The sequence below is a fragment of the Nothobranchius furzeri genome, chromosome 13, assembly GCF_043380555.1.
Source record: "Nothobranchius furzeri strain GRZ-AD chromosome 13, NfurGRZ-RIMD1, whole genome shotgun sequence".
Taxonomy (NCBI): Eukaryota; Metazoa; Chordata; class Actinopteri; order Cyprinodontiformes; family Nothobranchiidae; genus Nothobranchius; species Nothobranchius furzeri.
In genome coordinates, this window is record NC_091753.1 from 50,615,684 (window position 1) to 50,686,862 (window position 71,179).

The following is a 71,179-nucleotide window of genomic DNA, read 5'->3' on the forward strand; positions in this document are numbered from 1 at the left end:
GTCGTACAGTGTGAGCACATGACTCGTGAGATCTGCCCTGCGAGGAAGTTGTACAGTTTGAGCTGAAGCTGAGTGCTACGAGTGAAAAAGTCGTGCAGTGTCCGCCCGGCTTAAGATCTGGAGGGGCTCAAACGCTGCCTATCTGGCGTTTTGGGCTTTGTTTGGTGGTGGTCTGGCTTCCTGGATTTTGGGTGACCTTTAACCTAATCTTGGGCTTGTCATTGTTGAAAACCTTTGGACTCTTTCCTAGTGGCACTGCAAGGTTGTCACATGGACCCAAGCAAACAAACCTGCTACAAGCACAGACAAAACAGCATGCGGGCATTTCTCCATCACAGTGGGGGGTGAGGGGTGTCAGGAGACGTGGAATTGTGCGGCCGTCTCTGAATGAGCAGTCAGGAGGGAGGGGGAGGGCTACATCAGGGAGTGTTAAGCGAGGTTCGCACGGCTCCGCGCGGCAAAATTGCGTCATTTTAACAACCACGCCCCTCCACCGCACCTTTGTATGGCCCAAACTTTCCGCACCGCGCACCTAGGAAATTTTCTAACCAAGCGGATGGTCGGACGCGGAAAAACTTGGTGGACCGGCAAGAACTAGTATGGCAGAGGTTCGTAAATACAGACATTTGTATGATTCAGCTCTCAAAGATCACCATGATCAACATGTTGTTAATAATTCTTGGAGAGAAATAGCTCGCATTGTCGGAAAAGACGAGGATGCTGTTAAAAAATGCTGGAATGCCATGTTGTAAACAACAGTAATTTCTACTTCTACTATGGTGTAGTGTCGGATGCATGCCGTAGAGCTCCATGCTGCCTCGTTCAGTTTTGGAGAACATTGGCTCACCGCAGAGACAAGCCGCATGAACCATAAACGCTGCAAGTTGTGAAGCGCGTTCCATCTGCGAGCCGCATCACCAAGCGGAAAGTAAATGCGTCAAGCATAAACCAAGCCTCATGGTCAACAGTGTTGCCAAATTACAGGTCACTACTGCTGCTGTTCTGATTTAGTTGAAAGTTGTTTAGCCCTCTGGGGGGCCCTGGTGGCCCCAAGCAATCTCCTGTCCTGCCCATCGGTTCCATCCCATTATTAACCCATATGGCTGTTGGTCAGTGGACCGACAGAGCTAACGGATGGTAGTTGAGCTGTCCATGGGGTTGAAAGAAAGCCAGCTAGTAGTGTGAGAAGGCTGAGTTGGTTGTGCAGAGGAGGACCATCTGGAAAAGCTTTGACTTTTTATTTGCTATAATTATCTTAATTATATAGTCCTTTTATTTTTCTTTACACAACCTTCTCAGGAATCCAGACTTTTCTGAGCAAATGGGCAGGGTAGAAGGCCGTGGTCTCCCTCCTATCTGCCACAAGTAAACAAAAGTGGGAGTGTGCTTTTGGAAACCCTGACAGAAAGCACACAGCTTCCTACTTTCTTACTGTGCAGCAGTCGAAAAATAAACTGCTGACTGCACGAACCACACACACATAACTCCCATGTAAACACAATTACCTTATAGCAGGGCTGGACCGAGCTGACTCGAGTGTAAATGCAGCTTTAGTGGTCCTCCTATAACTGGCAAGCCTCGACTGATTGTCTTTAAAATGTTTTACACAATAAACTCTTTTATAAAGGCTGGAACCACATCTCTCAAGTTGTTTATATATTAATTACTTTTTTTGAGTAAACTGAACCGAAGTGTCTTAATTTTTAGGGTTGTTCACACAGTGCAAAAAACATATGAGAATTATTTTGTTGGGTAAAAGTCCAAAGTTGGCAATGTTTTCAATAAAATTATTGGGTCTAAATAAGACAAATAAAATAGGAGCCAACACTGTGCACTGCCAAACTTAAACAAGTGACTTTAAAAGCTTAAAAAAGAAACATACATTACATTTGATAATGTAATCAGTCACCATAGGTGTGGGCGTGTTGTTTCTGATGAGTAATCACCTGACAAAACAGAAAGTACATAAACTACTAAAAAAACACTTACATGCAAATGTGGGCAACTAAAGGATGGAAATCCGAACCGTCCTTATTGGCCAGACGATAGCTGTGAATGTGTTGATGCTGACAGCGTTTATTGTCTTGAGCGGGTCTGTGGATGAACTGAAACAAAGAATCAAATCTATAGAGAATCTGACTGGTGCTGGAGGTACTACTGAAGTGAAATGTACCCTACAGGGCAACCCTCATTTACCTGCATTCTCTATGGATGGGGACTTTGTTATCGGAGGTGTTTTCTCTTTACATTATAAATTTTACACACTGTTTAATAACTACACCATCAAGCCTGAACCTTTACGGTGTACAGGAAGGTAAGTAAGATGAAGAAACCATGGAAACAAATGTCAGAATTAACAATGGGAATCATGTGGTTTGCTTGTTTGTGGCAATGTTGAATCAAACAGGAAGAAGATTTAAAGGATTTTTACAAATAATTTAAGATAGTTAGCAGAATAATTGAAAATGCATTTAAAAGTGTATACTACAGAAAACTAAATTATATATTTCAGGTGAATATTCACTGACAATATAGTTATTTTAAAAGGTATCATAGCTGTTAAAAGCTTTTTTAAACATCCATGTGCACAATGAAATTCCTAGGTTCTTTTAAGTGTAAAACATGAAAATATATTTTAGTTAAATGACATTTAGATTTAATATTTTGTAATACAAGAAACACATCTCTGTCTATTGTATAGATTTTGGACTAATTTCTTTTGTTTTGTGTAAAATTTTTAATGTTTTTTTCCTCCACCCATTTCCATGTAAATACCTTCACTCTCTAACTTATTCTATGCAGCTTTATTGCCCAGGAACTACAGTTTTCTCGCACAATGATCTTTGCCATCGAGGAGATCAACAACAGCACAGAGCTGCTACCGGGCATCAAACTGGGATATCAGATTTATGACACATGTGCCTCGGTTCCCGTGGCTATGCAAGTGATGCTACAGCTGACCAACGGTCAGGACAGTGTCTTTTACAAACGCAAAAATTGTTCCCAATCTGGTCTGATGATGGCTGTTATTGGAGCCTCTGGATCCACCCCATCAATCAGCATGTCACGGATCATTGGGCCTTTCAACATCCCTCAGGTAAGAAGTCTGGTCTCACCATAAACTTGAAAAAAGTTAAGAAAATAAATATTAATACCAAAATGTATCCACTTAATGTTAATTATGCAAAACTGCTGTTTTTATTGCTTTAGATCAGTCACTTTGCCACATGTGCCTGCCTGTCAGATAAGCAGCAGTTCCCAACGTTTTTCAGAACAATTCCCAGTGACCAGTTCCAGGCTGATGCACTGGCCAAGCTGGTGAAACACTTTGGCTGGACTTGGATAGGAGCTGTCCGCTCAGACTCTGATTATGGAAATAACGGCATGGCGTCTTTTCTTGACGCAGCACAGAGAGAGGGAATCTGTGTGGAGTACTCTGAATCTTTCTTATGGACAAACCCACGCAGCAAGATCCAGAGAGTAGCTGATGTCATTCGCAGGTTTCTGTGTGAATATTTTACTTGTGTATCATAAAGGGTGCTTAAAATGATCCTAAATGAACTTTGCATTCAAGAAACTTAAAACAAACAACAAAGTAAAAAATGAATATAACTCAGTTAGATTTCTTGTGAAAGTTATTCTTGCAAATTGTTTTTACTGTGTTCTTAAAACATGGAAATGAAATCAAAGCTACCAGGTGGTAACGAGTCTATATGCATGCTGTCATAACACAATATGCACGTGTTTTTAATGTATAGGCCAGAGAAGGTAAATGCATTTTATTATCTTTGCAGGTCAACAGCGATGGTTGTTGTGGCATTCACAGCCACTGGAGACATGACCGTTTTATTAGAAGAGTTGGTTAGGAAGCCTTCACCACCTCGTCAGTGGATAGGAAGTGAAGGCTGGATTAACGACCCTAACTTGATGAGCTATAGTTTCTGTGCAGGAGCGATTGGATGTGCAATCCAGCAGTCTGTCATCCCGAGTCTTAAAGAATTCCTGCTGGATCTCTCTCCCACTGAAGTAGCTGCCTCCTCGGTGCTTACTGAGTTCTGGGAGGATTCTTTCAATTGCACGCTTGCTAAAAGTGGGAAAGTTTTTGTGATTTTTATTAGAAATATATAAATAATTAAAGCTCTGTATTTTGACTATTTTAACTTTGTGCAATGAAACACCTATGTTTACTTAAATTGAAGCAAAAACCAACAGGTGCACATGTCACCCTTTATTTGTAGGACACAATACCAACATGTTAACTCATATAATTTTTTTTTGTTTGAGTTCTTTGTGGGCTAATACAGTCTAAAGCCAATAGCTTGTCATTGATTGATTGATTGATTGATTGGTTTATTCATTGATTGGTTTATTATTACATTCATTTTTAGCCACTTCATCCTCATTAGCAGTTATTGGGCCAGAGGCAGGGGACGTGCTTAACAGGTCCCTAGTCCATCATCAGGACAAGTCGGTGCCCCAAAAGGCAGTCACACACTCAATCACACCTAAGGACAATTATGACAGTATAGTCAGCCATGCACGTTTGCACGAGGCAAAGAAGCAGTCTTTGCAGAAAGGCTCACTGTGCGGCAACAAACTAACTGCATTACTACTGTGCTGCCCAAACTTAAGCTTTGTTTAATAAATTAAACTCTACATAGAGAATTTGTGCTTCTTATTTGTGTTTTAGGGGCAAATCAGAACAGGAGAAAGTGTGATGGAAAGGAGGATATTGAAACACTTAAAAACCCGTACACTGATACATCTCAGTTAAGAGCCACTAACATGGTGTACAAGGCTGTTTATGCAATAGCTCATGCTATTCACAATGCAGTGTGCCTGGATACTAATTTTACCACACAGTGTGACAAACAAAATAGATTGGAGTCCAAACAGGTGAGTTGAAATTAAAAACTGATGTAAAAGTTTTATAGGTTAATATTTAGACAGAATAAAATTGTATTATGAATTGTTACCTTTCTAACTATATTTCTTTCATACTTGACAGGTTTTAATGGAACTACAGAAAGTTAATTTTTCCAGAAATGGTTATCCTGTATCATTTGATGCTAATGGAGATCCTGTAGCTTTTTATGAGCTGGTCAACTGGCAGAAGAGTGAGAGTGGAGTTATTGAGCTGGTAACAGTAGGGTACTATGATGCATCACTGCCTAAAGGCCAGGAGTTTTACATTAAAAGGAACATAACCTGGGTGGATGGTGGCACACAAGTAATTAATTCAACTAAAAGACAGTTAGGAGTTTTAAGAAGTAGTCTCAAATGCCTTGGAATAACTTCTATATTGCCATTGACACCTTGATCTTTGTAACAGGTCCCAGTATCAGTGTGCTCTGAGAGTTGTCCTCCAGGAACTCGTAAAGTGTTACAGAAAGGAAAACCCATCTGCTGCTATGATTGTATACCATGTCCTGAAGGAGAGATTAGTAACACGACAGGTGAGATCATGTTTTGTTCCTGCATTGTGAGAAATTTGGCTGCAAACAGTATTCAAGGTTTTCTGACTTTTTTCTTTTTTCAGATTCTCCAGACTGTTCCCCGTGTCCCAGTGAATTCTGGCCTAATGCACAAAGAGACGCTTGTTTCCCCAAACCTGTGGAGTTTCTTTCCTATGATGAAGTCCTGGCAATCATCCTGGCTGCATTCTCTGTTAGTGGGGCCTGTCTGGCCATCATAACAGCAGCTATTTTCTTTCATCACAGAACAACTCCAATTGTCAGAGCCAACAACTCTGAGCTGAGCTTCCTGCTGCTCTTCTCTCTGACTCTGTGTTTCTTATGTTCATTAACTTTCATCGGAGCTCCCTCTGATTGGTCCTGCATGCTGCGACACACAGCGTTTGGTATCATCTTTGTTCTCTGTATCTCCTGTGTTCTTGGCAAAACTGTAGTGGTTTTAATGGCCTTTAAAGCTACACTTCCAGGTAGTAATGTCATGAAATGGTTTGGGCCTCCACAGCAAAGAATGACTGTTGTGTTTTTTACATTTGTTCAAGTATTAATCTGTACTGTGTGGCTGTTACTCAGCCCTCCATTCCCAATGAAGAATCTGAGCACATACAAGGAGAAGATCATCCTGGAATGTGCATTAGGTTCTGCTGTTGGGTTCTGGGCTGTGCTCGGGTACATTGGCCTGCTGGCTGTTTTCTGCTTTGTGTTAGCTGTTCTAGCTCGGAAACTACCTGATAATTTTAATGAAGCCAAGCTGATAACCTTCAGCATGCTGATATTCTGTGCAGTGTGGCTCACCTTCATCCCAGCATATGTCAGCTCTCCTGGGAAATTGACTGTAGCTGTGGAGATATTTGCTATTCTGGCCTCCAGTTTTGGGCTGATTCTGTGTATATTTGCTCCAAAGTGTTTTATCATCTTATTTCAGCCTGAGAAGAACTCTAAGAAGTTTTTAATGAACAAAAATCTCATGTAGATTCTCAGAAGTTTGTAATCAATTTGCAAGGACAACCGTGACATGGTGGCAACAAACATGTACCCTTAACAATAAATAAGTGCACAATTTTGCATACCTTATTGGAAAGTGTTACCAACACGATAAAATGAGTTTTCTTCATTGCTTGCAGGGAAGGATTGCCATTTTCAACAATCTTTGGATTTTTGGGTCCAAAAGTTTAACATAAGACTGCTGGGAAGTTCATGAAAACAACATTATTGATAAAGTAAAATATATCAATATCGGAACTCTCTTTTTCATGATCAAAAATTTAACATTTACACTTTTGCTTGTGAAGTGAGACCTTTTGGAAAGTTTAAGAATAACACATACCAGGGATGCTCACGATCTGATCACGTGATCGGAAATCTGATCTGAATTGGGTGTTAAAGATCGGCTTTGACCTTATGAAACAACAAACATGACTTTTTTAATGAGTCTTTTGTTTGAAATTGAATAACAATGGTTTAATTTTGTCCCAAGTTCCACTTCCTCACTAACAACATGACAACAATACCATCCGGCAGACGTAACATCACACATTTTTAAGTGGACCGGGGAAATCAGGTAGCAGTTAGCTAGCAGGTTAATGCTAGTCTTATTCCAGGAGAGCAAGAACTTCAGCGGTTTGGAATCTTTTTAAACCGGAGAACGAAAGCTGTCCAACAGCCACTTGCAACGTGTGCAAACTGAATGTTTCACATGGTGGAAAAGACAGAGTTGCTTTTAACACCACGAACCTGATCCGCCATCTTAAGAACAAACATCCAGCTCAATATTCAAAGTTCACCAACAACTCAGATCAAAACATGGAGCCAGCAGACACTGGTAGCTATGCTGAAAAACAAAGAAAAACTTCCTAAGGATAGCATAAAGTCCAAAAAGATCAGCCAAGATAGCTGAAATTAAAGCACTAGATGACCAGCCGCTGTCTGTGGTTTCAAACGTAGGATTTTTCCGTCTCCTGGAGCACGGTGCAAGTTACCTTCTCGACGGTACTTTACAGGCACGGCTCTGCGAAGGGCAGGCGCAGGGCAATGAAGCAGCTTCTCTTCCCTGCGCCTCGCTCAACACGCGAGATCACAAAATCCCTCGAGACTTCCACAAACTTCCTTGCGAGCAGGGGCGGATTTAGGACTGAAGAAGATCCGGGGCTTAACACACACGCGCGCTCACACACACACGTAACACGCACTAGTCTTTTCATAAAACATTCGGGGCTTGAGCCCAAGTAGCCGGGCCTAACGCCGCTCCTGCTTGCGAGATTACACTATCCTTGGAGATTTCAAAGGTTGCGGTTTGTTTATGCAATCTGCCATTAAACCAAAAAGAATGAAATCACTTTTGATGTCATATATGCTGTTTTTCCTCTCCACTGCCAGAATGAAAGCCATGAAAACACACCGCTGTACTTCTGGAACAATGCTGTGAGGAAATAAGCCGTTAGGTCACACGTAAGCTTGATATACGTATATGAAATCACATCGCAGCAATACTTTGACTTTGAAAATTACTGGTAATTTTATACTGAAACTGTGTGTGATTTCCTGTCTAGCCCTATGTTAACTGCGGTAATTGATGTTTTCCAGAAGCAACTCAGAAAAAATGGAACCCGATCCTATCTTTAGCAGCGCAGCACGGTGCGGCGTGGCGTGCCACTTCTGGGACGCGTCAGGTTTGTTACACTCCATAGACTAATCAGAAACACAAATGACATTAGTGGCTGCCCACTCCAATTGTACAACGCATTTTGTATAATTATTGTAACTAGATCGTTACCGTGGTTCAAACTCAGAACTACACACCACACTGGCGATTTCATTTTCAAACATATTTATTCTTCAGGACTGATCAGCAGCACTGCTCCGCCCTCGCTCTCTGGATCCGCTCGGTCAGTTGGGTCTCCTCTGGCTGGGTACTCATCCTCGTGGTCGCGCACAATTATATAATAAAAGCATATAAGTCATTAGATGGCTATTACTTTTTTGTTTCTGGACATGTAGGGCAGATATTAAACTTTTTTATTCTGTCACAAGACTTTGTCTGCCACAATGTGGGTAGTTTTTCCACTAGAATGAGCCGTTAACCACTGCCTTCAGCATATTTTATCATTTTATTTTGCTGCTATTTGCCTCTCTTTATTGACAGCCAACAGATAAACACAACTCTGTCAACAGGGAGGTGCCATCTTCTTGCCCTCTAGCCTGGAGCTGGGGGGCGGGAGTGTGGGCACGTGATGTCATGCTGCAACGGATCAAATTGTTATGTTGTTGGGTGCAGTGATATCTTGGTTCTGTTTTCTCTCTCTCTTGTTCTGCAGGTCTAGAAGCCAATTCTTGTACATCTTGTACATCCTTTTGCGTTATTTTTGTGACACACACACACACACACACACACACACACACACACACACACACACACACACACACACACACACACACACACACACACACACACACACACACACACACACACACACTTTTCCCTTTCCTCTACCCCCTATCTCTTTCATTTCTGTCTTCAGTGCCCATTGGGATTAAAAACAACCAAAATAATTTCTAATCAGGTTTGTTTATCAGGCAGGACAACATAGCTGAATCTATAACGCTCCACCTGTGCCATACATTCTCACACCTGAACTGACTAAAACTGACGATGGGTGACCAAGCGTTTGTTTTCGACGCGTTGGGTGCAAGAATAGCAATACGTTTTTGAGTATTTTCACATTTTTTTGAAGAGTCACAGAATATTCTCCTCTATGATGATGTTGACGCCAAAACTACCAAAACAAATAGTAATCTCATTTCTTACATAAGGAAGAATATGCGTGTTTCTAGCTTCATTCGTTCTTTCATATTCCGTTGTGAAATTGTGAGTGGGAGAAGCTTTTCTGGTTCGCGCCTCACTTTTTTTCACAGCAGCGGTTCAAAACAATCTCCTAACAAGTGGATTTTTTGTTTCTTGAGCACATGATGTGTGACATACACAGATGAAGAGGTGAGCGGTTGGATTTAAAATGGCGACTTTTGCTGTCAATGGCAGTAAATTAGTTAAAAGTCAAAACGATAAAAAGAACACACAAAATACATTTTGATTATAATTAAAAAAATTAAAGAAAAGGACAAAGTTAAAGAGTGAGCAGTTACAGTGCAGAAGGTGCAACATAAGAAACAGTGATTCAAATGCTAATGAAGACATGAAGATTTTCAATTTTGATTCAAAAGTTACCAAAGTTGGGGCACATATGATGTCATAATGAAGCTGATTCCATCTGTGAGCATCATAGTAGCTAAAAGCAGCTTCACCCTGTTTGGTTCTGACCCGAAGTTCTACCAGCTGACTGCTTCCTAAGGATCTCAGAGCCTTGCTGGGTGTATATGCAGGAAGGAGAACCAACATGTATTTTGGCCCCATGCCACTGAGTGATTTATAAACTAGTAGAAGTACTTTAAATAATTTCTGTAGTTTACAGGAAGTCAGAGTAGATATTTAAGAACAGAAGTGATGTGCTCAGTCCTCTGTCATGGCTCGAGGTATGTGTTTAACCTAAGACATGCAGAAACTGACTCGTGGAACTGGTTAAAGTAAAAGTCTTTATATAAGGGGAACAAAAAGAGCACAGGGAAGTCCTGTGGGGTAGATCGCTCGCTCGAGTTCATTCAGAGTTCAGGGAGAACGAGGGGGGAAAGAGGCGAGAGAGCCGAGGTGAGCTCTGATTAGTCCAGGGTTGATCCAGGATTGGTGAGGCCTCGGAGAGGGTCCAAACAGGAACAATGGAGGAGGATGGGACGTGGTGAATGTAATCCAGAGTTCAACAGCGAGGGTGAGCCAGGGTGTGTGGAGATCCTGCGGGAAGGCAAACAAACACCAGATGAGAGGGTAATCCAAATGCAGTCCGAGTTCAAAATCCAATAATATCCAGGAAGCGAATGTCAAAATACGAGTTTCAAGAACGAGAGCGAGTGGCTGGGGCTACCTATACTGGTGCAATCATCTGGCGTAGTGAAGTGTCTCCATCCTCCTTTTATACCCGAGCTCCTGATTGGGAATCTTCTGCAGCTGCAAACCCCTCCGCTCCTCACCTGTGGAAAATCAGCCTGATAGTGGTGAGATGGAAGATGTTGTCACGCACCTCGGCTCAGGAACATGACATTCTCTTGGTTCTTGTTAAGACTCTAGCAGCAGCATTCTTGATAAGCTGCAGTTGCTTCACAGGTTTTTTGAGGAGACCAGTCAAAAGACCATTGCAATAGTCTAGACTGCTGGAAATGAACGCACGATTGAACTTCTCTAGATTTGGTCTGGACTTGAGACCTCTGGGAGCATGTGGAGATTGAAGAGCAGTGGTCCATGATTTGAGCCTTGAGGGACCCCACATATCATGGAGATCAGCTGTGATTTGTGATCACCGAATGAGACAACATAAGCCCTGTCGTCAAGATGATTGGAACCAACTATGGACAGTGCCTGGAATTTCCACCCAGGTTATGAGCCCATCAGTGGTGACTCTACCTCACACATAAATACTTTCATTTCAGTTTCAGTAAAATTACGTTTTTGAACCTATCTCATCCTTTTCCAGTGGCTCCCGGAAACGTAACCCAGACGCCGCTTTGTTTGAGATAGGGTCCAATGGTGACGCGCTGAACAATAACCGACTGAGATGCTTTTGATTCTTGGTAAATTCCTTTTAATACTTAAACTTCCATCTTGTATAGTTCCCATTGTCAACAGAAGCATCCTGGATCACTTCACTCTCAGCGATCTGTTATGCGGTCAACAAATCAATCAATCAATCAATCAAAGCTTTATTTATAAAGCGCCTTCCGCAACCCTGTCAGGAAGCCCAAAGCGCTGAACATTGTACAGTTGTATGTAAATATATTGAATAAATCAACAATAAAAGAAATTCAAATTACAAAATACAAATTACAAAATACAAAATGGAAATTACAAGATAGATGAAACATTCTGGTAAAGGACAAATGTGTGAAACACATTTGGATTGAGTGGATGGATTGAGTGTACCAATGAAAACTGTGGAATGGATTCAACATAACAGAGAGCCAAAATCAAACATGTTCTGGAAACGCCAAGCGGAGGAGGTGTGTTTTTAGGTGATTCTTAAAGACTGGCAGAGAAGGGGACAGCCTAACTGAGGGTGGCAACTGGTTCCAGAGTGACGGTGCTAGGACTGAGAAAGCCCGGTCCCCACAGGTACGACACCTAGACCGAGGGACAGCGAGCAGGCCTTGGTCAGAGGAGCACAGAGCGCGTGATGGGGAGTGTCTGTTCAGGAGTGTGGCTAGATAGGGGGGAGCACCACCCTGGAAGAAATGATAAACAAAGACGAGGATTTTGAATTGTGAGCGATAGCAAATCGGAAGCCAGTGCAAAGAGGCCAGAACCGGACTGATGTGGTCCCGTTTCCTGGTCCCAGTCAGGAACCTGGCAGCGCTGTTCTGCACAACCTGTAGGCGATGCAGTGTTGACTGACACAACCCTGCATATAGAGAGTTGCAGTAGTCAAGCCGAGAAATAACAAAGGCATGCAGTACCCGCTCCAGGTGGGCTCTCGACAGCATAGGCTTGATTTTAGCAAGGCGTCTCAGGTGAAAAAAACTGGACCGGACCACAGAATTGATGTGAGCGTCAAATTTAAGTCCTACATCAAGTTTCACCCCCAAACTGGTAACAACTGGTTTTGAGTATGGAGAAAGAGGGCCAAGATCAGCATAACGATCCACATTCCTGCTGTTGGGGAGAAAAACAATGAGCTCTGTCTTTCCCTCATTCAGATGTAGATAGTTGGACATTAGCCAAGACTTCACCTCATTAACACAGGAGACAAAGGACTGAATAGAGTGACCTTTCTCCTGACACAATGGAGAGTAAATCTGGCAATCGTCAGCATACAGATGGAATGATAGGCCATGTTTACGAAATATTGACCCCAGAGGTAGCAGATAAATGGCAAACAAAAGAGGACCAAGGATCGACCCCTGCGGGACCCCCAAGCGGAGCCCCTCCCAAGAAGAAAAAACATCACCCAGTTTAACACAGAATGTCCTGTTTTGGAGATACGATCTAAACCAATCCAGAGCTGACCCTTTGATCCCAACCCATCGTTCCAAGCGATCGAGTAGAATCGCGTGGTCAACTGTGTCGAAGGCTGCTGTTAGGTCTAACAACAGAAGCAGCACAGATGTTCCGTGATCTAGTGATAGATAGATGTCATTTAGGACCCTCAGTAGAGCAGACTCTGTGCTATGGCCAGACCTGAACCCTGATTGGAAAACCTCAAACAGATCAGAGTCAGCTAAATGTGAGACCAGCTGCTGATAAACGACTTTCTCAAGCAGTTTTGATGTAAAGGGCAGGGTAGAGATAGGCCTGTAATTTTTGATCACAGAGACATCAGCACCAGGTTTCTTCAGGGTCGGCCGAATAACTGCTGCTTTCAAAGCTGCTGGGACCACACCTGTGCTGAGGCTCCCATTGATAATCTGACCAAGTGAAGGGCCAAGGCACGGAAAGGCAGCCTTCCAGAGACGAGGCGGCAGAACATCAAGTGGAGAGCCAGATGGCTTCTGCCTCGCAACAAGCTTACTCAGCTCAGAGTATGAAACTGTATTGAGGGAGCTCAGGGTGGGTGGTGATGGAGGAACTGGAACAGGGTCAACAGAGTTACCAGAAATAGCTGCTCTAATGCCCGACACTTTATCAACAAAGAATTTGTGAAAAGCTTCAGAGTTTCCAGCAGCTGTAGGAGACATGGAGCTAGGCTCCTGATACACCAGAACTGAGTTTAGCGTTTTGAAGAGAATCTTAGGATTATTGGAGTTTGTCTCAATGATGTCTGCAAAATAGGCCATTCTGGCAGCCTTCACTGCATCCTGATAAGCAACCAGAGATGCTCTGAACAACTCACGCGAGACCTGTAGGCCATCCTTTTTCCACTTTCTCTCCGAGGATCTACACGCCCGCCTGCAAGCCCGTGTGACATCAGAGAGCCAAAGCTCCCTCCTAGGCCGAGACTTGCACAGTTTGAGAGGGGCAACCACATCCAGGACCTGATTACAAAGTAAATCAAAGTGTTGTGAATAGTGATCAACGTTAGATGGATCTGGGTTAAAGGTCTCTAACCTTACAGACATACAGTCCACAAACTTTGAAATAGTTTCTGCATCCAGGGCTCTGAACCTAGTAGCGGGAGCTTCGCACACAGGGACAGGACATGGCAACGTAACATCACAGAGTATAGGAGAGTGGTCAGAGAACACAGGAGGCAAAGTCACAAGGTTCGTGACGGGTAGACCATAAGAGATAACCAGGTCCAGGGTGTGACCCCTGGCATGAGTTATTTTGAGTTATGAGTTATTATAAGTGCCCCCAGTTTGGGGGCACTTATTTCAAATAGTGCGGTGCCCCTTCTCACTGACAGTCGCTTCCTCCCAGGTGGAACTGATGAGGGCTTTTAAGGATTCCCGCTCTCACTTGATTGACCCACATACCGAGATCACATCAAAGTAAACAAACAACATTTCAAACATTAACAAATACAATCAAACCTCTCTTTATTTACTTTAAGGCTCATACACGTCCCATGATTTTATGTGAAAGGCACAGATCAGTTGACTAATATTAATCCATAATGTTCATGATGCATTTTGTATTGACTATTTATAGGACAATGTGGTTGTGTTGAATGTGGAATTTGATCTAAAATCATCTCTGCAGATTTCAACGTAGGCAGGCATGATTTGATGCATTAGGCAGAGAGCAGCTGTGCACATGCAGTGTTTTTTATATTTCTTTCCATAGTTTAATTAGCCTATGTAACTTTCGACTAAGGATTCTGCACAACACTTCCACCTACAGCCCAAAAACATGCATGTTAGGCCGATTGGTGACAGAATTTCCCCTAGGTGAGAGTGTGAATTATTGCCTGTCCCATTTGTCTAATGTGGCCATGTGATGTACAGGCCACCTGCGAGGTGTCTTCTTCCTCTCTCTTGATGTTTTCCTGGAAATGAGCTCCAACTCCACACAACCCCACTGAGGATTAAGCAGTATTGACAATGAGAGAATGAGAGAATCCTAACATTTAAAAGGGGGAGGTACTCAACCCAGTGGAGACACACCTAGCCTCAGACACAGACAGTTGAGGAATGGAGAACGGATCAGTCCTCATTGGTCTGAGATTAGTTGTTAATTTGTTGCTGATGATGTTAGTTGGTGTTTTTGGGGGTGCTCCTGATGTGAGACAAATGGTTAAGACAACAGATGGGCTAACCCATGCTGAGGCTTCACTGATGAAATGTGATCTGCAGGGTTCCCCTCGTTTATCTGCATTTTCAAAGGATGGCGACTTTGCTATAGGAGGTGTTTTTTCCATTCATTACAAACTGATCACAGTGATTAACAACTACACCACAAAGCCCGAGCCTCCAAGGTGCACAGAAAGGTTGGTAAGAAACAAAAGTATGATAAATGTATATGAATGTGTTTTTAATTTCTCTGGAAAGATGAAAATACTTATTTTTCAACACAAAATTTCAACAAGTTCAAATTGTTGCTTAGCCATATTTGGTTTTAAATGCAAATCCTGATTTTTTAAATTTTGGATTCATGTTCGGTATTTAGTTCTTTCTTTTAACGATACACCGTTGGGATACTTTTACTTTGTTCCTTTGTGTCGCACATTAAGTACCCTGTTGTCCAAATGAGATTTTTTTTTGTTAAAATCTTTAGCTTTAAGTCCATTTTCACCTTATATTTTGTTGTTGGTTTTGTGTCATGAATTTCATTGATTTGATGTTAAAATTTGCCGTAACATCTCTAATTCTGTGCAGCCTCATTGCCAGAGAATTGCGTTTTTCTCGCACCATGATTTATGCAATTGAGGAGATAAACAACAGCACAGAGCTGCTCCCGGGGATAAACCTCGGGTATCAGATCTATGACTCATGCGCCTCTGTGCCTGTGGCTGCACACTTGGCCTTTCAATTATCGAATGGTCAGGACTTTGTGTTTTACAAAGGCAGAAATTGTTCCCAAAGTAATATAGTGATGGCTGCTGTTGGAGACTCTGCATCTACACCATCCATAACAATTGCCCGCATTTTTGGGCCCTTCAACATTCCTTTGGTAAATAAATGCATGCTGTAATTGTTTTAATTGTTTCTTTATATTATAAAAATAAATACTTTTTTTTTTTTTTTTGCTTTAGGTCAGCCACTTTGCCACATGTGCCTGTCTGTCAGACAAGCAGCAGTACCCAACATTTTTTAGAACAATTCCCAGTGACCAGTTCCAGGCCGATGCACTGGCCAAGCTGGTGAAACATTTTGGCTGGACTTGGATAGGAGCTGTCCACTCAAATTCAGATTATGGAAATTATGGCATGGCGTCTTTTCTTGCTGCAGCTCAGAGAGAGGGAATCTGTGTGGAATATTCTGTATCTTTCTTTCGGACCGACCCACGCAATAAAATCCAGAGAGTAGCTGACGTCATCCGCAGGTTTCTACAGTAACAAATCTAATATTGTATATTTTAATACTGTGAAATCACACAATAAAATATCCAAATAGTGAAGTTATAAACCAAAGTAGCTTTTCTAAAGATAAAATGTTATTTTTTTAACAAAGATTGTTTTAGGATTTCTGATTTTGGATGTAAATTGTTTTTTATATGTTTTAAATTTGCATGATAAATCAAGTGTAGTATGTGTGCAGAATAAGTTGGTTCACACAGCACACTTGCATTTCTTTTCAGGTCAACAGCGATGGCTGTTGTGGCCTTTACGGCATCAGGTGATATGAGGATCCTGTTAGAAGAGCTGGCTCTGGACCCTCCACCACCTCGTCAGTGGATAGGAAGTGAGGGCTGGATCACTGACCCAAACTTTTTAAGCTTTAGATATTGTGCAGGAGCCATTGGTGTTGCCATTCAAAAGTCTGTCATTCCAGGTCTGAGAGACTTCCTGGTGGATATTTCTCTCACTGAAGTAGTTGCCTCCTCTGTGCTCACTGAGTTCTGGGAGGATGCTTTCAACTGCAGCCTGGGCAAAAGTAAGAGCTGACTTATTTTGTTGATTGCTTATTTTTTTGTTAAAAGTAAAAAAAAAAACATTTTATTTTGTTGTTTTGTTTGTTTTATTTTTATTCATTTCAAAATCACGATCTGATAGAAATGATCAAAATAAAGATACTAGAAATAATGTGTCTTGTTTTTAGGCAACAATTCATACAGAAACAAGTGCAAGGGAACTGAAGACATGAAGACACTCAAAAACCCGTACACTGATACATCTCAGCTCAGAATCACTAACATGGTGTACAAGGCTGTTTATGCTATAGCTCATGCTATTCACAATGCAGTGTGTCAGGAAACTAATTTCTCCATTAAGTGTGACAAAAATATCAAATTGGAGTCCAAACAGGTGAGTTTAATTTGAAGAGACTGTAATTGTGTGATGGGTTGTAAGATAACTGTACAAAAAATTCCATCAGCTAAAAATGCATAACTTTTAAAAAAATCAGTTTATCCTCAAAATCTTTTACCTGGTCAGAAAAAATCTTGTTTGTCGGATATGAAATTTTAAATAAAATACAAAATGGTTGGTGTGTTAACCTTTGCTTCCCTTTATGTTCATGTCTAGGTGCAATCTAGACTGAAAAAAGTTAACTTTACCCACAACGGTTATCCTGTGTCCTTTGATGCTAACGGGGATCCTGTAGCTTTTTATGAGCTGGTCAACTGGCAGAAGAGTGAGAGTGGAGCTATTGAGCTGGTAACAGTAGGGTACTATGATGCATCACTGCCTAAAGGACAGGAGTTTCATATCAACAGAAACATCTCATGGGTGGATGGCGGCACACATGTGAGAAGACATTTCTAAGATTTGAGAAAGGTGTGTCAAAGTGTGACATCAGGATTTAAACCATAAAATCATTTTATTTATCTTGCATCTTTCCATCAGGTCCCAGTATCAGTGTGTTCTGAGAGTTGTCCTCCAGGAACTCATAAAGTCCTGCAGAAAGGAAAACCCATCTGCTGCTATGATTGTATACCATGTCCTGAAGGAGAGATTAGTAACACGACAGGTGAGATCATGTTTTGTTCCTGCATTGTGAGAAATTTGGCTGTAACCAGTATTCAAGGTTTTCTGACTTTTTTCTTTTTTTAGATTCTCCAGACTGTTCCCCGTGTCCCAGTGAATTGTGGCCTAATGCACAAAGAGACGCTTGTTTCCCCAAACCTGTGGAGTTTCTTTCCTATGATGAAGTCCTGGCAATCATCCTGGCTGCATTCTCTGTTAGTGGGGCCTGTCTGGCCATCATAACAGCAGCTATTTTCTTTCATCACAGAACAACTCCAATTGTCAGAGCCAACAACTCTGAGCTGAGCTTCCTGCTGCTCTTCTCTCTGACTCTGTGTTTCTTATGTTCATTAACTTTCATCGGAGCTCCCTCTGATTGGTCCTGCATGCTGCGACACACAGCGTTTGGTATCACCTTTGTTCTCTGTATCTCCTGTGTTCTTGGGAAAACTGTAGTGGTTTTAATGGCCTTTAAAGCTACACTTCCAGGTAGTAATGTCATGAAATGGTTTGGGCCTCCACAGCAAAGAATGACTGTTGTATTTTTTACATTTGTTCAAGTATTAATCTGTACTGTGTGGTTGTTACTCAGCCCTCCATTCCCAATGAAGAATCTGAGCACATACAAGGAGAAGATCATCCTGGAATGTGCATTAGGTTCTGCTGTTGGGTTCTGGGCTGTGCTCGGGTACATTGGCCTGCTGGCTGTTTTCTGCTTTGTGTTAGCTGTTCTAGCTCGGAAACTACCTGATAATTTTAATGAAGCCAAGCTGATAACCTTCAGCATGCTGATATTCTGTGCAGTGTGGCTCACCTTCATCCCAGCATATGTCAGCTCTCCTGGAAAATTTACTGTAGCTGTGGAGATATTTGCTATTCTGGCCTCCAGTTTTGGACTGATTCTGTGTATATTTGCTCCAAAGTGTTTCATCATCTTATTTCAGCCACAGAGAAACTCAAAGAAATATGTCATGAACAAAATGTAACAGTTACCTGTCAACCAACTTAAAACATAGTGCCTAGATTACCAGGATACAGCTGTATCCGTATAGATGATACATCACAAAACATCTTAAATAATTATTTGGCACATAAAAGCTTTGTTTTGGACGTATAATTAAAAAATGTATTTCAATCAGGTTTTTAAAAATTTTTTTATCTATGCTTTAAAGTGACAATGTGTAGTTTGATATTTACAGAGATTACCAGTACAATCAAAATGTTGTTGAAAATGTATGAAATGATGCCCATTTGTTGAAAAATATTGGTGGTTTTCTAACATACAACCATAAAAAATCATGTCTAAAATACATGGGAGCAGGTCTAAGTCTCTGGGCGACTCCATTTTAGACTCCATAGTCCCTCCTACGGAAGCCCTTGAGGACAAAATGCATTTACTGATATGTAATAAATGGTTACAAAATGTCACTGTTCATAGATGTTGTTGTTTTACACATTTACCTCTTCACTCGTTGCCAGCGATGAAAGAGTCTGATGTGATAGTAAGTTTGCACTCCCCAGAGCTTTTTAACCCTAGTGGACATATGTTGGTAAGGTCTTACTCCAACACAAAAATACAGCTTGCTTGCAATGATTTAGGTATCTAGTGCCCCGTATCATCAGGAAAAATACACACTGTCACTTTAATAAAAAAGTATCTTATGAATAAATTATACAATCAAATTTCAACATAATCAGTTACATGTTTGAGTTTCCCCCCATAGTTTTCCACACCCTTACATGTCAAGATTGATAACATACTATGCAGAGTGCCTTGAGACGACTCTCTTCCTGATTTGGCGCTATATAATTAAACTTGAATTGAATTGAATAAAAACATATATATCAAAAAGTGCAAAATGTATTTTTATGTTGTGTGATCACTGAGTTCAAAAAGTCAAAATACCAGTTCTTATAAAAAAAAATAGAAAACTCCTTAGTAGTGATGTGTCGGTCACGAACGACCCGGCTCTAAGAGCTGGCTCTTTGAAGTGAGCGACGGGAGCCGGCTCTTCATTGGGAGCCCTCCCCTCCCCCTCCCCTCTTTCTTTGGTGAAAGCTACAGGCGATTGGTCAACATGTGTAACTGTGTGTCCAGACTGTCCACACACAGAGCAGTAGGGGCGGGGAAGAGGGAGGATCAGACTCAGACACACAGCAGAGCACATGCGGGTGGAGGGAGACGAGAGGGAATGAGGAGGAGGAGAAAGGCGAGCGAGAGGAGAGTGCAACGAAGACGGTGAGAAAATGAGCGCCAGCAGTCGGAAAGTGGAGATTTCTTAAAGTGTTCAGTTACTAAATCCATAGAAATGTTAAATATTTGATACACTGCATTTTTTTACATTAGTAAATCATTTTACATATAGCTTAGCATTATTTTGGTTATAAATGTACTTTACGCAACAGAAAATCTGAGGAGCCACTTGTATGGCGTTTAAAGCGTGCCACAACCCGTGCACGCGCATTGGGTCCACAGCGCGCGTGTGAACGGGACTCGCGAGCGAAAATATACATGGCAGCGCGCGTGTGAACGGGACTCGCGAGCGGAAATATACATGGCGAGAGGTCATTTGTGCACTGAGAGGGAGCAAACTGTGTCTGTGAGCGCACAAGGATGTGCACAAGTGACAAACCTGCGTGCGCGCGTTGTCAACGAGCACACGGCAGAGGAGAACGTGCGCGCGCGGCAGCCTCTGTGCGCGCTCGGCAGCCTCTGTGCGCGCTCGGTTTCTGACTCCTGCTCGCTCGGCTGTAAGGGCTTTTGGCACTCTGGAGGCGTGGCCTGTGGCAGATCTTCTCTGTCCTCTGATTGGTTAGTTTACCCCGCAGTTCACCCTCTATCTATATAAAAACGTCGGATATTCAGTAGTTGCTGGCATAGCTCAGCTGGGAGAGCGGGTGACTCTCGGCCTGGAGGATCCAGGTTCGTGTCCGGGCAAGGAAAATGCAGTAGATGTCATGTTAATTTTTCTTAATTTCAGGTATTTTACAGTTGTGACCGTTCAACTGTCATTAAACGTCCGAATGTTTGCTGGGCAGTGTTTTAAAAAGTGCACATAAGCTAGATGGTTTTAACCATATAAAATTACATTTTTGGTGATACTGGAAAAATACATACTGAAATAAAACTACTGGTTGAAAACTTTATGACTGTGGTTGTACAATATATGACTCACTAATACACTGCAAACTCCCTTAGAGTGGGGCTTCCAGAGAGAGAGAGAGAGAGAGAGAGAGAGAGAGAGAGAGAGAGAGAGAGAGAGAGAGAGAGAGAGAGAGAGAGAGAGAGAGAGAAGTTCTTGCCTCATTAATGTATTGTTTATTTTTTTTCAGTATTTAATTGACAAATTATCCTTTCAAATAATTAATTGATGAGTTACATAATTGTCCATTTAGAATTGTTGAATGGACTGAGTAAAGTTTGGTGCACTTTATATATTTCAAAACATGTTTTTTTTTTATGATGCATATAAATAATTTCAATGTTAATTTAATGAAATATTTCTATTTTTTGATTACCTCACCCTTGTTTTGACAAAAACGGAACCTTGCTGGATAATATCATGGAGAAACTATTTGTTCACAGTACATGGCTCAGTGAGGATCTGTGTAAAGGAGGAGATGCTCAGAAATCTGTCTGCAGATTGTTACAACCCAGACTGGAAGTGGTGGGCTGTAATAAGAAAGGAGACCAAACAGAGGAGTGGGGGTTCAACAACTGATTTATTTAACAAAAGTAAGGATTTACTAAAGCAAGTTAGTGAACAGAAAATGGCCAGTGAGGACTCTCCACCACACAGGAGAGACCCAGTGAAAGCAGAAAAACAGTAGGCTTTGTAGGCAGCACCACACCCTGAGCCCAGGTGCCTCCAAGGCTGCTTAACGAGCTGCCTACAACAGAAGAAAAACACAATTAAACACAAATGAAAACCCAATGAGACGGTGGGGGCATCACAACACGTTCAGGACTACCCAAACACCAGTAATTCTTGACTGCACTGATCTGCTTTAGTAAATCCTTACTTTGGTTAAATAAATCAGTTGTTGAACCCCCACTCCTCTGTTTGGTCTCCTTTCTTATTACAGCCCACCACTTCCAGTCTGGGTTGTAACAATCTGCAGACAGATTTCTGAGCATCTCCTCCTTTGGTATACAGATCCTCACTGAGCCAAGTACTGTGAACAAATAGTTTCTCCGTGATATTATCCAGCAAGGTCTTGTTTTTGTCAAAACAAGGGTGAGGTAATGAAAAAATAGAAATATTTCAATAAATTAACATTAAAATTATTTATATGCATAATAAAAAAAAACATGTTTTGAAATATATAAAGTGCACCAAACTTGACTCAGTCCATTCAACAATTCTAAATGGACAATTATGTAACTCATCAATTAATTATTTGAAAGGATAATTTGTCAATTAAATGCTGAAAAAAATAAACAATACATTAATGAGGCAAGAACTTTTTAAACTTGAACATACCTACACCCACAAGTCTATTTTTACCTGGTTTAAACCATCTAGCTTATGTGCACTTTTTAAAACACTGCCCAGCAAACATTCGGACATTTAATGACAGTTGAACGGTCACAACTGTAAAATAATATCACAGGAATTAGGAAAGAATAATACGACATCAACTCTATGTTACTTAGCCGGACTCGAACCTGGATCCGCCAGAGTGAGAGTCACCCGCTCTCCCAGCTGAGCTATGCCAGCAACTGCTGAATATCAGATTTTTTCATATAGATAGCTAGAGAGTAAAGTGCGGGGTAAACTAACCAATCAGAGGATAGGGAAGATCTGCCACAGGCCACGCCTCCAGAGTGCCAAAACTCCTCACAGCCGAGCGAGCGGAATTAGGAACCGAGCGCGCAGAGGCTGCCGAGCGCGCAGAGAGGCTGCCGCGCGCGCACGTTTTCCTCTGCCGTGTGCTCGTTGGCAACGCGCGCACGCAGGTTTGTCACTTGTGCACATCCTTGTGCGCTCACAGACACAGTTTGCTCCCTCTCAGTGCACAAATGACCTCTCGCCATGTATATTTTCGCTCGCGAGTCCCGTTCACGCGCGCGCTGCCATGTATATTTTCGCTCGCGAGTCCCGTTCACGCGCGCGCTGCCATGTATATTTTCGCTCGCGAGTCCCGTTCACGCGCGCGCTGCCATGTATATTTTCGCTCGCGAGTCCCGTTCACACGCGCGCTGTGGACCCAATGCGCGTGCACGGGTTGTGACACGGGTCTGACGCGATACACTTGGGAGACGAAAGAGCCGGCTCTTTTCGGTGATCTGAGCCAAAAGAACCGGCTCTCTAAAAAGAGCCGGAATTCCCATCACTACTCCTTAGCAGTGTTGTTTTTTTTTTCATGAAATTTTTTGCTTTGATAGTTTTAGAATGCTTGGTTGTGATAGGATGTTTTTGATTGGCCTCATACTCAGTGCATTCACATGTGCATCTAAGTTGATCAGCAGCAAAAATCAAGTTAAAACTGGGAACCTTCATTATATTTGACATTAGCATTAGATAAAAAAAATGAAGTGCATTCCACTCTACGGTTGGTGCCTAAACCCTTTCATGTTTGGAATTCTTCCGATTAGCCTACAGAAACTCACAAATATTAAACGAACGTTGGAAGGAGTGGAGCAGATAGGGCAAAAATAGGACATGCAAAATGGAACGGAATGGACAACAATGCTGCAGCAAAGCTTATTTGGTACGTACTGAACAGTTTGATATCATTACATGGGTTACCTTGTGATGATATTGTCAGAAAACAGCTTCTGTGATCTCGTCACTTCTGATAGGGGACTGCCCAGCCAGGACCAGCTCGTCTATGCTGTCTACATGCTGATGAAATATGTTTCTAATCGCTTTATCTGGGTACTTTAGCTTGATTAGAATTGTTGCAAGTCCGAGCAATCGGTCAAGGCTTAGAAACAGTGGTCAGAGACAAGGGTCACACAAGGGTCAAGAGGACAATAGTTCAGGACTTGCTGGTGAGGACAGAACTAGGCAAAGGGTCAAAAGACAGCCTGTCCTCTCTGGATCCACCCATGGACACACCCCTGGGCCCGCCCCTAACTCCACCTCTGGCGGGAAAAGAAGGACTGGCATGGAGTGAGGAAGGTCTAACTGGACCCAGAAGCTCTCAGGAATGCTGGAGGAAGATCTACAATTTGCTACCAACATGAAGATTTATGACCTGTGCTCTCATTCCAGGAGTGCAGAATGTAACTTTTGTGCCCTCATGTGAATACTGCATGTATTGAAAATGATACTAAATGTCTTATGTAGAGCTAAAAAAGTGTATCTGGTAAATGACCCCTTGACCTAAACTGTCAGGAGAGAATGACTTGTGACTCTTACATTGTTTAGAGCAGTCTCAGAAGTGATATAAAAGGATGCAGCTCAGATCGAGCGGGGCTTCGTTCTTGGGGAGATTCTGAGAAGACAAGAGCTAGTGTAAACTAACTCTTATTTAATCATTTTGAACTAATTCCTCCGTGGGGGATAGTAGTTGTTTTTCACTTTACCCATTTTTGTATTTTGATTTTGTAATAAAACTTTTTTGAAAAAGAAACATAATCCTGATTCTTTCAGGTTTTCTCTAAAGCTTCACGTTTGGGGCCCTGACCATAATTGCACAGAGGTAAGCATGTCGAAGATCGGTCTCTGAATTATCAGGACTTACTTTACAGTTTATAACAGAATAATATAAAGAAACCTTAAGATAAGGGAAGTTTTAACTTCCCCCTCCTTGCGAGTAACGAGTTGTCTTAAGGGCGATAAAAGCAAAATATTCGAGGTTATTTTGGCTCTGATTGCAGGTTGAAAAAGTCTCTAATCAGCTGGAAGGTTGGATTAATAAATAAATTGATAAACTTATGATAGCCTGATCAACTAGCATAAATCATTTTATAGTTACCAACCTCCCACATAAGCTGTTAGAGGCGCAATTAATTCCGGGTAATCCAAACAATTGCTGAGAGGCTTGGCTTGCCTCCAGACTTCTCTCTAGTATCTTAACCAAAAGGTAACGAGTTTAAAAGAAGTGTAGTACTCTGGGGCTGGCTATTCGTGCAAGTCATTTCACCTTTAAAATAAAAGACAAGATTCTAATTAGGTAGTCCAAACCCGGATCTAGTACAATTATACTCGTCGGTACACCCCCGAACCCTGATGGATGCACCGTCTCATAAGTTCTAACGGAACTGGGTTTTAAAGGAACCGGTAAATGGGACGGGCACACGACATGGCGCCCAACGTGGGGCTAATCGGCGAAGGTTCAAATATTAGATACCGGACTATTCGACGTAGAACTATGTCTTTTAGGCTGATAAAAGCTTACGCACTATGGACCTGATACGCTTATAACCTTGGAGCGAAAACCGCACCAATTTCTCGAAAAGGAAAGAAATTTGGGAGAACGGACGATTAACTCAAAGAGGTATAAAGAAATCACGGCTTTCCGACGTAAGAAAAGCCAAGGATAAAAGCTAGGCAAAAAATAAAAAGGAATAAAGAGTAAGAATAAAGAATAAGACGTGAAAACGAATAAAAATAAAACAAATAATAAAAAAGAGAAACTTTCAACCAGCCATGGCAGATAGATCTTTAACGGTGAAACCGGAAAATGTTCTCCTTAATGTGAGATTTGTCACCGGAGAAATAGCGACATTTCAAGGTGAACCACAAAGCGTTTTAGCAGTATCCTGTAACCGGAGCTTTCAGAACAAGGCCGAAACGGCTCAAGCCGCAGCGGAGCGCTGTCCGAATGCTGAAACTCAAGTAAAGAATAATCATGTATTTCCGTTAGTGGGTGATTTGGTGATTCTAGCAGAACAACAAAATGATCCTGTTTTTAATCAGATAGCGTGGTGTTGTTGGGAAAATCCAGCGAAACTCCCCACGGGCGAGCAGTATGAGATCCTTCTGGGATTGCTTGAGCAAATACAAACTGGACCGGAACCTTTAGTTCTCACTCCATTTGGAGTCGGGCAGTACCGATGTGATCAGGGAGCGATGTACTCTGCTATGGCGGAGTTCGTGGTTCAACGGGCTAATAGTAGAACAATTTACTTCTTATCTAGAAGCAAAAATGAGGCAATTCAAATGAGACAGGCGTTATGTAACCGACTGGGGATCACGGAGCTCCAAGCGGAAATGTACCGGAGACGAGCTGCAGTTGAAATGTCGGCCTCCTGGGATGAAGTCCAATCGGTTCCGACCGCGCCCCCTTTGTATCCAGCGCTCCGCGGGGAATTCCCTGTGAGCCCCGGTTCCGAGAGCGGATTTCCTCCACCCCCACCAAACCCGCCTGACGCGGTTCGGCCGGCGCAGTGGAACCCGTTTCTACATGTACAAACCCCTTCTCAGGTGCCCATGAGAGGAGCGGAGACATTGGCGGTTCTAGGGGCGGGGCCACAGGGGCACTGGCCCCTGCTGAAATATGATTGGCCCCTGTAGTGCCCCTGTCCTGTCACTCATCTGTCCTTTGTGCGGTGATGAGATTATAGGTGGATGCAATTCCGAGTCCAAACACTAGTGGCCGTGTGGCGCTAAGGAGCAAAATAGTGTGTGAAATCCAACAGAAGAAGATTTGAAAGATTCCAAGAAGGGAGAACTTTTCAACCGACATCGGATCTGATGAGAGTCCACGTTATGAGGAGTTTGTTGGTAAGTCACGAATCACTGTTTACTCACAGTTGCCATGTAAGTCAAGTCTGACAATAAGTCCAATGGAAAGCAATGCCGACATTAGTTAAAGGTAAAGTTAAAAAGGGCTTGTGAAAAAACGTTAGCCCTTGCTAATCCATGTACTTCTTTTGTAATCTGCATTTCGTGTGTTAATAGTTGGCACTGTCTGATAGAGAACATGAAAAGAAAGGGTCAGATACAGGCGGGAATTCTGCAGTTTTTTCCCAAGAGAGTGAGTGTGTCAGCTGGTGAGAACGAGCATGGAGAAATCAGAGAGAGAGCAGCAGGAGGCAGTAGACCAGAGGCTGGAACAGGGCAAGGGACCTCCATTCCCCCTTTATCAGGTCAGAAAGAATATAATCTTTATTGTGCAACAGTCATGTCAGATAAACACGAGAGACAGCCTCTTGTAGGACATACCATGCTGGGAAATCAGCGTACGTGTAATATAAACGCGCCGTGGCGGCATGGTGTTGCGGGAATTTTGTGGCATTCGTGCTGCCACGGTTGATACTAATATCACCGCAACGCCGGACTTGTGAATGCATATTACAACTTGGCGCAACAGAAGGGGGTATCATGATCACGTGGGCAGTTACTGCCGAGCTCCGGCCGGCAACTATATTGAAAAAGAAAGTAAACATGGGCCGTAAGTTTGGCTTTTCTAAACAGAATCAGCTGAGATGATGGCCGGGGAGCCTCTCCGTAAGAGTTGAAGCTCAGATCACCAGAGACTGCACGGGGACAGACACCTTCTGGAGCGGCTTGTTAAAAAAGCTTAATGAGTGTGGCTTTGATCGCAATAAAAAGCAAGTTATGTCCAAGATAAACTGAAGTCCGTGGCAGCGCAGAGACCGCCCCCAAGCTCCCTTTTCACCGCCATCGCATAATCTTTTGTAAAAAGATCATGATTGCACCACATTATCCAGCAGGACGGACTGACCACTTATAAACGACCTAATGCTGCCCAGTGTGTTCTGCTTATAATTGAGGATAACCTTTTCCCATTTTATCTTGGAGCTGATCCAGTTAATGTGGAGTCATTTTCTTGCACAGAAAATTTGCATTGAGCTTTTTATATTTATCAGTAATAATTGGGTCAGTTATTCCAAGCACCAAAAATAAAGGATTATTGTTTAAATTGATAGAAGTTGTTAATCGTGACAAATCATTAGTGGCAAAGTTGCTTCCCTTTAGTAAATGATTTTACGTTTCTCAAAGCATCTTTCCATTCATCATCAGTAATGTTGCAGTTAAGTTTCCTTTCCCACAATTCCTTCAAGGTTTCCCTAAATTGTGACATTTTGATGTATTGTAAAATGTGTGGGAAAAGTCCTTGTTTGAAACACTGAATTTTCTAATTGGTTGATTAAGTAAGGTCAAGGTTAAGTTTTCCAAAGAGATTTTGTGTTTTGGATATTCCTTTGTTAGTCCAACTTTTCCTGCCATTATTCTAGGTAAAAATAAAAAAAATCACCATTATCTCAAATTTGATAAATGATGTTATCTTGTACTAATGGCACATATGTTTACTGAATTCTTCCGCTTCATGGTGATGTGATTTACTATAACATTAACATAATGGATTTAAATTGTATTGGTTTCTTTGTCTACATCTACCACATCTCATCTTTATAGTCCAATCTTTGAAGTCTTCAATTTCAAATAAATAAAAATGTGGTCTCATAGAAAACAAAGTTTTGGCTGGATTTAGCTGGAGTTTGACATATATTTGTATTTTAGCTGCAAACTGGGACAAGACTCTCTCCAATTCAGACAACCAGAGTGAAGTTAATGACTCAACCTTCCATCCTGCTGGGCCACCAGAGTCACCAATCAATACTAATCCTGCAGGATCAAATGACATCTTCCAGTGTGATGCACAGAATCCTGCGCAGACATCAGAACGGTGTTCTGTTCCAGTAGGACCTGGTGGTGTGCTTCTCATTTTGTAAAGGCTCTTTAAATTTAATTGAATTTTGCAGTCAGTCACTTGCAGATTCTGAATGCCATGAATGTTAAAGGTTGAGAGATATAAGCAACTGACTCAGACTTATTTAATTGACTTCCCACCAGACATTTCCCAGTCAAGAGCAGAGGGTCCTGTGATATTCTTCTGGTGTTTTTTCCACACACAAACATATTTTAACCTGATATTTGTGGCTTTGCAAAATAAATTGAATGCTAAAATTTCTCAAATGCTGTGTGTGGTTGTATTTTGTCAATGTACAGTAAAAATTGATGTACAATTGCATTGATGTTTTTCAACATGGTGTTGGGGTAAACTGTATCTACCATACAAAACTGGGAATAGTATGCAAGTATGTTGGACTGTTCGTGGCCCCTCTATAAATATTGTGGCCCCTTGATGGCCCCACCCTCAGAAAAATCCTAGATCCGCCACTGAGCGGAGAGACCGCCCACTGAACAGCATGTTGCTGCATGGGACAAAGACGAGACTCAGAGACGGTCAGGGGCTGAAAGGACTCCAAACCCAATTCCTTTTCCCCCGTTAGAACCGCATAGTCCCGCGGCTCCTCCGAATCATGTTACGATAGGTCAAGAACCGGTGATAATTTTGTCAGGCGAGAAAATAGATGCGGAGATCCGAGAAGAAGATGTGTTGATCTTTCTGAAAGATCCACAAAGTTCTGCCAGTACTACGTCCTCCTTAAGTTCTCTGAGGAGACTTTTAGGGGCAGAAAGCAGAAGTTCTATGATTCCGCTGGTAGATCGTAATTACGAAGCTGGAGAAATTACTACTCTCTTAGACAAGCAATTAGGGAATCTGGAAGGTCGTGTCAGCGCGATTTCCATAATTAACGTAGACCCTCATAATCCCGACATCTCTTTTCACCAAGCTTGGGAGCGGGTGGTGTCAGAAGCCTTGGATTTAGGAGCGCGACGGCTAGTGTTTAAGCTTAATAACAAACCCCAGGTGTGTCGGATAACTGAAGCATATGGCGCAGGTTTAGTGATTTATTCCGAAGCCTCTAGCAGGCTAGGAGACATCCCGGTCGTAATTTTAGTGGATAAGTCAGCCTTGCCGCGAGTAGAGAAGAAAGTCAAACATTGGTTTGAGGCCAGAGACAGAAGCAGCGAGAGTGAGGCTGAATCGGAGGAAGAACAGGGTTCCCAACTGGTGGTGCGTGGCACACCCAAAGGGACGCTCAGGTCAGAATGCGGATCCCAACAAAAATGCAGCACTCGGATCCCTGGAGGCAAAACACCTGAAAAAGTGAGTTGGTTATCCCCAGTTACAGCCCATGAGCAAGGTGAGAACAGAGAAAATGTAGAGCAACAACCCCAGAGAGCAGAAAAAGGAGATGAGACAAATCCTATGGTTTATGGCATTAGAGGACTAAATAAGAAAAGCCGTCCAGTACAGATGAAATATTTTGACCCTCAGGCACCTCCTAACATAGGCCCAGTTAGACCAGTTCCAGAACCAGGACGAGGCCAGTTTGCAATTAATACAGAGGGAGACCAGAATTATGCAGGAGAAGTAGCAGAAAATCCTTTTACAGACTGGTACCCTGTAGATGGCTTCACGGCTTCAGCAATTCAAGCAGCAAAAAGTAGGGAAGAAGTCATGTTGCAACCAGGATGGGGGCAACCTTTTAAGCATGCTTATTTAGGCCAAGGATATGATTTTTATCGCGGTGGATGTATGGCTAGGGATTCGGCAGTGAAAACTCACTGCTACTCGCCGTGCAGCCCCTCCCAACCTTTGGATGTAAACCGAAGCACTCCGCAGGGAGGACAGCTTAATCCAATGCCTAAAGAGAGAATCCTAGGACAGGAATATTCCCCATATTGGCAAACTGCTCAGGAACAGTCAAGAGTAAGCTTAGGACATTTTGATCATACCATTCTGCCACAAAGAGCATCGGGTGAGACAGACGCTGGGTATGTACAGCGGCTTCAGGATCGAGGTATGACGATTGAACAACTTTCAAGTCCAGAAATTTCTCAGGTTATAGCATTAAAGAACGATCTGCGTTTAACCCCAGGAGCCTCGTTGATGTCCCTGGCGGAGAGTTCTCCCAGAGGGATTGGTGAGGATTCTGGGGAACGACGGAGGAAAGCTTTAAGCTCTGAAATCAGTACAGGAAAAGTTACATTAGCTGGGTGTTTGGGAACAATCGCAGGGCTTTCCCAAGTACAGCAGGAAAAACTTTTAGCTGATCTGCCCGGGGGATTAATGATGGCTGCGATGTGGCCTAATCTCTCCCCTGCAGAAAAAATCAGACAAGCGCAGGCGTGGGATCGCACAAGGGAATTTAAGCAGTCAAAAAACGAATTAGGACGGCAGGCCGGAAACAGATTGAAAGGTCAGATACCATCCCCTCTGCCCCCTCCACACCAAGGGGAGCAAGGGAGCCAATCAGTGAGCTCTCAACCGAGGCAACTCCCACCCAGAACAGAACCGAATCAGAACCAGAGAACCAGGGGCCAAATGGACCCAAATGCAAGGCCGTTTTTCATGGGACCCCCCGGCTGCCCTGTGGCTCGACCCAGGAGAGTGAATCCGGAGGAGTGGGCCCGGATGACCAGAGAACAGAAGGAGAAATTGATCCAATCAATCAAAGATTGGGACGCGAAATACCACAATCAGAGAAGACCGCCACCACAAAAGTAGAAATAATTGAGGCGCTCTCATCTCATACGCATTGGGATGGGGAGTGGCTTAAAGTAAAATACGAAAATACAAAATACATTTTAGATACCGGGGCATTAATATCAGTAAAGCGTGAAAATAATCCGATGGAACAAATAGGATACAAGAATGTGATACTCGCAGACGGCTCTGTACGTAACATGGCAGTTCATAAAGATGAACAGGGAATTCTTTACATAAAAGGTGCAGAAAACTTAATTAGTTTAAAGGATTTAGTTAAAATAACAAAAGACCCAGCACTGAATGTGAGTTTTTTAGGTGAATTAGATATGGATAGTCTCATTAAAGAACAACTGGAGAAGACTAGTTTGGACCCGCACAAACTCAGAGAAATAATCCAAAAAGGTAATTGGGCTACACACAAAAATGATTGTGGCAGAGTAAAAGAACAATGCATTATTAAAGGAGCGATGCCTGCCAGGGAAAAGCAGTATCCGATCAGAGAAGGAAGAGATGAGATTAGATGTACTCTCGCTGAGCTTAAAGAAAAATGGATAATCGAAGAGAAAGATACATTATCCACCTGTCTTCCCATTCAAGCTGTTCCTAAACCTGATGGCACCTACAGACTGGTACACAATTTAAAAGGTTTAAATAGAGTGACTCCGCACGACGTGCGTAAAACTTTTGACCCATACATGCAGCTCCGAACCATGCCTATTAAAAAATATAAAACATGCATCGATTTGGCTAACGGTTTTTGGTCTGTACCTTTAGCGCAAGAAAGTCGAGCTAAAACTGGATTTACATTTGAAGGGAAACATTATCAATGGTGCGTTTTACCGATGGGATGGGTAAACGCGGCGAATAAATTTCAAGGTGTCGTACAGTCATATCTGGAAGGTTTACCTGTCGTTCAATATATTGATGACATATTTTTCACGCATGATTGTGAAAATGAACACCTGAAAACTTTGGACGAGGTGGTGACCAGACTGACATGTGCAGGATTCAAACTCAACTTGAAGAAAAGCCAGCTAGGACGCACAAAAGTTACGTTCCTAGGTTTTGAGGTGTCAGATTCAGTGGCGGTACCTTTCACCTATCTACAGAACATAACACCCCCGCATGACTTACTGACGCTGGAAGGTGTAATCGGACAGCTTCAGTACATTTCCAGCAACGTCCGTGATTTTCGAAACATCATTGATCCCATAATGTCACTCAAAAAAGGTCTCAGAACCAAAGTGGGTCAAAAACTGGTGACGCACAACCGCAAACTGAGCTCACAGGAGCTTGAGACTTATCAAGCAGTGATGGTTAAAATAAGTGCTAATCTAGTGAATCTTTCAAATAGAGAGCATCATGAACCGTTAGCTGTAAGAGTGATTGTAGGACAGGATTTCACAGAGTGTTTATTTCAGAACTATGACAGCAAGAGTCTGATAACATGTAAAGGCTATAAACTCGCACCAACAGAAACCCGTTACACGCCCAGCGAAAAGGTGCTGACCAGCCTGATGAAACATAAAGATATGATGTTCGCTCTGGCCGGATCGCAAAAAATCATAATTCAATCTACTGATTATATGATTAAAGAACTTCGGAAAGATCTCCTCCCACAGGCGAGGGCCGTTTTACCCAGATGGGCAAAGTGGGAGATGTTATTGGCAAACCCGCAGATTCACGTAGAAGGAGAAACAAAACTTAAGCCTGGCAGGAAAGAGGTTGTTAAAGCTATAAAACCAGAGGCAGTTTACTACACTGATGGATCTAAGAAAACAGCAGACGCAGACTTCTGTAAGTGGGGGTTTGTGAGACTGCTAAAGGACAGGAAATATCAACAAGCTGGACAGACTGTCGGATCCGCTCAAACTGCAGAATTGACGGCCGTTGTCATGGCGCTTGCTGACGCGTGTAAGCTGAAGCTCAAATCAGTAAGATTGGTCACAGACTCTAAATACGTTAAAGACGGGCTGGATGATCATTTAGCATTTTGGGAAGCTAAAGATTTCCAGAAAACTGATGGAGAAAGATTGGAACACGCTGACTTGTGGACTTTAGTATCGTGTTATAAGAAAAAATTACAGATTCAGGTGACACATGTAAATAGCCATACAAATGGAAAAAGCGAAGATGAGATCGGAAACGCAGAAGTGGATGAATTAGTACAAGCTCGCGCTTTGTTTCTACCCACAGCGTTTTTACAGAACAGGAGCGCTGCAGCTGATGAAGAGCTGGTGACATTTGCGCATAAAAATTACGGACACGTAGGAGTATTACGGTTGCGTGAGATTTTCAAAAAAGAAAATATTTCTGTACCAAAGCTGAAAGAACTAACAGCACGAGTAAAAGCGACGTGTGAGTCGTGTAAAGTAAAAGGAGGGGCTCAACCTGTGATTTATGACCATCTCCCCATCATGTGTGATGTGCCGGGGGTGCATTTCAGCACGGATGTTGGTGAATGTGCCTCTAGAGGAGTGAACGGACATAAGTTCTTTTTGGTAATCAAAGATAATGGACCAGGTGATCAGAGCAAGATAATACCGCTGAAACGTGTCACAGGAAATACGGCCAGCATGGCCTTATCTCTACACCTGCCCCTCACGTGTGAGTCACTCCGTTCGGATGGAGGACCTGAATTTAAGAATGACAAAGTTTCTTGTCTGCTTGAATCAAGGGGGATAAGACACATTTTTTCTATCCCATACGAGTCCCACACTAACGGAATAGCAGAAAGAGCAGTTAGGACGATAAAAAATCACATCCTGACTAACCTGAGCTCCCGATGGGATACACCGGAGGGAGTTTCAGAACTAAATGTGATCCTTAATATGACGAAACTGAAAAGAACTGAGAAAAAAACTAACCCGGAACACGTCTCTGTGTTACAGAAAGGTGAAAGAATTTGGGTCAAAAGAGGACCGGTTCGAAAAGGAGATTGCATTAAGCATAACGTAAGTGGTCCCTTTATAATAAAAGACGTAACTGGGAACGTGGTTTTAACTGACACTGGTTTGCGCGTTCACCCTCATCAAGTTATAAAATAACTCTGAAAAATAAAAGTAATTAATTGAAAAAATAAATAAATAATTTTTTTTTTTTTTTTAATTAATTACTTGATTAAAGGTCATGGCTGGGCCAAAATCTAGTGAAGAAATGACTTGTAAGATCCCAGGTACTACGGGCCTAATTTTGCTAACGAAGGGGGATTGTGTTAAAGATTGTAAAGTGGCTATGTTTCCGGGCTTCATAGAATCTGCAAATGCGTATCGTTACGCGCAATGGGGAGGCTTGAGGCCAGGAACATGCGTGATATGCAAATCTCTGTGCACCCTAATTAAATGGTCGGGGCTCCGGGAGCAGAAGCCCACTCACCTGGAGAGAGGAACGGACTTACATACAGGTGCAGTGGAGCTGTCTGCTCCCATTAAAATATGTTTTTGCGGAACCTGCTTGAGGAATAATCCAGGCATCATCTCCTGGCAGGTCTGTGAATGCACCCACAGAGGTGAAATCAAAGATGGGTGCTGTTTCACGAAGAATGGTGTTTTGACTACCTGCTTACCGACAAGCCAGCCAAGTATGTTTTTTGTAGGAGAGCTGCTCAGGAATCCTAGCCTGGTGAAGCCGGTTAGAGATTTATGGGTGGAAGCTTATCCATTTGTGTTCAAGCTCAAGACCAGAGAAAAAGGACTGGAAGAGCTTCAGGCTCGGTCCAAATTTGAGTCTATTAAGAGCTTGATATTAGGACAGCAATTTGGTACGCTGGCTGATGCATGGGAAACAGGTACACAGATTGGGGTAACTCAAGAGTATAAAGACGACAGATGGGGAACTTATCTGTCAGGGACTCTGGACTGGCATACAGGATTGTCTGTTCAGGAGCCCCCAGGGATGCGTAAGCGTGTTACATCATACCTGGTTGAGCTGAAGAGTCTGGGACCAGGGGCGGAGCGTAAGTTCATGCCTTATCAGTTAACTTTGATAGAGGTAATAGACCTGTCGGGTCGCGTTTGCAGCTCGGCTGTTAACATAGTGACCACCCGGAGAGGAGAGGCATATTGGCCTAAGATTTATGGGACTGCTCACACTAGAATGTCTCGTAGAAGGCTGGTCTCCGATCTGACTCTAACTAACTAGAGCAGGGCGCTTTCATTTCCTGCAGATTTTTATGCTTCTGTCTTACAGATGTTATCTACGCAGAAGCATAAGAGGGAAAGCAGCAGAAAACGAAAAGTGGTCAGGTATGCAACTCCGGCGGGAGTTGACCCCAAAGTTAAAAAGAAAAATGTAAATATTCCGAAAGGAAAGAATTGGATAATAAAATGGATTAAATGGGCCTTTTTTATCCTTTTCGAATTTAGCCTTATAGGATTAAGTATAGCGATTGCATATGGGGTACATGTATATCTCCGAACGTATCATGTGTCCTCGGTGACATATAACATAACTCACGGAGGACCGCAACAATTAATAGGGAATTGGAATGTATCCAAAATTAAGCTGTTATGGCCCAAAGAAGATTTTAATGAGAATATAACCACCTGCATGATAGCAACACAGATTGGATTCAAGATTTGTAGTGTAACAGGGAACAAAACTGGCTGCCTGCGCTTGCCCTGTGGAGAAAATGGATTTGACCGGATCATGGCTACACCCTCCGTGACATCATTTTCTGCAGCAGAGCAGGAGGAGAAGAATGACACGGAGTGTGGTGAGACCGGCCCATGGGCGGAGTATATGGCAGTCTTGATGGATCACACAGGATCCACAGAGCTTGATCGATCTTGTCAGATAATATTAAGGAAAAAGAAAATCTTAAATCAAACTTCAGGTGAAGTAGAGTTGTGGGTTTACAAATATTGCCTTAGAGATGATTTAGAATGGGGACACAACTTCACCACTTTCAAAGTGATAAAGATAGAAAGATGGTGGCCTCGTAGAATCGAATTTGGGTGTTTTCAGACCAAAGACAGTAGTTTAAGTTCCTGGCAAACAGGAAATATTACGCATTGGTATCAAAGATTATCAAGAGGGAGGGAACGAAGAGATGTTTGCCCGACCCCCCCTCCTAACACAACACTAAAATATGATTCCTTGTCCATGATAGGAGAGAGTCACATGTGGCAGAAAGTAAAAGATAATGTGATTAAATGGTTATCAAAAGTACCCCCTGCAATGTCTGATCCCCTGGCTGAGGCAGAGGAAGGTGAAGAGACCGTTCCTCTTTTTCTAGAGCCCGGTGTGCGGGGTAAGAGATCTACTTCAGAATTAGCTCGACTCTTACGTAAAGGTCATAGTGAATATGCAAATTACACAGGATATCAGAATTATATACTTCCCACTAATAGTACATATTTTAACTGGACATTTTTCTGCCTCCATAATGAGTGTAACGGAATCAAAGTGATGTAACTAACCAAAGTTGTATTTTAACACACTGTTAGTAGTTCACTTTTATAAACAGAAGAATAGGCTGTTTTTATCATCAGGGAGTTTAATTAAACACTCTGTATTGACTTTGAGACAAGAAAAGAGAGATATATGGGATCGTTTGAGAATCTTTAATTTCTGAATTATAAATTCTAAACAATCTACCAGGACTACTCTGTGATGGATGAGAATGGATTCGGATGTTGTGTTGGTGCGTGTGTGTGTGTGTGTGGGTCTGGTTCAGATTCTCTAGGATGACGTAATCGAATCTGGTCGTCTTTGTTATGACTAGATATCACGAGGCTTATAAAGTGATGACATGAGCCGCTATTTTGCCGTGTACGTACCCAGTGGGGTCTCCCAAGTAGATCAGGAATTGCCAGGTCTGGAAACCTCGGATGTACGATGGAGCTGTCGGTGCAGCGGTCACAACGTTTCAAAACCCGTCTGGAGGGTCGGCCCGGTACGATTCAGCAGCGTCAGCAGTTGCTCTTATTTTGAAAGGACGTCGTCTGGTTGTTAAACGACGAAAATCTCCCGTTTCACAGTTCTTAGTTTAAAGAAAACGCATCCGGCCAGGCTGCGCTTGTCTTTAGGATGATGGTGAATAGAACTGAAGTCAAAATGGAACTAACTTAAAAAAATGGCGTTGCCTTGTTTTATATCTCTGAATTGTTGATAAGTTTCAGTAAAGTAGATTGGACACTTGAAGTCAACACCAGATTCTCCTGCGGCAGCCGAAAGCTCTGATTGGTTGGAACAATGTGTCATGCGTTTCTATGGAGATGAGGATCAGTATGTCTGCACCGTAGTCCTGGTTTCATTAAACATAATTCATGACATATTTATTTCACAGATCATTCACTTGATTATTGTTGATCAACATCTGTTTTGCTTAATAATTTTAATCACAAATAAAGTACTTTGATTAAGTAAAGCTTCTTCTTCTCCTTCGGACTCTTCTCCTGGAATGTAAACAGTCTGAGGAACAACCCGACCTTGGTTTTTCTACACGGTGTTATTGTGCCCAGGGGCCAGCTGTATGGAGTTGAAAACCATGAACTTCATAACCTTACATATCCCCCCTTTTCAAGGTCAATGTGGTCCTTCAAGAGACCACTTGGTCGTTGAACAAACCCAAGTTATGAAGAATCTCGACAACAGAACCGGATGCGATCCCAAGGGAACAGCCGTCTGTGGTGAGGCACGAACCCCACGCCGGAGAACAGTCTCGCACACTCCTCAGGAAGAACACAAGTCAGTAGGTTATTAATTATTCCCCATGGAAGTCATAAACGAAGCAACAGCAACGTCATACCCTCACGGGCAATAAAGCAAAGCAGGAGCACATCTTGAACGTATCCACGAACAGGGTAGTATTCCAATCAAAAATCGATTGTTGTATCAGCAGGCAGGGCAATATTCCAAATAAAAATTGAATTATGTAAGAGTACTTATCGTAATCCACAAAAAGGGAAGAGCGGGTGACAGTAAACCCAACGAATGAGGTGTCCCAGCAGCCACGCCGGAACCACAGTCGCCCAAGGCAAACGAGCCGGAGCACCCTCAGGAGTAGTCGATGCAGATGACGAGTCACGGATCCACCCCCAGGACGCAGGATCCTCACAAGCTCAACAGAGGAGAGAGAGCACAGTGTAGGCACTTCAATGTAGACACGACAAAAGTGCATTTCATGTCATCAAAGAAATAAAAATAATAAAAACCTAACTCTATGAGTGCCTTTTGTACTATGTGTTAGTTTTAAGTGTAATTACCCATTAAGTGAAGAAATGGACGCAGCCCTGACTGTGTAAGATGCAAAAAGGGATGATGCGAGAAGCAGAAAAATGAAAGAAACCCTAACTGGTATCAGTGAATTCTCACTGTAAATACTTGTGTCAGGACAGGGGCAAAATTGGTTATAGCCCCGTAGGATAAATCAAAGAATTGATAATCACAAACATAATATTCACTGTAAAAATCAACTGATCAAAGGTACTATAAAAAAAAACAGAAATGTAAATCAGTACTAAAATGTAAATCAGTGGTTAGTAATCATGTTCATGTTAATGTACCCTTAAGGAATGGTGATTAGTAAAGATTTAAAAAAAACAAAATTTTGGACAACAGCACTATGTGGCCTAACCCACTCACTGTTACCTGGCCTTTCGCCTGACTCCAGGAGCCCACAGCACGTCCATCTCAACACACCTTAAGTCTGCACGTGACGTATAACAGGAAAGACAACCATGCACACCCACAAATAAACAAGTTTGTGTAATCAAAGATAGAAATCTGTGGAACCAACAAGTCAGGTAACCGGGATCCTCCCGCCTCTACGTCGCAGATGCCGGCAGAGGAGGAGGAGGAGGAGGCTGTGGAGAGGAACTCACCGTCCCTGGCACAGCAGCCCGGGCCGGCGGTCCATCGCGACGCGGTTCCATGGACCGAGCCAGACGTCCATTTACATCATCGAGCGATGTTCTCATTAACGTCAATGCGGCGGAGAACCGACGGTGTTGGAAAATGAACATAGTCCAAATCAAGCAGATGTTTATGCCTATAATGAATATCACCACAGAGTCGGCGGAGGACCAGGAGTAAGACACTGGTCGAAACCGAAGGTCGGAATCCGACGACAGCTCACGCAACACTTTGTTCACCACACCCACGCGAACCACGGTCGGACCCTCGAACGCCACCCGAACCACCGTCGCTGGGGAAAGAGCAAAAGAGATGTTATCATAGAAAGTGGAGGACTCCACTACAGACCTATGCTCACCAGGATCCAAGTGATATAGAGAAACTTCACCCACGTGGACCGTTGCACCCCGGGGAACCTTCACCCACAAGGTCGCAGATGGTAGGTCCACCTTAGTAGATACCGAACCCTCAAAGCAAACTTCGGCATCACGCTCCTCTTCGGTGGTATCCTCAGACTCACGGTCCCGCCCCCTAACGGGGCTGTGACTCCCGCGGGACGCATACGGGGAGCTCGCCCTCGGAGGCGTGCGACCCCTATCCAGGTGAGGCGACGCCTTCCTGCCGGGCCTCGGAGAACCCCCCTTTATCTCGAAAGAAACACGGCGTTCCACACGTCCCGTCCGCGGTGACTTAGGGGCCCCTCCGCGAGCAGGCGGTGGGGTCCGGGGTCTCTCCGAGTCCCGCCGCTTGTTGAATGGCCGATATTGTCTGTCATCATCATGCTGGCCCCCCTGTTTCTGAGGTCCAGCTTTAAACCCTTTTGGCTTGCGATCCCTATATTCAGCACCCTCTAGTTGCAGCGCGTCTCTGTCTCCTAACGCCATAACTGATGGATTGTTAGATCCTTTTCCGGTTTTACCGAACCGCATGAAGGCGCAGCTCGCCATCCGTCTGAGTTCCCTCATGGGCGTGGTGTCTGTGTCCACCGTACCCATGTATGAGCTGTAGTGGGCATGCTGATTTTCGAGGAATAAAGCCTTAAAACTTTTATCCTCCTCCATCCCATCCTTGCATTCTGTACCAAAGTACGCGTTGAATAGGCGTTGATAATAGACTTGCGGGTCTTCAGCGCGACCCTGTTTGACTGATAAGGCTAGCTGTAAGCCAGGCCGCTGTGTGTTGTAGGTGTACTCCTGCCGAACCACCTGTTCTAGCTTCTCGTAGTCATCCCCAATGTCGTTACGCTTGCGATCAATGAGCGAACCCACGCCATCGGAGCTCAGTCTTATCACAAAGATCTTGTCCTCCATGGACATTCCCGGACACCGCCTGAAGTGGTGCCGGAGGTCGCTCAGGTACGCATCAACCGGGTACGAAGTATCCGGCTTAGGGCTGAAGTTTTTCACGCTCCGAGACATCCTGTAGATGTCCGGCTGAGGATAAACACGGTACACGTCAGGTGGAGGAGGTCCATATGGGCTAGGTGGCACCGGATGATGACCCTGACCTCTGCCAACCCCATCGGATGCGCCCCTACCCGCCGGTGGAGCAGCGTCCACGATGTAATGGGTCGGATGTGATGGTGATGTCCGAGAGGTCGAAGGCCGTTCGTCTTTCAGGGCAGACGGTCCCGCCTGCCGTGCCTTCATAAGCTCCAGTTCTTTCTTCAGATTCGCTACCTCAGCTTTAAGCTCAGTCGCTTCCTGGTGTAGTGCACAGTTCTCATTCACCACCATGTCCCGCTCCTGCGCCATCTGGGTCTTGGCACGGAACGCCATGTCTCTATCAGTCTCCGCTACCACCAGCTGGTTGACGATCGTGTCCCGTATACCTACCTCTTTCTCCCACAAATGCGACAGCAGGACCGAGAAATCCACCAAGACAGTCGTGCGTTCTTTTGTTCCAAGAGCCTTACCCGATGTGGGAACACGGCTCACGGTAGTCCCAAGTAACTCCAGCAGGTCATCAGTGGATCTCCCCCCCAGACCTTCCTCATATTGATGTTCTCTCAAAGTCGCCTCTCCAACTACACTTTCCACGGCATAAACACCTGGCGTCCCAGTGAGCCAGGATTCGCTTCTGCGGCAGACATCTTCAAGTAAAATGTCTAAAGAAGAAGTATTGACAAGTAAAAGTGGTGAAAGGAATAACTGTAATGTAGTATTTATTTTATTTAATCCCTGCCAGGCCAAAACTGTTTAGTAATGCTGTTACACCCCTCTATGGGCTCAGCTAGGAAGGTGAGGGGAATAAACATAAGATGGACCAGTCTAACAAAAAGTGACCCTCGTTGGGGAGAAAAAGGCTTGTCCAAGCAAGACCAAACTCAAAGTTTCCTTTCAAGGATTTTATTACAAAAAGAAAGTACCAAAATAAGGGCCAAAAACCCTTACCAAACTGAGTTTAAACGAATAACTGAAAATGTCCAGAGGACCAACCACTCTTAAAATTAATCTCCTTTATTTAAAAAGGGAATGAAACGCAAAAGGGGAAAATCCCACCCTTAAATTAACCAAGGTTTGTCTAACAGACAAAACCAAATGCTGAATTAACTTAGGTTACCCAAACAACAAAAATAGCTCAGGAAACTGAGACTTCAAAAGGGGAATAATCCCCACCTGGTAATTTAAACCACAAGATGGTCTAGCAGACACACCAAAACCAAAATTACCGCTTAAATGCAAATATCCCAAAACACAAAAGGTTCTAAAGCTGCTTCTTTACAAAAAGCCAACAACAACCTGGTATTAACTACAAAGTCTCTGGTAACAACCAACGGGGAGAGAACAAACGTTGCCTCTGCAACTCCAAACATTTCTCTCCCCTGATGAGCTCCAGCTGGCCGCTTTTGAAGGGCCGGCTGATGAGATAAAAAGTCCCAGCTGCTTGTGCCTGCCGCTCCGGCGCTCTCCATGGTGCTGGAGTAAGGACAACATCCCAGAGCGTAGCTGTCCGTGGTGCTGCGCTGCTGCACAGGGAACGGCGCGGAGCACACCTCTGGGCTTCAAAACGGCTGCGGCCGTAACATCCCCTCCCTTAAAAGAAAAAAAGGAGGGGGTGAGATAAAGAATCTAAAACCATACCCAAGACACCACCATCTTTTTTCTTAAAACGCAAGATGCATTTAAAACTCAACAGTATCCTCCATTTACACACAACCAGGGCATCCCACTAACTACCTATGGGGGAGCTTCTCTAACTCAACCCTTGCTCTTCATGCGGGTTAAGGCGGGCAGATTAAGCACATGTGTGGGTGTACACATACAAACCAGCGACGACGAGGGGTGGCCCATTGGCAAGCCCGTCCCCCATCACCCTGGGGTGCTCCCGAGATGTCTGCAGGACACAGACAACACTAGCCTCTTGCCGCAACCCTAGAGAAAACAACAAACGGCAACACCCTAAAGAGGGTGAAGCCCTTGTGCCTACAAGGGGTCCTGGAAGGAGGAGTTAAAACAAATTGTATGCATCTGTGATATGTAGTGGTTATTGGATGCTACAGGTTACCAAAACTTCTGGACAACCCATCAGCAATGATGTTGTTAGTCCCCTTCTTGTGTCGAACCTCGATGGCATATTCCTGTAGGATGAGCGCCCACCGCATGAGCCGCTGGTTCTGGTTATACATCCTACTGAGGAAAGTCAAAGGGTTATGGTCTGTATACACTATTGTAGGAGAACAACTGGAACCCACGTAAACGTGGAAATGCTGCAATGAAAGGAGTAGAGCCAACGTTTCCTTTTCAATGGTGGAATAGTGCAGTTGGTGTCGGTTGAACTTCTTAGAAAAATAACAGACCGGATGATCAATACCAGCTGAATCTTCCTGGATCAGCACACTTCCAGCGGCTATAGCGCTGGCATCAACTTCCAGCTTGAACGGCTTGGTCAGATCGGGTGCAGCCAGGACAGGAGCAGAGCACAGCAGCAGCTTGGCAGCCTCAAAAGAGGCTTGGCACTCCGAAGTCCATTCAAACTTCCTTTTGGGACTTAGCTGATCTGTGAGAGGAAGAACAACGGCAGAAAAGTTTCGACAAAACCCCCTATAGTATCCAACCATGCCCAGGAACCGTCTCAGTTCTCGGCGAGTAGAGGGAGGAGGAAACGACATCATAGCCTTCACCTTTTCATGCAGGACCTTTACTTTCCCCTGCCCAACTTCTTTACCTAAGTAAGTGACGGTAGCCTTAACAAAGTCACATTTGGCCAAGTTCAGGGTCAGGTTGGCCTGCACCAGACGATCAAATAACTGAGTGAGAGTGTTGAGGTGTTCTTCCCAGGTGTCTGTATAAACAACAATATCGTCGAGGTAAGCACTACAATGTGAGAGGCCAGAAGTAACAGTGTTAATTAACCTTTGGAAGGTGGCAGGTGCATTTTTCATGCCAAAGGGTAACACAGTGTACTGTAAAAAGGCATCTGGGGTAACAAAAGCTGACATAAGAGAAGCTTCTTCTGTTAAAGGTACCTGCCAATATCCCTTTAACAGGTCCAACTTAGTCACAAACTTGGAAGGTCCCACACTGTCAACGCAATCATCTATACGGGGTAGAGGATATGAGTCTGAGATGGTAACCGCATTTAACTTCCTGTAATCGGTTATAAACCGAGCGGTTCCATCTGGTTTCCTCTCCAGACAGGGTGAACTCCAGGGGCTCCTGCTGGGAATAGCGAAGCCATTTTTCAATAAGTACTCCGTTTCTTCTTTCATAATCAGTCTTTTCTCGGGACTAGCACGGTACGGATGCTGTCTAATGGGCTTGGCTTCACTCACCTCAACATGATGTGCTAACACAGTGGTCTGAGTGGGCACATCAACAAACAGACTCTTCCTAGAGTGAATTAACTTCACCAAGTCTCCAGCCATTTCAGGTGACAAATGTGTTATCTGTCCTTCCAGTTCCTTAAGTGCCTCGGAGTTATTTAACCGAGGACTACAACTAGAGGGGAAGTCTTCTCCGACTTCACCAGCTTCCTGTGGTACCATAGGTTTGTTAGCAGCATCTGGTACTAAAACACAAGTTGTTACAGGTTTAGACAGAGGGGAACCATCCTCATAGCGCTTCAACATGTTAACATGACAAACCCTGCTTTTCTGTCTCCTGGCAGGTGTGTGTAGCACATAATTTGTGTCCCCGAGCTTACTCAGGATCTCAAATGGTCCCTCAAATTTGGTGCTGAGAGCCGAATTGGACAAAGGAGTTAGAACCAGTACCTTGTCTCCAACTGCAAAGTTACGTCTGGTTGCCGTCTTATCCTACTGAACCTTCATCTTCAGTTTAGCTTTGTCCAAGTGAGTTTTAGCAATAGAGTTTGCTTCCTTTAATCTTTTCTGGAAGAGTTGGACATACTCCCGCACTTTTCTGTCAGGCGGATCAGAAAAAAGAAATCTCTCTTTTAGAGCTTTCAGGGGACCACGAGGAGTGTGTCCAAACACAAGCTGGGCAGGACTAAAACCAAGAGAATCCTGCACAGCCTCACGAGCAGCAAACAACACAAAAGGCAATCCTTCTTCCCACGTTTTGCTTTTACTTAAGCAATACTTTGTCAGCATTGCCTTTAAAGTCTGGTGCCATCTTTCCAAAGCGCCTTGACTCTGAGGATGATACGCGGATGACATGACATGTGTGATTCCTAAGGTTTTTGTTACCTGTTTGAACAGTTTAGATTTGAAGTTTGTCCCTTGGTCGGTCTGTATTACCTTTGGTAACCCAAAGATGGAGAAGAAATGGGTTAGAGCTCTGATTATAGACCTGGTGGTGATGGAGTTCAGCGGTATGGCCTCCGGAAACCTTGTAGCTGAACACATAAGGGTTAACAAAAATCGCTTTCCTGTTCTAGAAGGAGGTAAAGGTCCCACACAGTCTAAGATGACATGGTCAAAAGGCGTACTCACTACAGGAATGGGCTGTAACGGGGCAGGAGGAATGGGCTGGTTCGGCTTTCCTGTCATCTGACAGACATGACAACGCCGACAGAAGAGAGACACCTCTTTCTTCATCCCTGGCCAAAAGAAATGCTGCAACAACAGTTTATAAGTTTTGTTGACACCCAAATGGCCAGACCAGTCACTCTCGTGTGCCAAGGAGACCACATGTTCTCTGTAAGAGGATGGAACAATTATTTGTTTCACCAACCCCCATTCCATGCCCTCAGCCGCGGGCTGAGGCCAACAACGCACCAGCACATCATTATCTAATAAATAATGTGTTGTAGTTTTGTCTGTTTTATCTGAAGTGGTCACCTGTTCAAAATAAGGTTTCAGAGTAATATCACTCTTCTGTGCAGCAGAAAGGGTTTCTGCCGTAAGTGGAAAAGGTTCTCCTTGCTGAGGATCAGCATCAGCCTTTTCTCTCTGCTCTTCTGCGTCTGATGACGGAACAAATCCAAGTTCATCATGGGCTGTCTGTTCGGAGTCATCACTGAGGAGTCTCATCAGCACCGAGTCACTTAACTGGATGTCCGCATTATTCTGCGTTTGCGAACGGGGGACAGCACAAGCTGGGTAAAAATGTGAATCAGCAGCACAATTTACATGTTCGGCTTGAGGTTGAGGAACTACTTCTAGAAGAGGTAGCACTTTACCTCCAGCAACATCATTCCCCAACAACACATCAACCCCGTTTACCGGTAAATGGTCACAAATGGCAACATCAAAGCAGCCGCTAACGAGCTGGCATTCCAGGTGAACGCGGTGCACCTGGGCAGGCAGGGATTTCATTTCAATTCCCTGTAACAAAACAGCGTACCCGCGTGAACTACTGGCTGAAAATGGGAGTGCGCTGCTCAGTATTAACGTTTGAGACGCACCTGTGTCTCTCAAAATGCGAACGTTTTGCTTGTCTGCATCACCAGGAGTCAACGAGATCTCCCCCGAAAGAATAAAGGGTGCAAAACAAGCATCAGGCTCCCCGGCGGCGCACAAGGGGTTAACCACAGGCGACTTTTTAAGGAATGCAACTTCCTTAGGAGCTGCAGTGGGCTTCCCGTTCTTTTTCTGCAACATAAAACAATCCTTAAGAACGTGTCCCGTTCTGTGACAATAGTAACAGGTACGGGTTTCAGGATTTCCGTTTTGAGAGCTTCTTTTTATGGATTTCTTCATCAAAACGGGCTGAACGTCTTTTCTCTCATCTCTCCTCACAATCTCTCTGTGAGTGAGTGTGAATTCGTCCGCTAAAAGGGACGCAGCTGATAAAGTGCTGACTTTTTGTTCGTTTAAGTAGGTTACCAGTCTCTCAGGCAGCTTACGTTTAAAATCCTCCAAAAGGATAAGCTCTCGGAGGTCACTCAAAGTTTTAATTTTTGTGGACGCACACCATTTATCAAACAGCATGCTTATTTCACGTGCAAATTCCACATGTGTTTGTCCAGCACTTTTCTTAGCTTGTCTGAATTTTTGACGATAAGCTTCAGGGATTAACTCATACGCTTGTAGTATAACAGTTTTCACTCGGTCATAGTCCAGACTATCTGTGACAGGGAGCGCAGACAGAACTTCTAAAGCTCTGCCGCTCAGCTTGCACTGGAGCAGCAGAGACCACACCCCGCGCGGCCACTGCAACGTGTCCGCAATTCTTTCAAAAGCTACAAAATAGCTGTCAACCTCGGTCTCTCTAAATGTAGGCATTAAGGAAATGCACTTACTAATGTCAAAGGCCGGGGTTGTGGCGGGTTGCGGAGCTTTGGTGGGCGTGATATGAAGTCCAGGGTTGGAAAGCTGGGCTTCCAGTTCCAATTTCCTTATTCTCACAGCTGTGTCAGCTTCAATCTCCATCCTCCGAACCTCCAGTTCCATCTGGAGTCTTTTAGCCTGGGCTCTCTCCTCTCTTTCCATGTCCAGACGTGCCAGCCGCACCTGCAGTCGTGCGTCTCGAGATCCTTCCGTCGGCGAACCTGGGGAGGTCGGAACAGACTTTCCTACGGTTAGAGGAGTTTTTCCTGTCTCCATCGTCTCACCCTCATGATCCTCCGCAGCAGCAGGGACTTCAGGATCGTCACATTCATCAGGATCTGCAGGAGATCCTTCTGGTTCCGTCTTTGCACCAGACTCATTCTCAGTCTTTAAAATCCCCATGTCCTCCAAATGCTCCACAATGAGCAATTTCAAGTCTTTTTTCAGCACAGGGTTTGGGATGTCAAGAGCAAGGTTGACAGCTATCTGCAGAAGGTCAGCCTTGCGGCAACGCTCCAGCACCTCACGGGATGGAGCCTCCATAAATGTCTCCACACAAAACTGAGCCATGTTTAAGCACAAAACAAAATGACACAACACAAAACAGCGTGGGTTTTGTGTCTTCACAAAACCAACAAAGAGCAAATGTTAAAACTAGTCCAAACGTTTGGCACGGGCTTAACTGATCTAAAACAGGCTATAACCGTGTAATAAAACAGCTATAAATCAGTGAAATCCCGGACGAGCCCCCATTTATGTTACACCCCTCTATGGGCTCAGCTAGGAAGGTGAGGGGAATAAACATAAGATGGACCAGTCTAACAAAAAGTGACCCTCGTTGGGGAGAAAAAGGCTTGTCCAAGCAAGACCAAACTCAAAGTTTCCTTTCAAGGATTTTATTACAAAAAGAAAGTACCAAAATAAGGGCCAAAAACCCTTACCAAACTGAGTTTAAACGAATAACTGAAAATGTCCAGAGGACCAACCACTCTTAAAATTAATCTCCTTTATTTAAAAAGGGAATGAAACGCAAAAGGGGAAAATCCCACCCTTAAATTAACCAAGGTTTGTCTAACAGACAAAACCAAATGCTGAATTAACTTAGGTTACCCAAACAACAAAAATAGCTCAGGAAACTGAGACTTCAAAAGGGGAATAATCCCCACCTGGTAATTTAAACCACAAGATGGTCTAGCAGACACACCAAAACCAAAATTACCGCTTAAATGCAAATATCCCAAAACACAAAAGGTTCTAAAGCTGCTTCTTTACAAAAAGCCAACAACAACCTGGTATTAACTACAAAGTCTCTGGTAACAACCAACGGGGAGAGAACAAACGTTGCCTCTGCAACTCCAAACATTTCTCTCCCCTGATGAGCTCCAGCTGGCCGCTTTTGAAGGGCCGGCTGATGAGATAAAAAGTCCCAGCTGCTTGTGCCTGCCGCTCCGGCGCTCTCCATGGTGCTGGAGTAAGGACAACATCCCAGAGCGTAGCTGTCCGTGGTGCTGCGCTGCTGCACAGGGAACGGCGCGGAGCACACCTCTGGGCTTCAAAACGGCTGCGGCCGTAACAAATGCCAAAATGCCAAACGCCTCTGACCTGCCCAAAATGGCCGGTCGAGCTACGTGTCGGGCCACCCAAGATGGCGGAGTTGTGCGCATGCGCTCTCCGTCACACGACGTTACCCCCGTAGCAGAAACACGACTCTAAGCACCGCAACGTGTTTTAGAACCGCCGCTAACGTTACCTTAAAGTACTCCGTACCGGAAGGTTTAGCGGAGTAAAGGACGCAGTTCCGCTGCGTCGGAACGGCTAGAAAGCTCCGCGGGACGCGTTCCCGAGCCGTCACACCGAGAGTGGCTAGTTAGCTCTTCGGCTAATGCTAGCGAACGCCCTGTAGCGATCAGGGTCTCAAAATTGCCTCGATCAACCAACGTGCCTCCCGGTCCGTGATTGAAAGGGTCTTAATAGTGTACGCAATCTGGATTCAGTACCGCTCTGCGGGTGTTCTCGGCTGACAGCGTTTACCGAGCAGTCAAGCAACGGCAGGTGCTAACGAGATTCCCGACTAAGAACAGCGCGAATCCTGCGCTCATCGAACGGAAATAAATTTCCGACGGAGTCTTCTGTCTCCGATTACACAAATGGACGCACACAGTGTCACAAACACCACGACAAACAATAAACAGACGGTTCCAATGCAATAAAACAGGAGAAATGTTTACCCTTAGATGTAGGCCTCAAAATGGCCACCAGCACACGTCAGCACATAAGGTGTTTTGATGAAACAGCGCCTCCCGTCGGAGGGTGATGAAGTATGAACCCCCCCTTCTGAGAGCTGAATGAGGAAGCGCTCGCCTTTTTCTCTTATCTCCAACACACAGACAGTGAACTAAAAATCCCAAATAAAATGTCTCAGAGTCGGCACAAAGTGTAATAAACTGTGCAGACATCAAGCTTCTAGAAGATTCTAGGTTCGGCTCCTGGCTGGCTCGCCATATGTAACGGAATCAAAGTGATGTAACTAACCAAAGTTGTATTTTAATACACTGTTAGTAGTTCACTTTTATAAACAGAAGAATAGGCTGTTTTTATCATCAGGGAGTTTAATTAAACACTCTGTATTGACTTTGAGACAAGAAAAGAGAGATATATGGGATCGTTTGAGAATCTTTAATTTCTGAATTATAAATTCTAAACAATCTACCAGGACTACTCTGTGATGGATGAGAATGGATTCGGATGTTGTGTTGGTGCGTGTGTGTGTGTGTGTGGGTCTGGTTCAGATTCTCTAGGATGACGTAATCGAATCTGGTCGTCTTTGTTATGACTAGATATCACGAGGCTTATAAAGTGATGACATGAGCCGCTATTTTGCCGTGTACGTACCCAGTGGGGTCTCCCAAGTAGATCAGGAATTGCCAGGTCTGGAAACCTCGGATGTACGATGGAGCTGTCGGTGCAGCGGTCACAACGTTTCAAAACCCGTCTGGAGGGTCGGCCCGGTACGATTCAGCAGCGTCAGCAGTTGCTCTTATTTTGAAAGGACGTCGTCTGGTTGTTAAACGACGAAAATCTCCCGTTTCACAGTTCTTAGTTTAAAGAAAACGCATCCGGCCAGGCTGCGCTTGTCTTTAGGATGATGGTGAATAGAACTGAAGTCAAAATGGAACTAACTTAAAAAAATGGCGTTGCCTTGTTTTATATCTCTGAATTGTTGATAAGTTTCAGTAAAGTAGATTGGACACTTGAAGTCAACACCAGATTCTCCTGCGGCAGCCGAAAGCTCTGATTGGTTGGAACAATGTGTCATGCGTTTCTATGGAGATGAGGATCAGTATGTCTGCACCGTAGTCCTGGTTTCATTAAACATAATTCATGACATATTTATTTCACAGATCATTCACTTGATTATTGTTGATCAACATCTGTTTTGCTTAATAATTTTAATCACAAATAAAGTACTTTGATTAAGTAAAGCTTCTTCTTCTCCTTCGGACTCTTCTCCTGGAATGTAAACAGTCTGAGGAACAACCCGACCTTGGTTTTTCTACACGGTGTTATTGTGCCCAGGGGCCAGCTGTATGGAGTTGAAAACCATGAACTTCATAACCTTACATGAGGTAGGCCTTCAGCCACAAGGATGGGAACTGCATCCAATAAGACACACTCTTTATACAGAATGGGTTTATGAGGTTCCTAATTTTAAACACCCAAAAGTAGTGCAATGGATGAAAAAGGATCAATCTGATCCCACTAACTTAGATACAGGATTTCATGCATGGAATGAGGAAACTAGACTCTGTTTAACCAGGAAAGCGAATAACAGCGCTGTATGGCAAGGAGGCGAGCCACTTAGAATAAGGATCGCAGGAGCATATTATCAAAAAGGTACAGCTACTCCTGATAGTATAATTGAGGCAGACTTCATCTTCGAAGCAGTAAATGAAATGATTAGACCAACCCATAAGAAAGATTTTTATCACAGTCCCACATGGGCTAGAAATTACACCGTAATGCTTGAAGGATGTCAGGTGGAAGTCTGTAATAATACTAAAGGGTTAACTAGAAGGATGTGTATTTTTTGGTATTCACAACTATATGGATTAACAGTTGGAGGTCTGCGTCCAGACACATTAGGAGATCGAGAGTTTTTTAAACCTAGGCCTCCTTATCTAAACATAGCTACTTTAGGAACTGGAGAATTATGCTATAAAGTCTTACGTGGTTATATGCAAAGAGATATTCCAGAAGATTATAGATATTATAGAAAAGGAATGTACGAGACATATCCTATGACATACTGGTATGGAGAGGGATATAATAAGCAAAAATATGATTATTACCCCCAGGACACAAGGATTGAAGCAGAAACATTTGAAAGAAAATTAGTGGGAACTAAAACTCTTGTGATGGAACATGGTCAACTTCGAGTTAAAACAAATTGGTTTTCTATTGATAAAGCAAATACTTGGGAAGTAAATGATACAAAAACAGGAAATGGTCTTTTAGATCGTATAATGATTATGAATGATAAAGTTGGAGACTTAGTGCCACCTGGATTTACAGCGCCAGGAACGACGAAATGGGGAGCGTTTAGTCTGGTCAATTTCAATTACCTTAACGGGTTAGGCATAGACCATCATGTGTGTTTTAATGAACCGAGAATAGGGAAAAATCCTCAACCTGAAAGATTCACAATTGACCCTGATGCACCCAAAGAGTTTCCTAACTTCAGAAATTTCCCAAATTGGGATCTGAGAAGTGGTTTTTGCTCACCATTTCGAAGATCGTTAGATCAGCAAAAAGCTGACTGGTTTGATTATTTTGCATATGGCATAAATGGCACATTACGTCATGTGAGTCTGATAGTACGTGGTGTAAATGAAATTATGAGTGACAGTGTAGTGCAGGTTTCTAACAATGTAATTCAAGGAACTTCTGATTCAATGGGAATGTTGGTAAAAGGAGTTAGAGAGCACATCATTAGGCCCGTCTGGGACGCTCTGTTCTGGCCTCTGTGCGCTCTAGGATTGATGTGTGGGGTGATTATTTTAATAATCGGTATGATTTTGGCCTGTAAAAACAACAAGTGGCAGTTGACAGGAAGAAAGCTGTTAGGAGAAAGGAAAAAGGACCTGGTAGATCCAGATAAGATGGGAAGAGAGATGTCAAGGTAGAGGGAGCATTAGCCCCCCTTCTTGTTGCTCCTGTTTAAGTGCAGGCCTCTCTGCACCGCGTGTCACTTGCTCCTTAACTGTCAGTCTGTAACTTGAGGTGAACCAATGCTCATCAAACTCACCCTGAATCTGAGCTGATTGACGCTCTGAATCTGGAGGTATGTCAGGATTTTGTAACTATTTTATCCAGTTTGTCTTTAGGATGTTGTAGACATTTCATAACTGGTGTACACTTGTTGTGAGGATTATTGTTGTAAAACTATGCCTGCAGATAGGAATTGTAGTGTGGTTCTTCCTGCAGCTTCTGATGATTTATTTTCTCCTATAATTAAGAAGTGTTTATGCAGTAATGCAGTTACTTATTGCTTCATGGAATGAGTTATATATCTCATGTGGAACAAATTTTATGTTCCTTCCAGATGGACTCGATTCGGCAAAATATCATAGAGGGATTAATCCCCTCCGCAGGTCCATCAACTGTTTTCTCTCTGAATGGCGCATACTATTTGTGCACCGTGAATCGCGGGAGGGATGGATTGCCTCAGACTAAGACAATCGGGCTCCAGTGTGAACATGCTACGATGAATAAACGCTGCGTGTCTTGCAGGTTTATTCAGTACATCCAAACCAAATGGAAAAGGGATTCAAGCGGGAGACTGATCAGGAAGACGACATACTAATGTTGTCCTCCCCGGGAGTAGATGCCCTGCTTGAGCAGGCCCACGACGAGGAGCTGACAACGGCGCCCTCATCTGACGTGGCTGAAGAGGTTGTATCAGTAATGACGGCAGCTTCGACATGCGTCCCGTGTCCTGATGTGATACGTGAAATCCCTATGGTCTGTCTAAGTAGTGAGCCAGCAGGCATTCCTTCCCCTGTCCGAATTGCACCTGGGAGAGAAATGAGATGGAGGATTAAATCCCAGAAGGGGTGTTACTTTGTTTGTCAAGGCAAGATTATAGATTGCTTTCAGTTTATGAATATTTTGTCTGTAAAGACTGGATGGTTCGGCCCAGAAGTCTGTGACTCTTTTGGGACCGCACCTTTGTTGGATACGAAAAATCATGTTTTGGTTTTTAGCGCCAGCTTCCCACCTCAAATGATGGGATCGCTTCCACGTGGAGAAGCTCCGGTGATGGATTTATCTTTATTCTTTCTGGGCGAAGATCCCACAGATGGGAGAAAGCAGTTTAAAGGTTATGTAACAACCCGCAAAGGGACCTTGTGCTTACCCGTAGCTGATGATGGCATTATGATGAGAATGAGGGTTGATGTGGAGGCCACAGTTAGGTGTCTGAGTGTTCAGCCGTTCCTGAGTGAGATGGATGCTAGATTTATGAAGGCTTGCATTGCTGCTCTATCTTTTTATGGTCCTTTGCCTCAGTTCGTCCTCATGGGGGATGTTGCAAGTCCGAGCAATCGGTCAAGGCTTAGAAACAGTGGTCAGAGACAAGGGTCACGCAAGGGTCAAGAGGACAATAGTTCAGGACTTGCTGGTGAGGACAGAACTAGGCAAAGGGTCAAAAGACAGCCTGTCCTCTCTGGATCCACCCATGGACACACCCCTGGGCCCGCCCCTAACTCCACCTCTGGCGGGAAAAGAAGGACTGGCATGGAGTGAGGAAGGTCTAACTGGACCCAGAAGCTCTCAGGAATGCTGGAGGAAGATCTACAATTTGCTACCAACATGAAGATTTATGACCTGTGCTCTCATTCCAGGAGTGCAGCATGTAACTTTTGTGCCCTCATGTGAATACTGCATGTAGTGAAATGATACTAAATGTCTTATGTAGAGCTAAAAAAGTGTATTTGGTAGATGACCCCTTGACCTAAACTGTCAGGAGAGAATGACTTGTGACTCTTACATTGTTTAGAGCAGTCTCAGAAGTGATATAAAAGGATGCAGCTCAGATCGAGCGGGGCTTCGTTCTTGGGGAGATTCTGAGAAGACAAGAGCTAGTGTAAACTAACTCTTATTTAATCATTTTGAACTAATTCCTCCGTGGGGGATAGTAGTTGTTTTTCACTTTACCCATTTTTGTATTTTGATTTTGTAATAAAACTTTTTTGAAAAAGAAACATAATCCTGATTCTTTCAGGTTTTCTCTAAAGCTTCACGTTTGGGGCCCTGACCATAATTGCACAGAGGTAAGCATGTCGAAGATCGGTCTCTGAATTATCAGGACTTACTTTACAGTTTATAACAGAATAATATAAAGGAACCTTAAGATAAGGGAAGTTTTAACTTCCCCCTCCTTGCGAGTAACGAGTTGTCTTAAGGGCGATAAAAGCAAAATATTCGAGGTTATTTTGGCTCTGATTGCAGGTTGAAAAAGTCTCTAATCAGCTGGAAGGTTGGATTAATAAATAAATTGATAAACTTATGATAGCCTGATCAACTAGCATAAATCATTTTATAGTTACCAACCTCCCACATAAGCTGTTAGAGGCGCAATTAATTCCGGGTAATCCAAACAATTGCTGAGAGGCTTGGCTTGCCTCCAGACTTCTCTCTAGTATCTTAACCAAAAGGTAACGAGTTTAAAAGAAGTGTAGTACTCTGGGGCTGGCTATTCGTGCAAGTCATTTCACCTTTAAAATAAAAGACAAGATTCTAATTAGGTAGTCCAAACCCGGATCTAGTACAATTATACTCGTCGGTACACCCCCGAACCCTGATGGATGCACCGTCTCATAAGTTCTAACGGAACTGGGTTTTAAAGGAACCGGTAAATGGGACGGGCACACGACAGAATCAGTCTGACTTCAGCCAGACTATTGTGTTTACCTGCATTTTAGAAGTCCAACTTCAGTTAAGCAACAGTTCAGGTTTCTGATGCCGCAATGAGAGACACAAAGTGATACGAGCTTGTTACACCAGTTCAGAAGTCACTTCATTGGCTTCCAGTGTTTTTACAGTATGAAGTTTAGCTTATTGTTCGTCTTTAAATCCATTGAAAATCTTGCCTCTTCCTATTTTACTGAGTTTCCAGTGACACATACTCCAGGCAGAACACTGGTCTAGTACATGTAGTTATTCCTAGAGGACCCTAGAACTTAATGAAAAACCTGCAGGGACCGATCTTTCACCATAGCAGGCCCACCAGTCTGGAGTTAGCCTTTTTAGGTTAGGTCTTCTCAAACTTGATCATCTTTTAAATCCTCACTAAAGACCTATTTAAATTATTTAAAGTATCTTTCCAGAGTTTTCCCCTTTCAGAAATTATGTATGATTTTTCAGAAATCCATAAAACGGTGACGGCCCGATCACCGGACACACAGCGGCATTTTGAAGCAGATGGCAGCTACTTAATCAACTTCCACAAAAAAGTAAGATAGATTTTCGCCTAATTTACTCACTGACAATGCAAAAAAAAATAATAAATCTGGTAAATATAACACACTCAACCTGACGGTAAGTGGAGAAAATTTGCAAATATATATTGACAAGGTTTTTGAGATTTTTGTCATGGGACCGAAGAAAGCAGCAGCAGCTGAGACGGAAACATCTGGGACCAAGGGGAGCCGTCCCCAGGACTCGCCCGAGGCCTCATCTCCCGATAAGGATGTCTTAGATTTACTACAGTCAATAGATAAACGGCTTCTGGGATTTAAGGGACGACTCCACCTGCTAGAGGTGCTTCACAAGGAATTCCAGGACCTCCGAACATCTCTGGAGTTTAGCCAGGAGCAGGTGGAGCGGCTCGCGGCTGAGAACGCGTCTCTGCGGGAATCGGTTTCCTCCTTGAGTGCAGGATTAGATCGGATCTCCCAGGACAACAAAGTTCTAAATGAGACGGTTCTGGATCTCCAATCACGCAGCATGAGAGATAGCCTGGTGTTCGCAGGCCTTCCAGAGCAGACCGGAGGAGAAGCGGAGGATTGCGAACAAACCATCAAGAACTTTCTCCACAGCCACATGAAGATACCTGAGGAAACGGTTAAAAACATCACCTTTCATCGGGTACATCACCTTGGAGCCTGAAGAACAGACAGCAGAAGACCTCGTACCATCGTGGCTAAATTCTAGCACTTTAAGCAGAAAGATCTTGTTAAAAGCCACGGGAGAGAGCTTAAAGGTAAAGACTACAGCGCAAACGACCAGTTTCCTAAAGAAATTCTGGATCGCCGCCGAGTTCTCTTCCCGCTGCGCAAGAAGTTTATCCAGGACGGGAAGCGGGCTGTGATCTCCATGGACAAACTGTTTGTTGACAGTAAGATCTACAAAGAATGAGGAGTAACAGACTGGCTTTATTGGACAAACTTCAGGTACAACTTTATTATTATTAAAACCACTCACTGGGTTTGAACATGTCAGGATTAATAGCTGCTAGATCCATTTACAAATGTTCACCTGTTCCCTCACCACCTCACACCCACAACACTTTTTCTTTTCTTTCTTCTTTTTTCCTCTTTTTAACCTTTATAATTCCTTTCTTTCCCTTCTTTTTTATCTGCTTCTGGGTCTTTACATCTGCATGGCACAATTTTTTTCCCTTTCCACACTGCAGCACACAACTTGCGTGTGCGCGCGCGCACACACACACACACACGCAGGCACGCACGCACACACACACACACACACACACACACACACACACACACACACACACACACTCCATACGCAGTCACACGGATAAGTAGCCTAAGGTGTTTCATTGCACAACATACTGTTGGGCTTGTCTTGTTATTATTATTATTATTATTATTATTATTATTATTGTTTTGTATTATTTATTTATACTTTATCGTTATCAGCATTAATATTTTTATATTAATGTTGTAGGAAAAAATTATTATTATTGTTTTTTATTTTATTTTTTTACTACTATTGTTATTATATTTAATATTGCAAAGGATAATAATGATTATAATAATACCCTTATTATTTACTCTCTATTACTTACTATAAGATTGATGTATGTGTTTAATTACTTATTTTATCTCATACACATGAAGGTGTCATATTATAGCTACTCACACACACATCTTTGGGTGCACTAAGGTTTGTCTCATGGAACGTACATGGAGCTGGCTCTAGAGAGAAGAGATGAAAAATTTTTGATCAGTTAAAAAGAGTGCAAGCAGACATAATATTATTACAAGAGACTCATAGATCTGCCACATCTGCAGATTAACTTAAAACACCTGAGTTTCCCAGCATGTTCTCTGCATGCTATAACTCTAGGCAAAGGGGTGTAGCTATTTTAATACACAAAAACATCAATCTCATGGTATTGGACACAATTTTAGATCCAGAGGGTAGATTTATAATGTTAAAAATATCTACACAAAACCAAAGGTTATTTATTGTCAGCATATACTGTCCAAATATTGATGACCCTCTATTCTTTCATAATTTTTTCTCTGTACTCTCCGAACACTTGGACTGTCCACTTATACTTGGAGGTGATTTTAATTTTTGGATGGACACTTTAACAGACAGGCTCAGTACAGCTGGGACTCAGCACGATTGGCAATCCACTAACATAGTTAAACAGTACATGAGTGATTATGGGCTTTGTGATGCATGGGAATCTCTTCATCCCAACCGTAGAGAGTATACTTTTTTCTCACACGTCCATCACTCTCATTCACGTTTGGATTATTTTCTAGTCAGCAGCTCATTGTTGGCTGACATTTCAGACACCGAGATACACCCCATAGCTGTCAGCGACAATGCTCTGGTTTCTTTAACTCTGGTAAACAAGAAGACAATCCCACCAGGCAAAAACTGAAGGTTTAATACATCACTGCTTAAAGACGAAGGTTTTATTGATTTTTTTTAAAAAGGAGTGGGCTTTAGATTTAGAACATAATGACCTGCCTGGAACATCAGCATCTATTCTCTGGGAGGCAGGAAAGACAGTGATGAGAGGTAAAATAATCTCTTTCTCATCACATAAGAAAAAAACAGAAAACAAACGTAATCAGGAGTTAGAAGAAATCATTAATTCTTTAGAGGCATCCACAGAAGAAGAGTTACTGAGCAAATTACGTGAAGCTTAATTAGAACTTCTTGGAATTATTGACAAAAAGACACAATTTTTAGCACAAAGACTACAAATAAAAAACTTTGAACATAGCAATAAATCAGGTAAATGCTTAGCTAGCCAAATAAAAATAAATAAAGAGAAAACTACCATATCTGCTGTTAAAGACTCAACCGGGAATAGAGTTTATGACCCTGAAAGAATTAACAACACCTTCAGAAACTTTTACCAAACTTTGTACTCACCACAGATAAACCCATCAGATAACGAGATCAATGAGTTCCTTGACAGGATAACACTTCCTAAATTATCAGACAGCCAAGCTACAGTCCTGGACTCGCCACTAACATCAGCTGAGCTCCAGGAAGCCCTTAAATCCATGACTAATAGGAAAGCTCCCGGTCCAAACGGGTTTCCAGCAGAGTTCTACAAAGAATTCTGGATCAGTCTGGCTCCAACATTCTTCAGAATGGTGAGGGAAACCGAAGAGAGCAGCAGATTACAGCCAAACATGAATTCAGCCAATATAAGTCTCTTGTTAAAACCAGGCAGAGACCCAGCATTTCCAACCAGCTATCACCCAATTTCTCTTATTAATGTTGATCTAAAAATAATTTGTAAAGCCCTGGCAAAAAGATTAGAGAAGGTAACCCCCTTCATAATACACCCTGACCAAACTGGTTTCATTAAGGGTAGACAGTCATCCATAAACTCGCGTAGATTACTTAATTTGATAGATTTCTCTTACAGTAGGCCTTGGGGGTCGGTTCCTGACATGTATGCTGCCGGGAAGAAGGCAGGAACATGCAGCAGTGCCTGGCCCGGGTTCAGGGGCCTCGGGTAGACCTTGGCTCTTCTGCTGTTCCATCACAGGGGAGGGGAAGGTCCAGGAGGGGGAGGACCCAACCTTACCTGGATGTCCTATGTCTTGTATATTCTGGAAGTTGTGCAAATGCAGGGATGGGCATAGATATTCTGCTGGGGTGGGGCTGGGTTGGTGCCGGACTCCGTGAGGCTCTGTAATGCTGCTGCTTTGGGCCCTGGCAGGATGGGCTGGGGTCTCCATGCCCTGGGTGGCAATTTGACAACGGAGGTGCCTATTGGGGTCAGTGGGGGAGCTGGCTCCCTGGAGGGCTAAGCCCAACCAGCCACTCTTCCTCATCCCTGCATATTTCTCTCCTCCTGCTCCCTCACATAATCTCACAAACATGCACATAGGACCTTGGGGGGTGGACAACTCAGGGAGTGCGGGTGGACCCCATTTCCGCATTCCTGTGGCAACCTGCCCCCCCCCCCCCCCCCCCCAATTTTATTTGCACCTTATACACTTCCATTGACGACATTCCATGCAAACACACACTTAGGGCCTTGTGAGTGAGCACATTCAACGGCACTTGGCAGGGGGATTTCTCAGCCTCCTCCCGAGTGCCGGTGCCCACTTCCAATTTTAAACCGCACTTAGACACTGATGGCTGAGGGTGTAAGTGGGGTGGTGCTGTGGCATCCGCTGGCATAGGCCAGACAATGCCCGCACTGCCCGCTCACCACAGCCGTGGAACACACCTCATCAACACACAACACTATAATGGAGCAGGCGGAGGGAGACTAGGGGTCTTAGCACACCTCTGTTGTTGCTTGGCTTCCTGGGGCTGGAGGCTAGGAGGGAGATCTGGCCGTCTGGTTGGGGTCTGGGGTGGTGGGTTGCTGTGCTCAGCGTTGGGTGGGGGAGCCTGCTCATCAGCACCCCAGCAGAAAGGGTCAAACTCTGGTAACCGGTGATGGTTGCACCCAGTGTGTAGCAGTACCGGGACCAAAGTGAATAGGGTGTGTATGGGGAGCATGAGTAGGTGTCCGGCGTGCATTTTTGTAAGTCTTGGGTTGTATGTGCATGTGTGAGCATGAGGGAGGGCGTGTGTGACTGTGTTTGTGTATGACTCTTTATGTCAGGTGGGGCATTTGACTCCTCCCCTCTCCTGGGACTTCTTTTGATGATATAGATCTTCGTCTCCCCTCCCCCTGCCACACCTGGTGTGTGGTGTGGTGCCTTAGTCTGCCTGAGTGTTCGTGGCTCCCGGGTAAGGGGGTTTAAGATTTTTGGTGTCTGCTTGATCAATCCTGGTGGCTGCCTGGTGGGGTCTGGGTCCCTGGGCTCTGCTGGGTCCCCGGCGGGGGTGGTCGCCCCTGGGTCCCGGGTCGCTGGGTCTTGGGCTCGGCCGGCAAGGGGGTGGGAGGCTGCAGGTGGGTCTGTGGGCTTGCCGCTGATATCTCCCGGGACTCTGCCGGCTGCTGGTTGTGGCCCCCCGGGGCGATCCTCTGTGCCTCTCGAGGGGGGCGGGGGCCTTTCTGGTTGCAGTCTCCTTGGGGTTCCTGTGTTCTGGGGCTGCGCCTGGATCTCTGGGACTTGGAGCTCCCCCCATCTCCTACACATCTTTGGAGGGTGGATATGTGGTCCCTCACACTCTCCATTGGGCGCTCCTATAGAGAAATTGTACATAAACAAGCACGTGTACACACACAGGTGCTCACATGGTGCTCTCAAAAGTATGGGCTTGGGCACGTTCAACACTTGTCTTAAGGCTGTCGTTGCCACTAAATGCACTATGATTTATTATCGTGTGATTTATCAGTTAAACAATGTTGATTTTATATTTCATCATCAGGTTGACACAGTGATAGCTTGCTCCTGATGTATTGTTGTTGGTCCCATTTTTCCTGCTCTTCTCTTTCTGCAGGTCTAGAAGCAGACTCTTGTTCATTATTGTTTATTTTTGTGGAAATCCCCCCCCCCCCCCCCCCCCCGTCTTCCCACCTTTTGTCTTTTCCTTGCTCTCTCACCTCTGACTCCGTGTCTGGTCGGAATTACAAACCATTCCAAAACAATAACAATAAAGTTTTAAGTATCAGGCGTGACATTAAAAGCAGACGCTTTGATGCTCCACCTGAGAGTAAATCTGTAAGGCGTGTTACCAGCATTCAGACATCAATTCTGTTTGCTTCACAGCCAGACAGGACACGGTTATTAAAAATAAATAAATGAATAAATAAATAAATAAATAAATAAATCAGTAAAAGTGATTGTTTTTTCATGTACTGTGATATAATGTAAGCAATACGTCTTTTTTTAAGCACGCCCCCTGCCATGCAATTGGAGACTGAGCGCCGACCAGAACTAATCAACAGAGTTAGACTACCGCTTACATGCTTCAAATTTAGGGAATACCTCGGCTGATGCAGAGTTGATGAACTTTTCACGGACAACTAAGTATCTAAAATATAAATATATGAGAACACAACATGACATGAGAATAATACTTGTAAAACAACGTGTTTTAGCACTGTTTGTCGGCTACAGAAGGACATAAATAAACCAGAAACGTGAAGTTGCCATCTTAAAAAACAGAGGGAGAAATTATTTGTGGACATGCTTGCCAGCCACTAGATGGTGCCATTGAATAAGAGAAATCCTCCCGAAAGAGACTTTAATGCTCAGCAAAACCTAAATTTATTCCATTTTATTGGAATTTATCGCCTGAGTCTTATTCATTCCTTGTTTATCTTATTACCATTTGTACCTTTATACTCATTTTTATAGCTTTTATTCTTTCATTTATTTTAGTGTTTTATTCTAAGTTTGTTTATAAATAGATGATATTTGTGAAGCACTTTGGTCAGCATTGTTTTTTTTTAAATGTGCTATATAAATAAATTCAACCTTGACCACTAGAGGCAGAGTCTCAGTACTTGCACTGACAGAGGAAATAAAAAATGCCAACAATTCAAAAATCTTGCCGCATAAACCGGGCTTAAGAGAAACAATATGGCACCAGCATATTTTGTTTCCTGTATTAATTTAACATATTATGGATCAGTAAATTGTACATCCATTTAGTTCTTGGTTTGTAATTCATAAAGACTACACAAAAGAGAAAACCAGGACAATTCAGATCTAGTGATTCTTTTTAAAAGATTGCTTAAAGGGACTTTACGGAGTTTTGAATTTTTATGCTCGCGATTGCCCCCTCAGGCCAAAAACGTAACGGCAGCTTCAATAGTAGGCTCGTGCACGAGGTGTGCATGCTGTACATGCACACTCCTTAATGAAAATAACAGTTGAGACAGTCCTGTGTGTGTGTGTGTGTGTGTGTGTGTGTGTGTGTGTGTGTGTGTGTGTGTGTGTGTGTGTGTGTGTGTGTGTGTGTGTGGCCCGGAGGACAGAGGACAGGAGAACGTGCAGCTAATTAATTAAATAATTTGGTTCTGTACCTTTCTCTTCAGCACAGCCGACAAAGGTTTGAGATGGGTCAGTCCTCCTGCATGCTCAGATCATTCCCTTCCCTTGCTAGAAAAATTGTTTATCTTTTTTATCTGTGAATTCAATGCTGTTCGGCGAGTCTCAAATAAAAATGTGGGCATCTTACTGTAAAAAAATATACCATTAATGTAAAAAAGAAACTCTAAATAAACTATGTTCACATCCAGAATAAAACTCGGGTCTTCCACACAAGAGTCCAACATCTTACTAGGTGAGCTATAGCACCAGTGATGTCTAATGTATCTGTAATATTTATATCCTTGATGACATCTGAAACAACGTTCAAAGAACTGTTCGGAGTGAAAATGGCTATTTTGTTGCTAATTTGCAGGAAATATCTAGAAGAAAGTTGTAAGTAAAATAGCCAACGGTCCTCAGAAATGTAGCTAGGTTCATCACTAGGCGTTAGGAACAGCGACAAAGTCGCTGAGTTGGCACTACCTCACTCTCTGCTGCTAAAGCTACGGGCTATGCCTGAGCGTGAACACGCATGAAGCAGCCTGCTCGACCCAAGCATCTCTCTTTTTCTGTGATTTTACAGAAAAACAGGCAATCAGTAAAAATGCCAGGGCTCATTCTACAGGACCAGGGCATTGCAGGAGAGTGTATGGAGAAGACATTTATTATTTCTATACATGTTTTGGCTTTCAAACTTCCATAATGCCCCTTTCAAGGGTAGAAAACCTCTGGAAATGTTTTCATAGCATGTCATAATCAAAGGTAACGCAGTGAGGGCTTCACAACCTGACGTATAATAGAGGAGGTGCTTTAACTAATAAAAACCCTGGAACCATCTAATGCAGACAGTTCAAGCATGGCGATTGGGTATCTGTTTACTGGATTAAGATTGGCTGTCTGTTTACTGAAGCTAATGCCAGTGATTGTCTTGTGTGGCATTTCACACAGTCTGATCCAAATGATTAAGCCTTTAGAGACTCAGACTAGTGCTCGCGTCACTACAATGCATTGCACCCTACAGAGTACCCTCCGTGTACCTACATTTTCCATGGATGGAGACTTTATTATTGGAGGTGTTTTCTCCTTACATTACACATTTTACACAGTGATTAATAACTATACCACCAGGCCTGAAGCATCAAGATGTGCAGGGAGGTTAGTAAAAGGAAGAAATTATGGAAACTATGTGATTTGTTACCTTCTTATTGAACTTGTTCAAATTTTTCTTTGAGGTTCTGTTTTCCTGAGTACATCTTGAGTAAATGTTTTCTCTCATTTGCAGCATAATTGCTCGGGAAGTGCGATATTCTCGTGCAATGATCTTTGCTATTGAGGAGATAAACAACAGCACAGAGCTGTTGCCCGGCATCAAGCTTGGTTATGAGATGTATGACTCATGCAACTCAGTGACTTCTGCTGTGCCTGTGGCTTTACAACTATCAAATGGTCAGGACCCGGAGTTTTACAAAGGCAGCAATTGTTCCCTAACTGGTATGGTGGTGGCTGTTGTTGGGGACTCTGGATCCACACCATCCATTAGCATGTCTCGTATCTTTGGGCCCTTCAACATCCCTCTAGTAAGTATTCTGACTTCATTGTCATCTGAAATAATGTGAAATGCTTGTTTATTCCCCAATTCAAAGATGTTATGGGTTTGTGTGTGTGTAGGTCAGCCACTTTGCCACGTGTGCCTGTCTGTCTAACAAGCAAGAGTATCCAACTTTCTTCAGAACAATTCCCAGTGACCAGTTCCAGGCTGATGCACTGGCCAAGCTGGTGAAACACTTTGGCTGGACTTGGATAGGAGCTGTCCGCTCAGACTCAGACTATGGAAATTATGGGATGGCATCATTTCTTGCTGCAGCACAGAGAGAGGGAATTTGTGTGGAGTACTCTGTATCCATCTATCGAACGGACACACGTAGCAAGATCAAGAAAGTAGCTGACACTATCAGCAGGTGTGTGCATTTAGAAAGATTCATTGAAATTTTTTTAAATGTAATTTAAACCCAACGACAAATTCACAACATGCATTAGTGATAGGTATATGTGTTTAATTACTCAAAGTATTAATGTCTCTGCAGGTCAACAGCAGTTGTTGTCATGGCATTTATAGACTCTGCAGATATGAGTGTTTTGTTAGAGGAGCTGGCTCATAACCCTCCACCACCTCGTCAGTGGATAGGAAGTGAGGGCTGGATAACCGACCTGAACCTGATGAGACACAGTTTCTGCGCAGGAGCAATTGGAATTGCCATTCAGAAATCTGTCATCCCTGGTTTTAGGGAGTTCCTACTGAATCTTCCTCCCTCTGAAGTGGCTGCCTCCTCAGTGCTGACTGAGTTCTGGGAGGATGCATTCAGTTGTAGCCTTAAAAGGAGTAAGGGTTTATTGGTTTGCTTCGTTTGTTTTTTATTTTTAATCTCCACAAGTTCATTGGTTGTCTAGAGTGTTTCTTCTATGTAATAAAAAAAAGAGAAAAAAAAGATTTTCCCTGAAGTTTTCATGATTCTTGACTAGAATTACATTTCACAGAATTTGTCAGTACTTTCATTTCTCTTTATTTATTTAGTTATTGTCAATTCGGAAATGTTAACTTTATTGGATTAAACATTCTGCCTCTCTCTTTGTATGTTTAGGTGCTGGCCCACAAAGAAAAATATGTGATGGAACTGAAGACATTAAAAATCTCAAAAACCCGTACACTGATACATCACAGCTTAGAGCCACTAACATGGTGTACAAGGCTGTTTATGCAGTAGCTCATGCTATACACAATGCAGTGTGTCAGGAAACTATTTTTGCCACTAGGTGTGACAAAAACATCAGACTGGAGTCCAAACAGGTTACTTCAAACAAGAACTTCAATTTAAAATAAATAAAAACATTTTTAAACAAACATGTTATTTCATAGACAAATGTCCCCGTTTGTTTTTCATTTAGGTTACATCTGAGCTAAAGCAAGTAACCTTTTCCAGAAATGGTTATCCTGTGTCGTTTGATGCTAACGGGGATCCTGTAGCTTTTTATGAGCTGGTCAACTGGCAGAAGAGTAAGAGTGGAGTTATTGAGCCAGTAACAGTAGGGTACTTCAATGCATCACTGCCAAAAGGCCAGGAGTTTCACATTAACAAAAACATAACCTGGGTGGACAGTGGAACATTAGTAAGGAGTCTATGGCTCATTTGCAAATGTGAGAAACTTTTCCATTACAGCATATGTTTGACTGTGTTTTTCTTTTTTATTTGTATCACTGTAGGTCCCAGTATCAGTGTGCTCTGAGAGTTGTCCTCCAGGAAGTCGTAAAGTCCTGCAGAAAGGGAAACCCATCTGCTGTTATGATTGTATACCATGTCCTGAAGGAGAGATTAGTAACGTCACTGGTAGAATCACACTCTTTCCAACCATTTTTCCACTATTAAATAAGTGACAACAATAGTTTCTGCTTCATTTTGCAGATTCTCCAGACTGTTCCCCGTGTCCCAGAGAATCGTGGCCTAATGCACAAAGAGACGCTTGTTTCCCCAAACCTGTGGAGTTTCTTTCCTATGATGAAGTCCTGGCAATCATCCTGGCTGCATTCTCTGTTAGTGGGGCCTGTCTGGCCATCATAACAGCAGCTATTTTCTTTCATCACAGAACAACTCCAATTGTCAGAGCCAACAACTCTGAGCTGAGCTTCCTGCTGCTCTTCTCTCTGACTCTGTGTTTCTTATGTTCATTAACTTTCATCGGAGCTCCCTCTGATTGGTCCTGCATGCTGCGACACACAGCGTTTGGTATCACCTTTGTTCTCTGTATCTCCTGTGTTCTTGGCAAAACTGTAGTGGTTTTAATGGCCTTTAAAGCTACACTTCCAGGTAGTAATGTCATGAAATGGTTTGGGCCTCCACAGCAAAGAATGACTGTTGTGTTTTTTACTTTAGTTCAAATCATAATCTGTACTGTGTGGCTGTTACTCAGCCCTCCATTCCCGATGAAGAATCTGAGCACATACAAGGAGAAGATCATCCTGGAATGTGCATTAGGTTCTGCTGTTGGGTTCTGGGCTGTGCTCGGGTACATTGGCCTGCTGGCTGTTTTCTGCTTTGTGTTAGCTGTTCTAGCTCGGAAACTACCTGATAATTTTAATGAAGCCAAGCTGATAACCTTCAGCATGCTGATATTCTGTGCAGTGTGGCTCACCTTCATCCCAGCATATGTCAGCTCTCCTGGAAAATTTACTGTAGCTGTGGAGATATTTGCTATTCTGGCCTCCAGTTTTGGACTGATTCTGTGTATATTTGCTCCAAAGTGTTTCATCATCTTATTTCAGCCTGAGAAGAACTCCAAGAAATTTGTAATGAATAAAAAGTAAATGTAACATGTCCAAGATTGTGTCATGTTGTGGGGCAAGAGTCTAACCCAGGACATGCAGAATCAGAGTCATAGTCAGATTGTATAAAAAAAAAATATTTATTGATGAAAAGGTGAACTACGGGCTCACTGGAAAATCCAGCGGGTGCAGAAACGGGAAGCAGCATCTAGAGGAAAAAGTAGCAGAGGTGAGTATGGGAGTTGTAGAATGGCAGGGGAATTGCTGGCTGAGGGATTTACGGCTTAGTTAGATGAGAAGGGTGTGGGAGGGGTGAGCCGGGGTAAGTCCAGGTAATGTTTGTAGAGTGGTAGAGGTGAATGAGGAATGGGATCCGGACCGGTGTGGTTCTGGAGAGGGAGGTGGAGGAGATCGGGGCAGCACTTGGAGGAGGGTGAACCAGGAAACGAACCAGATAAAAATCCAAAACGGCGTTGGGGAAAACTCTGATGATTATCCAGACCTGAGGTGGGGTAAAATCCAAAAATAGATTTAATCCAAGTCACGAGAGAAAAAACACGAGAGAACAAGAGCAGAGATAAGTGAGGGCTAGAGACTACCAGTCAGTAGCTAATCATCCAGCGTCGAGTCTTCTTCTTCTTCTTTTGGTGTTTTATTGGCGGTTGGCAAACAACGAATGGTGCATTACCGCCACCAACTAGTGTGGTCTGGAACAGTGCCGGCGTCGAGTCATGTCCACCCTCCTCCTTATAAACCGGCCTGCTGATCAGCTGATTGGAAACAGCTGTTGCTCCCTCTCCTGAAACCAAAACACGCAGAGATCGTGAGAAGAGTACTCACCCCGGCTCATGACAGATTGGAAAGCAAGACATTATAACTATATTTTTTATATTTGTTGTAGAAAGGTATGTAGTTGATGTTTTTAAACAGAATATAATTTTGTGGTTGCAAACGACTAATGTAGGCTTTTTCTCCTGTGTAATTTACTCTTTAGCAAATCTGAGTCTTATTGTGAAACCATCTATAATATGATAGACAATAAAACCTTCAAAGAAATTTCAATCTCTACTGTGTATAACTACACGTTACAAGATGGTACTTTAAAGTAACGGGTCTTCTTGCTTGATTGCTGTTTTAATTGATTTATTTTCCAACAGTCTAAAAACGTCTTGGTACCTTTCACTCTATTCACTTAACTCATTTTTAAAGGGTCTGGTCTGCTGAGTGAACTACTACTTAGTCCTTTATGAGGTGGGATGGATTATGTCAACAGAGAAGTGCTCCCTTACACTGATTTAGACATCTTAGGTGTGTTCTTGCTGTGCGTTATTTCTAATTCCATGTTGTCGTTCTTTTTTAAAACACAGAAACGGTTTTGTTATCTGTAATTGACGCTACAGTTTCGCCGACAGCTAAAAGAACGACAACATGGAACTGATTTAGACAGATTTGTGAAAAATATTTCAGACTAGTGGGTCTTTTATGTGTTTAAAAATGTTTCAGATCTTTGCGTTCAGCTAATTTACATTAAGAAAACAATCTGCACACTTCAATGTGCATTAAATGAATGATCAAGCTTTCGGTCAGAGACCATCAGGATTCCGCTCATTCATTCAGCTCATCAAAAAATGTGAGCAAAAACCTAAAGCAGTACATTTATATTTTTGTTCAGTGGAAATACATAGAATAGAATTAGGATTCTGCAGGCTCGTCTGCTGAATGTTGTTCCTACCAGCAAGGGAATTACTGAAGAAGCTATATGTGAGTTTGTGCAGGCATGCTTTTGAATGTCGGACCATCAGTACTGTTTCCATTTGAAGTTGTGAAACTTGAATAGACACACACACACATTCACTCTAATGGTGATGAGCTACATTGTAGCCACATCTGCCCTGAGGCTTACTGACGGAGGCGAATTATCTTTTGAACACAATTTGTAAATTATATGTTTTTGATGCTCAAAGTTCATTTCTAAAGAAGAAAGAAAAGGGAGAAATGGGAAGAAATTAAATGAAATAATCACAAATGACTGAGTGAGGGCATTTTATTTGTGATGAAAGATCACCTGATGTATAACAGAGGAGGTACATAAACCAGTAGAAACTAGCTTAAAGCAAAATCCAGGAAACGGAAGAATGGAAGACAGATCTTTTTTTAGTCATCTGACCTTAGCAGTAAGTTTGATGCAGCTGACATCAGTTAATGCTGTGGGTATCACTTTGGACGGTCTGAAACAAAGAGTTGAGCTAATAGAGGATGTGATTGGTGCTGGTGGTGGTACTAACGCTTCATTGGTGAAATGCAGCCGACAGAGTTCCCCTCGTTTACCTGTTTTCTCCATGGATGGGGACATTGCTATTGGAGGAGTTTTTTCTTTACACTACAAATTGCACGGGGTGATTCATAACTACGTCACCAAACCGGAGCCATCTAGATATACAGGGGTTAGTAAAAGGGAGAAATGATTGGTATGAATGTTAAAATCACAAAGCTTACATGAAAAGGCTAATCTTGTCTACTTAGTTAGGATAATTGCTGCCTTTGTGTTTATTCTTGATTGACTCAGCTTGGACTTTTTGACAATTATAGATTATTTTTAGAGGTTTTTATTTCATTTCTATAGAACATACTTGAATTTTCTGTTTGTAACCTTTTTAAGTGTTTTACAATTTTTATATTCTAAGCAAACACTAACACTTACCTGATTTATTTTATGCGGCCTTAGTGCCCGGGAACTGCGTTTTTCTCGCACGATGATCTTTGCTATTGAGGAGATAAACAACAGCACAGAGATGCTGCCGGGCATCAAGCTTGGATATCAGATATATGACTCATGCAACTCGGTACCAGTGCCTGTAGAGGTGGCGTTTCAGCTTTCAAATGGTCAGGACCCTGTGTTTTACAAAGGCAGCAGTTGTTCCCAGTCTGCTGTTGTCATGGCTGTTGTTGGAGATTCTGCATCCACACCGTCAATTAGCATGTCACGTATTTTCGAATCATTCAGCATCCCTCTTAGCCTAGTGAACTAGACCAAATTCTTGCTTTGCAAAGTTTGGTCTAGGCATGCTCCATTGGAACCTCAGCAATCTCCTACCAGGACTCTGGCTAGCCAATCACAGCTCTCTAGAGGGGTTTCAAACACATAAAGAGCTGTGATTGGTCCATAATGGTGGGCCAGTCATAGTGCTCTATCTGCTTAGTGAACAAATCACAGAGCTTTGTCCGCTTTGTGGGCCAATCAGGGCACTCTATATGCCTGGTGGGTGGGATGATGCAACAGAGTGAAACAAGAGGATGTCACATTCATTGTCCAGTAGCATGCAGAGATCATTTGAAAGACAACTGTAGAACCCGCCCCACAATCAAGAGCTGTCAATGGAGCGTTGCCAGACTAAATAATACATTTATTTAGTCTGGCTTGCCAGGCTACATCCCTCTGGTAAGTAGTCAGATTTTACTGTAAAGTGAAAATGTGAAATATGCTTGTTGATTTCACAGTTTGGGAATGTAATCCTTTTATTTTTTATTCATTTGTGATTGCAGGTGAGTCATTTTGACACTTGTGCCTGTGTTACGGATCCTGGGCTCCCGCATCTTGAATGGCCCTGTTCTGCTCCCTCCATGCTGTTCAGGACCTTGGACAGGTCCTCCGTCAGGCTGGCCTCCGCCTCGGCCCACCCACTCTGCACCAGCTGTGGACAATCTCCTAATGTGGAAGCGCTCGTGAAAAGACCCCGGTTTCAGTTTCTCGGCGAGAGACTCACAGACCCGACCTCTGTCTTTCTCTCCTCGATTAGATTTGCGTGGTATTCCAGTAGCTTTGATTGTAGTGTGTATAATAGTAGTTAGTAGTCGTTTATCTGTTTGAAGATCTGTTTGATTCTTCCCCAGTGAGGCCTTTTCGTTTCTGTTTTTGGCTTTGGCTCGCTTTTCGTTAAACCCCTTTTGAATATTGATAGCCGTCGAGTTTGGGTTTTTTGTTAGTTCCGGCTCTTTGTTTATTGTTTTGTATTAATAGTTATTCCCGTGTCTTCTTCCCTGGGTCGGTTTGTCCCAGGCGTTTTGAGTTATCTCTGTCGTGTGTTTTGTTTAGCTTGAATTTGAACTTTTCCAGTCTAGGACTGTGTATTTTGGTTGAATTCTGTAAAATAAAACCCTTTTATTTACTCTCACCCCTCCTTTCTCTGCATCAGTTTTTATGTTTATGTTTTATGTTTCGGATCATTCCGCATCCCTCTGGTAAGTAGTCAGATTTTACTGTAAAGTAAAAATGTGAAATATACTTGTTGATTTCACAGTTTGGAAATGTAATCCTTTCTTTTTTATTCGTTTGTGATTGCAGGTGAGTCATTTTGACACTTGTGCCTGTCTGTCAGATAAGCGGCAGTATCCTACTTTCTTCAGAACCATTCCCAGTGACCAGTTCCAGGCTGATGCACTGGCCAAGCTGGGGAAACACTTTGGCTGGACTTGGATAGGTGCTGTCCGCTCAGACACTGATTATGGAAATTATGGGATGGCCTCTTTTCTTGCTGCAGCACAGAGAGCAAGAATCTGTGTGGAGCATTCTGAATCCTTCTATCGAACTGACCCAATTAGCAAGATCAAGCGAGTGGCTGATGTTATTCGCAGGTTTCTAAAATATTTTATTTTGCTTTACTGTTTGTTAAAATATAAAGTTTACTTCAGCTTTAAAATCTGGTTCTTCCGGCTCTTGGAGGGTGCAGATGCTTTTTTTCCTCCTCTCCTTCACATCTTATCCTCAAGGCCTTTGTCTGTCTTTGTGTGCTGGGTTCACGGCTGCTTCTGCATTTTTTCTGGAAACTGAAATTCACTAAAATGGATCTCGTCAGTTGGTCTCTCAACGCGGTTAATAACATTTTTTCAACTATGAGAACGGGATAAGGGGCTCCTGGATGCCCCTCTGGGACAGACCAGCTGTCTGTGGAGGACTCTGAAGATTTGTGGATATTCGTGGTGTTGGTGTCAGTTTT

The 71,179-nt window shown here is 43.3% G+C and overlaps 4 protein-coding genes and 1 long non-coding RNA gene across 5 annotated transcripts; 4 read left to right on the plus strand and 1 right to left on the minus strand.

Annotated features, from left to right (window-relative positions):
- The first annotated feature begins 2,207 nt into the window (after positions 1–2,207).
- On the plus strand, positions 2,208–6,444 carry LOC107380593 (extracellular calcium-sensing receptor-like). Its single transcript, XM_054742230.2, has 8 exons — positions 2,208–2,314; positions 2,803–3,097; positions 3,211–3,500; positions 3,795–4,090; positions 4,691–4,896; positions 5,009–5,230; positions 5,333–5,456; positions 5,540–6,444. Exons 1-8 carry the CDS (start codon positions 2,208–2,210, stop codon positions 6,442–6,444), a joined length of 2,445 nt encoding a protein of 814 aa, XP_054598205.1.
- Positions 6,445–14,727: 8,283 nt separating this feature from the next.
- LOC107380070 (extracellular calcium-sensing receptor-like) lies at positions 14,728–18,555 on the plus strand. Its single transcript, XM_015951099.3, has 8 exons — positions 14,728–14,932; positions 15,321–15,615; positions 15,698–15,987; positions 16,243–16,538; positions 16,704–16,909; positions 17,129–17,350; positions 17,450–17,573; positions 17,657–18,555. Exons 1-8 carry the CDS (start codon positions 14,736–14,738, stop codon positions 18,553–18,555), a joined length of 2,529 nt encoding a protein of 842 aa, XP_015806585.3. The 5' UTR covers positions 14,728–14,735.
- A 7,422-nt stretch (positions 18,556–25,977) lies between these two features.
- On the plus strand, positions 25,978–28,683 carry LOC139062406 (uncharacterized). Its single transcript, XR_011515976.1, has 3 exons — positions 25,978–26,247; positions 26,486–26,612; positions 28,012–28,683. It is a non-coding gene; the product is annotated as an uncharacterized lncRNA (long non-coding RNA).
- A 15,697-nt stretch (positions 28,684–44,380) lies between these two features.
- On the minus strand, positions 44,381–47,991 carry LOC129153058 (uncharacterized). The gene is made up of 2 exons (XM_070543225.1): positions 44,646–47,991; positions 44,381–44,548 (listed from the first exon to the last, which is right to left on the minus strand). Exons 1-2 carry the CDS (start codon positions 46,992–46,994, stop codon positions 44,519–44,521), a joined length of 2,379 nt encoding a protein of 792 aa, XP_070399326.1. The 5' UTR covers positions 46,995–47,991; the 3' UTR covers positions 44,381–44,518.
- A 14,927-nt stretch (positions 47,992–62,918) lies between these two features.
- On the plus strand, positions 62,919–66,227 carry LOC107372662 (extracellular calcium-sensing receptor-like). The gene is made up of 8 exons (XM_054743291.2): positions 62,919–63,025; positions 63,153–63,447; positions 63,539–63,828; positions 63,955–64,250; positions 64,510–64,715; positions 64,814–65,035; positions 65,130–65,253; positions 65,329–66,227. Exons 1-8 carry the CDS (start codon positions 62,919–62,921, stop codon positions 66,225–66,227), a joined length of 2,439 nt encoding a protein of 812 aa, XP_054599266.2.
- The last annotated feature ends 4,952 nt before the right edge of the window (positions 66,228–71,179 follow it).

Coding starts and splice junctions, on each gene's coding strand:
- LOC129153058 (XM_070543225.1), bottom strand. CDS start 46,994: ATGGCTCAGTTTTGTGTGGAGACATTTATGGAGGCTCCATCCCGTGAG. Junction 44,549..44,645: donor CGTTACAGCCCATTCCTGTA/GTGAGTACGCCT, acceptor TTATGTGTTCAG/CTACAAGGTTTCCGGAGGCC.
- LOC107372662 (XM_054743291.2), top strand. CDS start 62,919: ATGGATGGAGACTTTATTATTGGAGGTGTTTTCTCCTTACATTACACA. Junction 63,448..63,538: donor GGCCCTTCAACATCCCTCTA/GTAAGTATTCTG, acceptor GTGTGTGTGTAG/GTCAGCCACTTTGCCACGTG. Junction 65,254..65,328: donor AGAGATTAGTAACGTCACTG/GTAGAATCACAC, acceptor TTCATTTTGCAG/ATTCTCCAGACTGTTCCCCG.
- LOC107380070 (XM_015951099.3), top strand. CDS start 14,736: ATGGTTAAGACAACAGATGGGCTAACCCATGCTGAGGCTTCACTGATG. Junction 14,933..15,320: donor CCTCCAAGGTGCACAGAAAG/GTTGGTAAGAAA, acceptor AATTCTGTGCAG/CCTCATTGCCAGAGAATTGC. Junction 15,988..16,242: donor GTAGCTGACGTCATCCGCAG/GTTTCTACAGTA, acceptor ATTTCTTTTCAG/GTCAACAGCGATGGCTGTTG.
- LOC107380593 (XM_054742230.2), top strand. CDS start 2,208: ATGGATGGGGACTTTGTTATCGGAGGTGTTTTCTCTTTACATTATAAA. Junction 3,098..3,210: donor GGCCTTTCAACATCCCTCAG/GTAAGAAGTCTG, acceptor TTATTGCTTTAG/ATCAGTCACTTTGCCACATG. Junction 4,091..4,690: donor CAATTGCACGCTTGCTAAAA/GTGGGAAAGTTT, acceptor TTTGTGTTTTAG/GGGCAAATCAGAACAGGAGA.